This window comes from Sturnira hondurensis, unplaced genomic scaffold (assembly GCF_014824575.4).
Source record: "Sturnira hondurensis isolate 20B ecotype Veracruz unplaced genomic scaffold, ASM1482457v3 Scaffold0002638, whole genome shotgun sequence".
Taxonomy (NCBI): Eukaryota; Metazoa; Chordata; class Mammalia; order Chiroptera; family Phyllostomidae; genus Sturnira; species Sturnira hondurensis.
The window spans coordinates 7,270,801-7,342,889 of NW_028075269.1; the positions used below are offsets into that span (position 1 = coordinate 7,270,801).

At 38.0% G+C, this 72,089-nt stretch overlaps 1 long non-coding RNA gene across 1 annotated transcript; it reads left to right on the forward strand.

Moving 5' to 3' along the window:
* Positions 1-5,066: 5,066 nt before the first annotated feature.
* LOC118983127 (uncharacterized) lies at positions 5,067-49,789 on the forward strand. The gene is made up of 3 exons (XR_005065654.1): positions 5,067-5,151; positions 5,659-5,751; positions 49,726-49,789. It is a non-coding gene; the product is annotated as an uncharacterized LOC118983127 (long non-coding RNA).
* Positions 49,790-72,089: the final 22,300 nt, after the last annotated feature.

Here is a 72,089-nt window from a genome sequence, read left to right on the forward strand (position 1 = left end):
GAGAATATGTAGGATGGGAGATCCTTTTGTGGCCATTCACAGACAGGACAATCCATCACGGTCACAGATTATATTTTAGAACAGTTTGAAAAAGACACCAATTCATTCATCCATGTAACAGACACTTACTGAATGTATACTATACGCCAGCACTGGAAATTAAACAACACTGAAAACATGCAAAGTCCGTGACTTTATGGGGCTAACGTCTGCCACATCAGGGGCTAGTAAGTGTTAGGAAGAAAAACAGAATGATGTAAATGGCAAGGATTGGAGAATTATTATTTTATATAGGATGGTCTGGGAAATAATCTCTAATAAGATGACTTTTGAGCAGATAACTGAAAGGGGGGAATAAGTCTTGAAAATAAAGTCCTCAGGAAGGGGTAGTTCTAAGTGGAGACTGATAAAGACCTTGAAAGCTAACCTTGCTTAGTATGTCTGAGAAATAGCAAGGAGGCCAGTATGCCTGGAGCCTGAGGGGGAGAATGGTACAAAGTGAAGTCACAGAGGTTATGGGTCCAAGATTATGTTGAAATAGGAGAAAGACGATGTTGTTCTTCCTGTTGCAAAAAAAAAAAAAATCCCAAAGGAAACATACCACTAATAACATAATTCTTTGTAGCTGTATTGTCTTTGTTTCAATTACACCCAGTCCACAGACACCGGATACCAAAGAACAAACCTTTATGTGCTAAGTTAGTGGGCATCAGCTGTCATCTGGACTGGTAGGAAGTTGGCCAACTGATGGAAATTGCCTCTAACCTTGGAGATGAAAATCCAGGTCTCAAAAGGATATGAGACATCCCTTCTGTCTGAGTCTGTTCTTTCCGCCTGCTTCATGCCACATCTGTGCGTATAAAATGCCAACACATTCACTGACCTGAATGGCAGAGGCATTAACGGAGCTGGCATTTAGGTGTTTAGATTTGTAATCACGAAGGGAACTCACCGAAGATTTTGAAGGTTGATTGTCCTTGTGTGTATTTCCCTACTCCCCAGCCTCTAATAAAATTGGGTGAATCTTTGCCTTGTCATCATGAACATTGGAAGTAACAAATAGAGAGCAGATGCAACAAAACCAGCCAAATATTCAGCACATTCTTATAAGTCACTGAAGGCGTTGCTTTGGTGGCCCATTGTTTGCAAACCTGGTGATGGATGAGCAGGACCTGGGGAGCTTCGCCTGCCTCAAAGCCCTGGAACTGGGCGCAGGCCTGTTTTCCTCTTTGCTTGTTTGTTTTGTTTTGTTTCTTTATTTTAGCTTCCCAGGTGATCGTAACATGCCACCAGAGTTGAAAACCACCACTGTTGCTACCAAGCAATGACTGCTAGTTAGGACAGGAGGACTCAGATTTCATTCTGTCTTAAACAGTACTACACAAAATAAAGGCATAGGCCTGAATATTGAAACCTACTAACATCCCTATTTCCAACTGGTTTCTCTGAAAGGCCATTCCTGGCCATTCTCTGAAATTTACAAAATCACTAGAAATGTGTGTGATATCCCAAGGCCGATCCAGCAGTCCACCCTCATTTTCTTTGAAAGAGCAAGTCCCATTGTTCCTCTCTTGTGAGAATGTTTTGTGAGAATATCAGCCCCTTGAAAAATTCCCTGAGGCTGTGTTTTCCTACTTCGGTAGTATGATACTCACATCCTGACTAATTTAAAAATGTTTCTTCCATTCCTTTGTTTTTCTTTCTCTGTTTTTCTATTTGCATGGTAGTCAGCTTGTTAATGACAACACATGAGATTAAAACATTGATTAGTTTGGGTAGACATGTGCTTAAATTACTTTGAGGAACTTGGGGACAAAGTATTAGTGATTAGAAAAGACAAGCCAGAATAAACGCATTTCCTTCATTGAAGTTGATATAATTATCTTCTGGTACCTCTTTTTATTTTCTCATCCCCAACAATAAGGCATGAGAACACTTCACAGAACCACCTTGACCATATTCATTAATATTAGTCGTTTCACGTAGCCGTCCAGTAATGCCCAACTGGATCTCATAACGTGCAAAATGAAAGTCAAATCTTCTGCCACCTCCGAGTATGCTTCTGTTTACTCATATCACCTTACACAGGGTTCCCAAACTAGAACTTGTTGGAGTTATCATCTACCCAATTGCTCTCAAACATTTCTTTAAGAAACACTTTTTTTATCAAATAAAAGAATATTTACCAACATAGTAAATACATAAAAATATACTTTTGGGGAATATGTTGGGGATCCAAATATCATTACTTTAGCCTCCTGTATCCTCACCAACAAATGAAGATTTATCATAGGAATTGGTGCATGCAGTTACAGAGTCTGAGAAGTCCCATAGTCTGCCCTGTCCAAGCTGAGGAATGAGGAAAGTGGCGGGTTGGGGGGTTGTAATTTAGTCTGAGTCTAGATGCCTGAGAACTGGGCGTCCGAGGACAAAAGCCTTGGTCTCAGTCCAAAAGCTGGAGAACCAGGAGCTGTGATGTCCATGGACAAGAGAAGCTGGCTGTCATGGCTCAAGCAGAGACAGAGAATTTTTCCTTCCTCTGCCCCTTTCTTCTGTTCGAGCCGGGCCTTCAGCGGATTGAATGATGCCCACCCACACTGGGAAGAACAATCTTCTTGAATCAGTCTATGCTGCAAATGCTAATCTTTTCCAGACACATCCCAAAACATATCACAAACACATCCAAAAATAATGTTTTACCAGCTCTTTTGGCATTCCTTATCCCAGTAAAGTGGACGCTTCAAATTAACCATCACACTGTCCTTAAACTTTCTCCATGGAACACTAGGCAGTTTGCAAATTATTTCTCTACAACATCCTCTCTACATCAGTCAGTCACCAAAGCCTCTGATTTTACCTTAGAACAAACACCTGATCTTAGCATTTCTCCTCCCTCTCTACTAAACTTGCCTATCTCTCATCTAGACCATTATAATTTAATTACCTCCTTCCCTCCAGATTTTTGCCCTCTGAGGTCCATTGCCAACAGTTTACTTTTAAAAATGAAGTCATTCTTGTCATATCATTCTGTCTTTAAAGCTGTAGTTGAGCTCATACTTCCAAAGGGATTATGGTCAAACTCCAAGGCTTGATACAATAATTCTTCATATCCTTTTTCTATTTTATTCTCTAGACTCACTCAGTGACACTTTCTTATAGCACATGATGATCTCCTCAACCTTTAAGACTTTGACATCAAGCCCTGGCTGGCGTAGCTCAGTGGACTGAGCACAGGCCTGCGAACCAGAGGATCGCGGTTCGATTCCCAGTCAGGGCACATGCCTGGGTTGCAGGCCAGTTCCCTGCAGGCCAACTCCCAGCAGGGGACGCACAAAAGGCAATCATACATTGATGTCTCTCTCCCTCTCTCCTTCCCCTCTAAAGATAAATAAATAAATTAAATTAAAAAAAAGACTTTGACATCAAAATGTTGAAAACCCACAAATTCATATCTCAGACCTAGAACTTTATCTCTGAATTCCAGTATCTTGCATCCAATTATTTGCTCAGGATCTTAACTTGGGTCTCTAGTAGATATTGAATACCTCAGTAGTTCAAAGCAAAACTTTTGATTATCTCCTATTCAAAATTTGTTTCTCTTAAATTCCTATCAGCTTAGACAATGATCATCTCATCCTTCCAACTGGTTAGGGAACAACATTTTAAAGTCATCCTTGATTCCTTTTTTCCATAATTCATCATCAGTAAATATATAGGAAAGAAATCTCAAATTTTCTGAGTGACTGTAACACATTGCCTTCCCACCAGCAATTATGAAAGTTTCAGTTGTTCCAAACCTGTTTCAACACTTGATTCTGTCAATTAAAATTTTTTTGGGTCATTCTAGTGAGTGTGTAGTGATTCCTCATTGTGTTTTCATTAGAATTTTTGTAATTATTAACAGTGTTAAGCCTTTTTTCAGAAACTGTGCTTATTTGTTTACCCTCTTTAGTGAAGTATCTATTAGAATCTTTTGCCCATTTTTTAAATTGAGTGCTTATTATTTAATTGTGTTAGCTCTTTATATATTTAGGATAGAGTACCTTTATGAAATATTTGTTTAAAAATATTAATTCCTATTATAACTTCTTATCTTATAATTTTTTAAAACCACTTATTAGTTCTAGAAGCATTTTAATAGATTTATTAGTTTATTCTTACCACCTCTGTGTATAACTTTATTCTTACTTTCTAATATATATGTCTTAATACATTGATTTATTGCATTGGCTCAGACCTCCAAAACAATACTTGATTGTTGTTATTGTTTTAATTTTGCTATATCTATGATCTTTTAGGAAATTATTCCGTACTTCTACTGAGTATGGCATTAGGTATATATTTTTCCTAGATGTCCTTAACTAATTTGAGAAAATTTCCTATTACTCCAACTTTGAGAGATTTTCATTATTACTATTATAAATAGGCATCAAATTTGTCAAATTAATTTATGCATTTACTGAAAAATATTCTACAGTTTTAGTTTTTTATTTTGTCAATATAGTATTCTATTGCTAGATTCCATTTGTTAAGCATGTTTGTCTCTGGCTTTGTGAGAGATACTGTTTTATAGATTTACTTTCCTGTAGTACCATTGTTTAATTTATGTATCAGGGAAACTCTGATCTTATAATGCAAATGAAATGTCTTCTATTTTTTAGAAGAATTTGTCTAGAGTTGAAATTTCTTTCTTTTTTGAATTTTAGGAGAAATCACTAGTGATACCATCTGTACCTGAAGTTTTCTGGAATAAACGTTTTAAGCTACAAATTAATTTTGCTGGTGTGTTTTGAGCTATTCTGATTATCTCCTTCTTCTTTAATGTGATTTGATCATTGATATCTTTCAAGGAATTCCTCTGTTTCATATATATGGCAGAAAGTTGTTCACTTATTCTCTTCACAACTGTAGGGTCTGTAGTAAAGTTCACTTTCATGTCTGACATTAGTTACTAGATTTGTTTTCTTTGTTAGTTTGTTTTTCATCAATCTGGATAAAGATTTATCTATTTCATGGATATTTTTGAAGAACCAGTTTTTATTGACATTCATACCTTCTGTTGTGTTCTTGTTTTCAAGAACAAATTCAATCTCTGGAACTCCACCATGACTGGAAGTTAAAGTCTTCTATGTTAAAAATAGCAGCCTTACTGTAAGTATCCACAAATTGTTTTTCAAAAGTCACTGGAGTTTATGTTTCTAATTAAAATAATGTAGAAGGGATAGTAAAAAATAAATCAGGAAGACTAAATGTTGAATTTTTAGGTGGAGTAGATCTGTTAAGCACCCTTAAATAAGAGATATAGAATCATAAATATACTTGTTATATTTCTGGAGCTATGGATTTTCTTCCCCTGACCTCAATTAATTTAACAAATGCTCTCTTGATTGCAAAACACTGCCAAGGATAGGAAAGTAACTAAGGCCTCAAGGCTGCCTTAGAATAGTTCACAATAAAGCAAGAACATTCAATTTAAGGAAATAGCAACAGTGCAGGCTAGAATGAGATTAGTGTCATAAAAATATATGGATAACATATTACAGCATTTCATTTTACTATATTTGAAAAGAGTTTTCATAACTCACAGCTAGAATCAGTCTGAGAATCAAGGCAGGACTCAATATTTTCATTAGAAACTAACTTTTTTTCCTATAATAGAGATGAAGGCATTGAGATTCTAGAAAAAACACCAACTGCTTACTTGCAAAAAACAGAGACTGGGAACAAGATGAAGCAAAGAACTAGAGACAGGTAAGAAAATGTAGGGGAATTCATAAATTATCTTGATAATTATTACTTCATTGTGGACATCTCAATGAGTGTAGTATATCAAATAATTGCCTTAAAAACCCTTTTAAGACAGAATACAGTTACTAAAATAATTTGAATGAGTTCATAGTACCCAATTTAGTCTAGAAACTGTTTTCTAATTACTAAACTATGAAATATTTCGAAGATATCATGACATTATTACCCATCATTTCATCGTTTCCATACTTCATGGGAGTTGTGAGTGTAAATTAGTATTTCTGAGCTGTATCCACCATGTTGATAAGGGGGAAAGCAATTTAACAATTAGATTATTTTTCAAAAGAAAAAACCTTAATGTAAAATTAGACCTGCCTTATGGTACCATTATTGTCATAACCTATTATAAGTGGCAATACCATTTGGCCCTTAAAAGAATGCTGTTACCGATTCAGAACAAATTCTGTGTCGCTAAAGAATACAGTGATCTAAAAAACAGATTGCAAAACTTTGCCCTGCAACAAGTAAAGTATATTTTCAATTGTTCTGTTGTTTGGGAAAGTAATTGTAATGTAATTATTAAGTTTATAAAACAAAAAATAAATACAATGGAAACTTTTTTGTAAAGAAAATATATTTTAAAATGCCTTCTAAAAATACTAAAATATTAGGATTATAAATTTTATATGCCAGGTTATTATTCTGTGATAAAAATTTCAGTTCTGAGTTTATAAATGTTGCCTTCACATGTTTTGTTCACTTTCCAAATGCTTTTAAAAAAATTTAAGTGTGTTGCCACTAGAAGAAGGTACCTACGTTTCAGAGAGTGAGCTCTCTTCTTAAAACTATGTAGAAATGTATGACAATAATAGTGTTCTGAGTGATAGACTAGGTATTTGTGGAAAAATATTGATCATCTAATATAATCCCTTTCTTCATCCTAAAAGATTCCTAATTTTGTAGTAGGGTGGTCCAATTTAGTTTATACACGTGATGTTTCCTCCTGCTGATGACACCCATAGGTTCAGAAAATCACTTGACCATCAGGAGTCAACCAGAGCATAAAGGTTGCTTGGGGCTTTAGGGAAAAATAGTCTCATGGAAGACAGAAAAATAGCACCTTTCCTCTGCATATTGTGGGGAGTGNGTTTGTTTAGATTCCTGTTAATGGTGAGATCATATGATATTTAAGTGTGTTGCCACTAGAAGAAGGTACCTAAGTTTCAGAGAGTGAGCTCTCTTCTTAAAACTATGTAGAAATGTATGACAATAATAGTGTTCTGAGTGATAGACTAGGTATTGTGGAAAAATATTGATCATCTAATATAATCCCTTTCTTCATCCTAAAAGATTCCTAATTTTGTAGTAGGGTGGTCCAGTTTAGTTTATACACGTGATGTTTCCTCCTGCTGATGACACCCATAGGTTCAGAAAATCACTTGACCATCAGGAGTCAACCAGAGCATAAAGGTTGCTTGGGGCTTTAGGGAAAAATAGTCTCATGGAAGACAGAAAAATAGCACCTTTCCTCTGCATATTGTGGGGAGTGGATGTGATTGCAAAGGCATCTCTCCTCCTTCTGAGAATAAAGTACGCCCTTCTAGGAGAGCAGAGCAGAGGAATTTACAGAAAAGAGAGGCAGAGTCACTGGATTAAGTTTCTTCTCCCATGAGATCTACTTCTCAACTTTCTGTCAGATTACTCAGAACAGCCGTAACTTTTTTGAGCCAATTTGATTTGAATTTTCTGTCGCGTGTAGCCAGAGCCTCCTGACTCAGCGGCCAGTCATGATCTCCAGGCAATCTCTTTGCAGGGCAGGCACCCGGTTCACCTCAGGACCCCTCACAGTCACTGTCACGCTTTCTCAGTTGCTGCTTCAAGTTTATTTTTCCAGTCATCATCTCTTAGTCAGAATGATAAAAAGGATGCCCAAAGGAGCTTTTTGAAAATAATTTTTTCTCCTACTTATAGGTATTTGCCTGTTTAAACAGATGGTACTGATGTATAAGTGTGTGTGTATAATACACATGTTGTTTGTGTGTGTGTCTATCTCTGTATAGCTTCATTATGTTTTTCAACAAAACTTTCAAAGACCCAAATGCACTTATCAGGTTTCTCTCAGGAAAACTGGGATATATGGCCTCTGAGTAAAGGGTAGAGTTTTGGTTGTTTTTTTAAATAGAGATAGTTTATAAAATAAAATCAAATCAAGTGACTCCCAGCTCAGCCACTCTCTAGCAATGTACCTGGGGCAAATTATTTCCTCTTTTCTCTTTAGGAATGTCTTTGTTATTAGTAATAATAGGAGTTACCTTACAGTGTCATTTACAGGCTTAAGTGAAATAACATTACATTTCATATCTTGAATTCTAGCACAGGCGATCGGCCAAGTGTTTATTCCCTTCTCTGTTTCCTTTGCTCATGAGAGAAGCTCATGTGACTCTCATCCCTCTACTTGAGGCACAGAATCCCCAAGGCCTGTAATCCTTCCAAAATTAGAAGGTTTAATACTTTATTCTCATAATGATTTCTTTTTTATTTTTACACACAGAGCTGTTTAATTCTTTCTGAATTCCAGGAAAATCACTCAACATCATCACTTGAGTTTATTTTCCTCCAGAAACCTCAGTGACTTCAAAGGGGTCCTAATGCTTCATAGAAAAGGAATCTTGAGCAAACTAACTAAACAAAAGTGATCAATGGAGAAAAATCCAACCCTATCACTGCCTTTTACTATAGCGGGAGAAATCAAATTCCCAAGGCCCACCTAACGTCTGCAAGGTATAAAGATATTTACATTTTATCTTTAACTGAAGCCACCAAGTACTTTGTCTTTCAGGAACACACTGCATATTTATGTGCTAGTCCTAAAGTTTCCATGACCTTGCAGCTTGCTATGAACATATTCCATAGTCTTTGTCTTGGCTAAAGATATATGAACACATTTTACACAGAGCCCAAATGCTAGCCAGACCTTTTTTTTTGCATAAAAGACAGATCTTTCCCTTGAAACTAATTTTCCCCTAAGATATATTACAGAATATGTTACATTTTTCCTAGCTAGCAAGAAAACCGCACTCTATTCAGTATCAAATGTGTGAGTTGATACACTAAGAATTTTCAATAATCTTGGGTTTTTAGACTGGTAAAAGAAATGGAGCCATTTTTAATTTCTAAAAAGTCTGTTTATATTACTAGGACCAGATTAACAAAAACAAAACAGCAACCACAAGCAATATTTTGTATTTATTGTGTGCCAAGTGCTGTGATTTTTTGTGTGTATGTGCATTTTCTCAATTAATCTTTAGAATATTCTGTCAAGTATGTGATGTTGATGTGGCTATTTCGCAAAAGGTATAACTAAAGCTTACTGAGTCTGAGAAATGAGACCAAGGTGATTGGGCTAGAATATAGAAGAAGGGGTTTAAGGTATTATATCTAAAACATGTCTAACTCTAGACACAATATTGTCAATTTGAGTAAGATATACCCTCCAAAAATGGCTAGGTACATGCTTTAGTTTTTAAACATTAGCAAACAATTCGCCTAGTTTGAAATGTGTACGAGGAAATGATGCTGAGAAAATGACAAATGTATTTTATTTAATTTATAAGAATACATGAGATTTCTTTTAGTCATAGGCATTTGCTCATTTGAATAGCATTTACAGACATTTTTCCAAAACAGCGAGTCTTGTATTTCCTTTACATTTCCCAATGATTCTTCCTCATCGTGAAGAGCAAATGGAGAAGCATCAAATGCTATTGACTTATTTTGTTAATTAAATATGGCATTGATTTTCTAGAAGTTTATCTATATTCCATCTTTAAAAATTCAATATTGGACATTTTGTTTAGAGCTCTTTTCAATCTTGACTTCTACAAACTTTTAGTGTATAATTACTGAGCAGAGACCGCATAGAAGATGCTCAAATACTAGAATAATTATTGCCTAATACTACAGTAAAATCTTTTAATCCTAATTCCAGAAACATCTACTTCCACAAAATTTACTTTAATACAACTTACAAAAGGCATAATTAAACCTTTCAGTTAAAAAGAAAATACTTATATTTCGCTTGTTTCACAAATGTTCTTTGTTAATTAAAAGCCATTTGCCCGAATCTTTACATAAACCAATAAAATCCGTGTGAGTGTTGCCCAACATATCTGTAGTACATCTATTTTAGGCAGAGGACCACTATCAGGCTTTATTATAAAATCAACTTTGTATAACTTATGCAAAATCCAACTTACAAGCCAATTTTAAAGCAGGGATTACTGTGAGTTCCAAAAAAAAAAAAAAAACCTGGACTATCTTTTCTCTCTTTTTCTGATATAATCTAATCTTTTGCCACTGGCTCCATAATGTAATGATCAAATTGGATTATGATGCAGTCAAGTGAATTTTATGTGGTATGTTTGAAAAATATCTGTGAAGTTAAGCCTAGCTGTAACTCTCAGCAAGAAATGCCCTACATTAACCATTCCCCTCCAAATACTTATACCAAAAAATCCAATATTCTCAGGACTTCATCCTCAGATTCTGCATGTAACAGAAGAATCCATAGCAGCACCCGAACTGCTGTCCCACTCTGGCAGCTTTAGCACGGTGTGTGCCCTCAAATTGGGTGAATGCGTGAGGATCAACCCAGAGTCCAACAGTCTTACTGCTGGACAGTCTGGGGGATGGCCAGCCTGCTCTTCAATTCTACACCTGAGAAGAGGGGACTCCCCAGGTTAAACTGATCATGCTTCATTCTTAAGGCCACACCACTAAATAGTGGCAGATTAAGGGTTTCCACATGGTCGGCGAGGCTTTAGCTTATCACATAGCTTTCCAATGAAACAACTAGATGAAGGAGAAAGATCTTAAATGTTCTCACCACACACATAAAAAGGTAACTTATGTGAAGGGACAGATTTGTTAACTAACTTTATTGTGGTAATCATTGCACAATGTATACATATGGCAAAACATCACATGGTACTTTTAAGACTTACACAATGTTATATGTTGATTTTGTCTCAATAAAGCTAGAGGAAATACATTTATACTTTTTGTGTTCCTGTTTCCTCTTCTGTAAAATAATGATAATAGTGCCAGTTCCCGAGAAAGTTATGAGTGCTAAGTGAGATAAGATAGGCAAAGGACTTAAAATGGTGCTTTGACCATAATTAGTGCTACCTATATGTTTCTGACAATTTTAAAAAATGAGAAAAATTGTCCATGTTTGTTATTGTTAATGAATAGGATCTTGACACAAATGACCATAATGCATCAAAAATGGTGAACTCTGTTAGCTATTAAAAGATAAGTTACTACAGGATTTTGTAAAAAGTAAAATATTTCAGGCAGAAAGGTGATGAGAAATTTTAAGGAAGGAGAGTACATTGAGAAAAGCCAAGTGAAGAGGTAAAAAAAAGATCTATGAACTGATGGGAAATGAGAGCCCAATTGTACATAAGCTGTGGGTGTATACAATACCATGGATTCCAAGTTGCGTAGAGAACAGGAAATAAATGATACAAAATTAATTACTGTACTATCGTCGTCTCTAGCTAATAACAACATGGAGATCAACCCTGCTGTGAAGTCTCTCTGGACGTATTTGTTTGCATTTGGCAGAAATTAGGGAAGCATAGAAGCAGGAAAAAAAAAGATAACACACAATAAAGTTTGTGCCTTTGGAGGAACAGAATTTGGTATTACTTTGTCACTGCAGGCAGCAGGGTGTGAAGCCAGTAAGAAATCAAGCCACTTCGTGACGTCAGTTATTCCTAATTTGGAGAACTGAGTGCATCTTTGACTTGTGTGCGAGGGCTGGTCATTGATTAACCTGCAGGGGTGTTTCCTAAGGCGCTCCTCTGGCCTGATGACTGTGAACAGCAATGCCTTGTCAGGTTACTCTTTGTTTAGTGTTTCTGTTTTATTCTCTTTCTTCAGAAGATGCTGAATTAAAATCTTCCTGAACTAGGTTAGAACCCAATTTAATAATTTCCAGAGTATTAGACACATCATTTTTCTGATTTCATCTTTCAGCTTTGGAAAAGCAGATGTAACATTTTGGAGGTTTCCTAGATACAGAGAAATGTTTTAATCTCATGTCCTCAAATTGGAATAAATGGCACCAAGAGCAATCATTTTGACAATAAAAATAAACTGTTCAGTCATTACATAGTCGTAATTAGACTTCAATTTAAATTAAATATTAACTTATGTTGTGCTGCTATGAACATTGGAGTGCACAGGTTCTTTTGGATTGGTGTTTCAGGATTCTTAGGGTATAACCCCAGCAATGGAATTGCCGGGTCAAAAGGCAGTTCCATTTTTAGTTTTCTGAGGAAATTGCATACCGTTTTCCATGGTGGCTGCACCAGTCTGCACTCCCACCGACAGACTACTAGGGTTCGCTTTCCCCCACAACCTCTCTAGCACTTGTTATTTGTTGATTTGTTTATTATGGGCATTCAGACCAGTGCGAAGTGTTCATAGCCCCACAATTACAATAGCCAAGTGCTGGAAGTAAACTAAGTGTCCATCATGTAAATGAGTGGATAAAAAAACTATGGTACATTTACACAGTGGAAAACTGTGCAACAGAAAGAAAGAAGCAGCTCCTTCCTTTTGCAACAGAATGGATGGAACAGCATGGAGCCTTATGCTAAGTGAAATAAGCCGGGCAATGAAAGACAAATACCATATGATCTCATCTATAAGTGGAATCTAATCAGTAAAACAAACTGACAAAATGTAACCAGAGACATGGAAATAAAGAGCAAAGTGACGATAACCAGAGGGCAGAGGGGAGAGAGAGAGTGGGAGAAAATAGGGGAAGGGCCATCAGGGACCATGTATAAAGGACACATGGACAAAGCCAGAGAGGGTAGGTTCAAGGGTGGGAGGTGGACATGGGTGGGGTAGAGGGAAGTGGGGTAGGAAAAGGGAGACAACTGTTTCAAAAAACAATTAAGAAATGATAAAAAAGATAATGTAAATAATTATTTAAAATAAAATAAATTAAATATTACCTTAAAAGAAAACACCACCAGTGCAGATCTATTTTCAGGGTGTAGGGAGCTTAAAGGGACATTTCATATCTGATAAAATTAATAGCTGTTGTGCAACCTAAGGAAATGACCAATGTTCTGAGGTTGTCATGAAGAGAAATAGAAAGAATCTGGTTTCTGATGACCAACTCTGCCCCTACAGCCTCTATGTGTGTTTACTTGGGCCTACCATGTCCTGCAAGTCTCATTGTCTACTTCCAGAAGGTTATCAAGATCTTTTCTCTTTTTAAATATTTTATTTATTTATTTTTAGAGAGAGGGGTAGGGAAGGAGAAAGAGTGGGAGAGAAACATCAAAGTGTGGTTGCCTGTCATGTGTCCCCTACTGAGGACCTGGCCTGCAACCCAGGCATGTGCTCTGACTGGGAATTGAACCAGCGACCCTTTAGTTCATAGGCCCGTGCTCAGTCCACTGAGCTACACCAGCCAGGGCAGATCTTTTCAAAAAATAAGTACAGGTTTTTTCCTAAGATGGGTTTGGATATCATTTCTTAAGAGTCTAAAGCTAAAAATGACCATCCCATCTACAATGAAAATGTATTAAAATTTTACTGTGTGCCAGGTATACTTCTAAACTTTTTACACAAATGATCTTATGTACAACCCTGGAATCATGCACTAAAGTAATTCCCATTAAACTGTGGAGTGACAGTCCCCTTTCAAAGGGGACTTTAGGTTCAGCCAAGTTTAAAGAATTTGCCTGTGATCAAACAATGCATCTGAGTCAACACCAAATTATATATTTTTTTAAAAATTTTCTCTTAGATTAGTTGTTTAATATTGAAAATACACAAGACTAATTCCATATGCATCTCTTTATCTCAATATGGAGTATTCACTCCCCATCAGTTACCATCTTTTCAAGAATTGTGTCTGTATTTTGGATGCCAGCTAAGGTTTCTCTGTTTTGTTTTGTTTTGTTTTTTTCAGTTTTAAATTAAAATGACTTCAACCCCTTATTTCACTTCCTCTGAGAATTCTAATGCCCTCTCCAAAGTTTTCTCCTGGTATTATCTGTCCTTCCGTTATTGACACTTCGGGATTCTCTCATTCCCATGAGTTATCTCTTACTTCTTTACAGTTATTGTCAACTCAGTTGGAGAAATTGGCCCCATTATGATATTTGTGCAAATTTCTGATAAAAGGCATGGGGTACACAAAAAATGTCACTAAGGTTTTGGAATGATTGTAAAGGTTTTCCTAAAGCAATGAAGAAAACATAAAATTAAGTATTAGGTTTTTTTTTTTAAACAAGTCTTTCTATCACTCTACTGCCAGAAATCTCTTATGGACACTCTGGCCTTGCAGGATCGTTCGCCTGTCCTGTTGGTCACCGCTGTACACACTCACACTCCTTCTCATTGTTTCCCTTCTCCTTTCTATGTTTATATATATTTATTATACAGAGTATTTTAAATACACTGTTTAAACTGGTGTTTGATATTCTGCCTCTAACATCTCAATTTCACATTAAACTTACTTAGCCAGGCATTCTTTTTACCAAAAACTTTTTTTGCCCCCAAATGTAACCTTGTGCCAGTTGATAACATAATTACTTTAAAGAAAATCTGCTATTCATCCCTAGAAATTTTTCCCTAATGCTTTTCCGAGGGCTGGTGTGCAGAATTGAAACAGGAAGCAATATTTGCATGTCCACTTAGGCAAATAGCTAAACCAACATGGACAGATAATAAAATGTTAAGACATGTAATATTGCTTGAAACTAAATTTCTGGGGGAAGGGGGTTTTAAGAGGACTAAATGGTAATGGAAAAATATAATAAATACTAAATAAAATTTAAAAAATTTAAAACATAAAAAAATAAATGCACCTGGGTCATTAATTCTTCAATATTTATACACCTAGATGCTGCTGCCATTGCCGTCCTCAGCCCCTCAGGGACCAGCTGTACTATCCATTGGAACATAAGCTTTTTAAAAATGTGTATAAAGATAAAAACGAAAAAAATGTTGGCCCCTTATTATCAAACAAAATTGATAAAAATGTTTTATTAGGCACATGCTTTATCATAAGTACAAAGCAAGACAGACCATTTACATTCTTTTCAATTCCCCATACTAAACTGAGAGATAAGAACTATTGCCACCGGACGACTGATAAGGGAACTAAACCTCTGGCTGGTTAAGCAAGTTGCTTGGCACGCAGCTTTTAAGTGATAAAGCCAGAATTTCCCGCCAGATCTGTTTGATTCTAAACTCATGTAATTCTATTTGGTGATTCAGAGCACAGCCATCCTTACCCCATCTCATTTCCAATACATCTTATTAAGAAGGCAGAGATAGCAAGTGAAGCCATCTTGCTGAGCCTCTGTTCTTTAACATGGAGTGTGGTAACAAAATTAATCGCTTCCAGGACTGAAAAAACACATGCAAAAACTGCTTTACATTTCACAAGGTTAAAGGAAAACAGAAAAACAAACAAAGAGGAGGCAGAGTGACAGATGCTGAGACAGATTGTGTCCCTTCTCCGCAGCCTCAGACTAGAAAAGAATGAAAAGAACAGGGAAAAGGGAGAAAAAGAAAGAGAGAGGGAGAGAGTGAAGCCTGACCTATTTGCACGGTGGGCATTTTAGGCCTCCCCTGGCAGAGCTGATACCTGGCTTCCCTAAAAGCACAGTGCGCATTGCAAATGTCCCATTCTCTGCCTTACACCTCCCCTGTTGGCCGGAATAGGATCACTGGCTCCATGCAGACCCTTTCAATGTTTAATGACTCCGTATTTCACTATTTGGTTGCAATTGTCTAAAACAAATCTCATGCCTTCCTCTGTCTCTGAGTGAACTGGGCTTGGTAAGATGCTCAGGAAATACAATGTAAACATTTAAAAGTGTCCCTTTTCACTTCCTCATTTCTGAGGTGTTTGGAATTCTTCTACCCAGTTTTCCTGTGGGATACTGCTAGTTGGTATCTGGCTTTACCTACTTACCTACTTACTTACTTTGCCCTTGATTTATTTTGTTTACTTTTACAAGTCTCAAAAAGAAAAAAAAATACTCTGGGGTTATAAAATGAATACAAGGCTAAGAATAATATTAAGCAAAACTGAAAATGCTCATCTGAGTCAGTAGGATGCTAAAACATCTGGCTGCATATAAAAAATGTTGGCAATCACTCTTGAGTAAATGTATTGAGGTTTCGTTGTTTTGTGCTATCTCTGGACTCACCAAATCTATAAGTTGGTTACACTGGTGCAGTATAAACCCAGCTGTAGATTGATTTCCATCCTGTAGAGTACTTGAAATCCGTAGTTACTAGATCATGCTTTAAATAATGTCTAGAAATGAGGTGGTGGGAAGGAGTCAATAGTTGTTGAACACTAGTTGAAAATTACACTATGATGTAGATGTTATTCACAACTTGAAGCTGAAAAGTTTAGAGAATGTAAGGAATTCATCAAAGTCCTGGCTGGTCTGGCTGAGGTGGTTGGAGAATCATCTCCTAACTAAAAGGCTATGGGTTAGATTCTCAGTCAGGGCACAAGGCTAGGCTGCTAGGTTCATCCTTTGTGCAGGTGTAGGCATGTTTGATGTCCCCTGGCCGGTTGCACAGGATCCCCTGATTGAGGCTTTTCTCTCCCATCGATGTTTTTCTCTCTCCCTTCCTCTTTCTCTAAAAGCAATGAAAAAAAATGTCCACGGGGGAGGATTAAAAAAAAGAATTGATCTACAGAGTTAATTACATATGGAGTTGAATTTAAGATTTCATCTGTGAAACTTCAAAACTGTGCTTTTCCCACTATGCCAATACAATGCTGAAAATCATGTTGCGGAGATTACTTAGAACTAAATTTAGTGAATGTTTATTTTTCAGTCATTTCATAAGGATCATTTCAATGCACAGTAGGTGAGCAAAGTGCACATACTCCTCAATGGGTAAAATAAAAATGACTATGAATGACAGTATTTCAATGCATCACCTATTCCAGGATAATTTAGAAGACTCTACTCAGAGTTGAAAATCTTAAACCAACAATTGGAGACCTCAGGAAGCAAGCTTCCTAGGATACAGGGGAAACTAGTGTGACAGCTTCCTCGTGTGTATGAGGCACTAGTATTCATTTCACTCTTTTTAAGTGCCCAAAACACGAGAAAGTGCTAGCATTCTACATATATTACATCCCTTAATATTAACAATGACCTTGTGTGGTATGACACATTACGAACCTCATTTTATGGTGAGAAAAGTGAAGTTGGATAGGAGTGAGGCTGGAATTCAAACCCGTCTTTTGTCCACATGCCGGACGGCACATCCAAAGCCAGTAGCTTTGACAAATAAGTTCTGCTCAGAGCAACTCCACGGTTGCTTCCCAGACCAGGAAGTGAGCAGAGAATTTTCATCACTTGAAAGATGAATTCAGGAGGTTCCTTCCTTCTTTAATTAAGTCATTCCTCAGCCAGTGCTAGTGTTTGGCCAGCCTTCCACAGTCTCCCAGCCCCATCGTGTTGATGCACAGGTCAACCAGCAGAATCATTTTCATCCGACAAGTTCCAATTGAACTTGTTTCCCCGGATCATTAAGCATATTGGCATTTACATTTACAACTATTTTCTGCCTTGTTGGTTTCCTTCTACTCCATCCACAAATTAATAAGAACATAAAGAGGACTGGGTTAATGTCTTTCCGCACACCGCCGCCAGCCTTCTTGAGGGCAGATCGTGAAACTTCGATGTTCAAGGAGAAAGCCTGGGAACAAGCTGAACTCCAACTGGAGTCAAGATTCATCCATGTTTTCGGACTTGGAAACTATGCCGATATAAACAAATCGCAGATTTGTAAAATCAAATTTGCTTTAGATATTGTCAACGTGGCCTTATTATCCACAGCCCTCTAACCTGAGGTTCTCAGCCTCAGCACTATTCACATTTGCAGATGGAGAATTGTTGAGACTACCTTGTGCACTGGTGCCGTTTAACAGCATCATTGTCCTCTATCCACTAGATGTCAGTAGCATCCTCCATCCTCTCCCCACCCCTTGTAGTGAAGATTGTCAAAAACGTCTCCAGACATTGCTGAATTTCTTCCTCTTGCTTCTCTAGGCTATTCTACTGGACCTCTGAAATGATCACAAGTCTTGAAGACCACATTCTCTTTGTTTCAGGGATAGAACTAAAGCCTCGGAAGATGAAATGAGCTGCATAAAGACTTGCAAAACTTTTTCTTTAAAATTCACTATCTGAAGTGAGAGTCACACGAACACAGTAGAAACAATATTTCAATTGCTATTAGGTTTAGTGGAGAAGATATTGAGTCCTCTGCACTTACCACACAGTCGTTCCCCTGTGGGTACTGTCCCCTCCTCTGTTGTTTGACATGTTTGCATTATCGCTGTCATCTTGCCCAGATTTGTTTTCAAGGATTAACTCTTCTTGGTTCCCCAGTGTTTCTTTTTGCTAGGTCTTGAGATACTATCCGTCAGTTCCAATTCATAAAATACCTTAACATTTTTAACATGATCTCATTGTTTGTTTACTTACACATCCTTTAATTCCTTGAGTACCCTGGAAGTGTAAGGAAAAATAACCTAGTGCATATCTGGTACCCCACAGTATTATAACTCACTACATAGACATGTTAGTTCCTTAAGTCTTAAACAATTTGATGAATGGTCTTTTAAGTGCTGTATTTTATGCTGAATTCCTGCTTGAGAGTGTTTCAGAACTATTTGGGGAACTTATTTAGGGTTTTGGAGTGGCTTTGGAACGCTCTTACTTTCCCATTTGTGATATCTGAGAATGCGGTAGCCAAGACATTTATAGGAATACATTAGAAATGGCAAAACAGAATCCCTCTGCTCATTTTTCTAAAAGCATCCTGGATCCTCACACTTGTCAGAGTTTCCCTACAACCTCTTTTCTTCCCCTGAGAATTTGCTTGCCTTTAGTAACCACCTATACTTTGATCTTGAACCTGATGCCAATGAAAGTGTAGGTGGAAGTTTTGAATCATGGATCTAAATTGTTTGATTGTCTTCCCATCAAGATTGGGGTCTGTGTCCCTTCCCTTTGAATCTGACTATTTTGACGGATAGTTTTGGTGGAAGTGATGCCATATGACTTCTGAGGCTAAGTCCTAGGTCATGTCATGTCTGCCTTTGTATCTCATATTACAATGCTCATTTCTAGACACTCCCTCTTGAGACATTTTATCTGAGAACCCAGTGTCCACGTTGTAAGAAGCCCAAGCCATGTGAGGTCCTGTGTAGTTGCTCTGGTCAACAGATTACCAAGATGGAGACAGCTTTGAGTAATCTTACCACAGGGACACAAATACATGTGAGTGAAGGAGCCCATTTGAACTTGAATCTTCCAGCCCCAGATATTTTAATTTATAGCTATGTCAGTCACTCTCAGCTCTTAGATTGTATAACTCATGTCCCAGACACCATGGAGTGGAGACCAAACATCCCCACTTTTTAAAATCTGGATTCTGGACCACAGAGATTATGAGTTTAATAAAATAATGTCATCTTGTACCACCAAGTTTTTGAATGCTTTGTTATCATCCATCGATAACAGGGTCATTGCACATATGCTGGTCCATTCCCTCTGGGTTTTGCTTTCTAATAGTTGATCATGGAAAATATCTGAGATGATCAGAAAGTTTCATAAATTTTAACCTAGTTAAAGTAGGAGAAACCTTTTTCTAGAATATACAATTTGAAGATGACCATTTAGAAAATTACTTGGTCATAAGAGAGTTCCTGTCAGGCCACTTTTCAAAATATACCTAATCACTATAAAAATTTCCAAGGATATAGGAGGAAAAGAAGAGGTAGGCTCTAAGAGATATGGATAAAGGACAAATGAAAACATAAGTAGAGAGAAACGTTTTGAAGTTAACAAGAAAACTGTACAACTTTCTATTGCAAGTATTGACCTGAACAAATGAAACTGACTTGTAAATTAAGGTGCAATTAGGTTTGAATTATACTCTTCAAATTATGCTCAACAAAATGATACTTCCCACAAAGTAAACATGAATTGTATACCCACTTGTACACATTGTGATGGCTAAATGTTTGTCCAGATGTTGCTGTGAAGCTACTGTTTGACGTACTTAACATCTACAGTCAGTTTACTGTAAGTAAAGATCAGTCTCAATACTTAGGCGGGTCTCGTTCAATAAGTTGACCTTAAGAGCAAAACCTGGTTTCCCGAGTTAGAAGAAAATCAGCCTCAAGATTACACCATAGAAATTCCGCCTAAGTCTCCTGCTGTCATCGGCCCCGCAGATTTTCAACATGCCGTGTCCAACAATTGAGTGAGCAAATTCCCCCAAATCTCTATCTCTTTCTCCTTCTTTCTCTTTTTTTATACACACAGATACACACACATTTTCTTTCTCTGCAGAACCCTGACTGATACACACACGAATACAACATGCACACTTATAGACACACTATATACACACATGGGCATACCACATATATAAGCACTGACATTAAATATGAAAAACATTAGCATAAGCCAATATGAATAATATAGGAATGTCTCCAAAAGTTACTATGCATGCCACCATATACACGGCTTACCAAACTTTTTTTACCAAGGAACATTTTTGTGACCAAACAAACTGTGAAATTTGTATTAAATGAGAAGCATTTTGAGAAATTCTGGGTTAGCAACCTGAGGGAAGCTGGGAAAGTGTGGAGTACCTACCATGGGAAAGTGATGAGGTAGATCACACATGACTCAAAGAGCAGTGCTGCCCCAGAGAGTCTGGGAGCACAAATGTTGTGCAATCAGTTGGCCTACTTTATGACTTTCTTCTTAGAAACAGTAGATAGTGGGAGTTACACACCTCTTGGTATCAGCTATAGGTACAGTATAAAATCCAAAGGGTATGTAACCTAAATCCAGAAACCTGGTGCAATCATTATTGAACTTCTCCTTCATCACTTTGCATCATAAACATGCAAAAGCAGATCATTATTCCTCTTAATTTCTCTGAACTTGGTATCTTTTCCTCAATCCATCTTGCTTTATAAATGGGTCCCATCATTTTTAAGCTGAATGTATTTATTTAAGAGTTTGATAGATTTCCCTCAGTCTAGTTATCAGAGGATGCTCCTTGCTGTAGCCATAGTGATATTTCTAGAACATAAATATGATCTTATTACACTGAGGCTTAAAACCCATTACTTTCAACGTGATGGGAAGATCCAAATTCAGAAAGGCTCACTAATGGGTACCTGATGCCACCCTTCCCAGTCCTCCGTCCGCCTTCTCCCTTACCGTACCCCCTCGTGAACCGTAAACCCAAACACAGTATATGGAATACAGTTCCCTAAGTCAAGATGCCGAGTTTGCATGTCTTCCTGTCTCATGTAAGATTTGTCCATGGCTCAGGATGCTAACCACTGAGCCATCGAGGTGCAAAGCCATGTCTAAAATGTGTACTCACAGTTATATGAGCGAACAAAAAATAGACCTAAGAAAGTGGGGGCTTCTGCAGTCACTACTTCTTGTAGGGGACAGAGGACTTAGACATTTATTTCTAATTTAAAAACATGCATAAAACATACGCCCTAATTGTGGAGTATCTGCAGGGTTCAATTTGTTAGGATCAGGGGCTCCTAAGTGATGCCATGTCTCCATTTCATTCTTCATTCTTTTAATAATACATTTTAAAATATTTGCTAGTATATTCTGAAGCTATATAGCATAGAGTACAGCTTCTGTAATCGAAATAATCACATGCATACATATGATAAAAAAGTGACAATGTATTACACTCACAAAAAAGTTAAACTATAAATCATTTTGCTACCCAACCAGTTACTTTTCAGAAAATAACGTTTTGTTATCATTGTAATATGAATTATTTATTTAGAAATTTTTAAATATAGATGCACTCAAAGAAGAAAAAAACTTGTCCATACATATATTTTTTGAAAAATAACCATTACTAACATTTTGTTTCAGTTTATATCATTTTATCACATTCTTTATACAAATATAATTTTTTTGTATTAACAAAATTACATTAAACAGTAATGTTATCTAATAAACTGTTTTATCTGGAATAAAATATACTGTGTTTATCTTTCCATATTATCACATATTTTGTCATAGAATAATTTTCAAAGGCCTCATACTGCTGTATAATATGGAACTACTGTCATTAAATAATTAATTTTCTATGCCTAGATACTAAGTTTTTTTCACTGTTGTTTTATTATAAAATTAACCTAGAAGATTCTTATAGCTATGTCTCTGTGTACAAAAGGCCCCTTTCCCCTTTCAGACTGATTCCTAGAGGAGGAATTGCTCAGTCCAGGGCTATTGAAGTTCAGACACACTGATAATGCAATGCCACATTTCTCTTCAGAAGTGCTGTAACAATCTTCATTACCATCAGCAAGGTATGGGACTGCCCATTTTCTATAATATTGACAGACTTAGCTGTTTAACCATTTCTAAAACGATTTTTCAATGACTATTTGTAGCCAATTTTCCTAAGACCTTGTTTTTGCTGCCCTGGTTTTCTTTTTTTTAATACAAGAAACATTGGTATGAAAAATATAATTAGTAAGAAACATAGCTCACTTCCCAATGAGCCTAAAAGACAGGGGCAATGTGGAGAGGAGGGGATCTTGCAGAATGTCTAGGAAAATTATCACAAAGAGAATTAAGAACTCAGGTACGTGATTTTACAATGTTCATGGCTGTTATTTTTTAGCTAGTTAGATGGTATGGAAAATATCAGGGCATCATATGTGTGAGTGTGTGTAGTGTATGCATATTTTTAAAAATTTTGGTTAGCATAAATTAACTGTGTTAGAACAGGCTTAAATTCACAATCAGATACTAAAGAAAATGCTATGGTAAGATATTAGGTTATAAAATGAAAACATTCCACAGTATGTTTAGATTCGACTAATAGTCCAGTAGATGAAGCAGAAAGAAAGAAAAGGAATACATTGAATTAAGTGATTGTAAAAAATTCATGAGAGAAATAGTGATACATCTACACAGGCTTGTAAGCAGGACCTATTTAGCTAAGCAAGCTGACATTGATATTCAGCTGACTGGGAGATTAAACCAACAGCAACAACAACAAAAAAAAACCCCTGACTATTATTCATGGAGGGCTATAAAGCACAAGACTACGCCCGTGTCTGTTTTTACATTTACACTCCCTCACTTCGCCCATTCTCACTATGCCCATGTTAATTCTACTGGGCAGCTTTTACATTTATCTTTCAATTTTCTCTAGGTCGCTGCTAAGGAGCGCTTTTATCAAGTGGATGTAATTACAACATTCAAATCTTATCACTGTCATCATTTTCCTCTCGAGAAAATAAGACTGTTTTATTTCAACAAAACCTTGCGTGCGAGATGAAGAGCCAGCTCCAGAGTTCTCTGTATACAGAAAATAAATATTACATAGAAGCATTTCCTTTCCCCTGGGAGTGGCCCAGAGGGAGGCAGGGCAACCTACCCTGCCCATTCAGCTCAGGTCAGGGCTTGTCAGGGAAGCAAGAGCCAGACATGTAATTACTTCAACAGGAGAGGGTAACAGCAAAGAATAAAAAGGAAGTATTAGCTGAGGAGGCTTTACTCCTCCTCCAGCAAAACTGGTCATCCTAATAAAAATATAAATAAGCGAATCAGGGAGGAAGCGCCAGCAGGTCTGACAAGGCACTGTCATGGGGCTGTCCATCACTTATTTAAAGACGTATAATCTTTTCTAACAGCATAGTGTTCAAGGTAAAAGGACCGGGATTCGTGAGAAGAGAAACTGACTCATGACAAAGCCTTGGTTCTTTAAACAGATCTTTTTTTTTTCTTTTTAAAGTTTTTTTTTATATATTCAGAGAGAGAGGGAGAGGGAGAGAGGGGAAGAGAGAAAGATGCCGATTTGTTATTCCATTTATTGTGCAGTCATTGGTTGATTCTTGTATGTGCCCTGACCAGGGATCGAACTGCAACCTTGGGATATGGGAATGATGCTCTATCCAGCTGAGCTGTCCAGGCAGAGGCCAGGAGGTCTTTTTTTTAATGCAGATTCTAGCTCCAGTTCTCAGGGTCTTTCCCTTGCAGCAGCTGGGTGGAGGAGATACAGAGGGGTGGCTTGCTTTAGATTTACCCTAAAGAAACACAACCCCTGGTTTCACATTCATCACTAAGTTGTATTTTTCATGACTAGGATGGAGTGTAACTGTTTTTCTCCCTTTCTTTTTTACTTTTTAATTCTTTAAAGCACACCAGCCAGCATCCTAGCAATTCCCAAGTCCATGTGCATGTGTCTGTGACTGCCCGTGGGAGTGTATGAGATTTACCTGTGTGTGTATACTCTGACAACAATGCCATACTTGACCACACTGTTCTCTATAGCATACAGTCTGTCGTAGAGAACACCAATCAGAAACCTGAATTTGGTAAAGGGTCTCTTTTTCCTCTTATGGAAATGCAGGGGTTGTTTAGTGTTGCTGTGTGATCACAAATTCGTAGCTTTATGAGGTTTGTCCAGAAGATATCCAGCCATGTAATATGAAAAATAGACACATTTACTGAGGAAGATATAAGATGCAAGAAACAGCCCTGGCTGGTGTAGCTCAGTGGATTGAGCTCGGGCCTGTGAACCAGAGGATCGCGGTTCGATTCCCAGTCAGGGCACATGCCTGGGTTGCAAGCTGGTTCCTTGCAGGCCAACTCCCAGCAGGGGATGCACGAAAGGCAACCATACATTGATGTTTCTCTCCTTCTCTCCTTCCCCTCTAAAGATAAATAAGTAAATAAAATCTTTAAAAAAAAAAGATGCAAGAAACATTGGACATAGGACAATGATGCCTCAGTCCCCTTGAAAGTAGGCACCTGGGGACCTCACACAGTTCTCCAAATTGCCATCAGCTGCCCCATCGTATTTTCCTGAATCTCATCAGCAGTCTGAAATCTCTTCCCTTTCGAAGGTGATTTTAGTTTTGGGAAAACCAGAAGTTGCAGGACACCAAATCTCGCCTTTAGGGGGGCTGAGTTACCTGGGTGATTTGATGTCTTAACAAAAAACTGCAGGAGACATGATAGATGAGCAGGCAAATTGTCGTGATAAAGCTGCCAATCACCAGTTGCCCATAGTTGCAGCCTTCCGAATCATCCAAATAGTTTCCGTGGAGGAATATTCAAGCTTCATGCAAAATTGGATGCAGATTTTGCATGAAGCTTGAATATTCATCATATTCAAAATGAATATTCAGTCATTTTGAATGTGATGACCACACAGTACACATGCTCACTCAACAGCATCTGCTGTCCCCACTGACTAGTACAGTGAAGTTATCAGTGATCACAACAGTGCACATTCTAGTCCACTCTCCTTAGCTGCCAGGTACATCAATGTCGTGCAAACCATTCTCGTTGTATTAACAATGGCTGGACTTTTTCTGGACAGACCTTGTACTGCTCAGATTGTAACACTGAAATCAGGCTGTCATGAATACTTGCACTCTGTGATTCTGAAAGAACATTTTAATTAAAGGGCTGTTGGGGGCAATGGTGGAGCTGTGTGGTTGCCGCAGGGAAGGCCAGAGAGCTGCTTTCAGAATGTCAAGGTATCCCATAGCCACAAACACATCATGCTATTTAAGTTATATCTTTTACCCACTGCAGTTGGCAACCATCAGAATGCAAAGGAAACCAGGAGGGGGTGAAAAACGACATCTTCTAAAAAGGGCGAAAGGATTGATTTTTACATCAGTCGTTTGAATGAGTGACTCTCTCCAGAGGGCTCGGAAAGGAGGCTCCTCTCTGAATGCTAGGAGTGGCTGTGGATTTGAATAATGGATTAGGAAGGGCACAAACATCACGATCTTCAGATTTCTCCCGCTGAATCAGGACAGCTTGTCCAAAGCACCTGGGAGAAAGCTATTCTTCACCTTGGAAACGCTGCGACAGGGGGCCCGAATAATGACATTACAAGAGGGAGCAAGTCCCCAAAGACCAGGGCGGCATGAGGCTGGGCTAGAATGATCAGAGGCCGTTAGCGGTAGGTGGGTGGGCCTCTGAGCACTTTTCTGTTTGTCATTTGTTTCCCCTAGGGCGGCTGCGTGGGGGCAAGACATTGTACATTCCGAATGCTTGAAGGAGACCAGGTTGTGGGGGGAGGAGGATCCTAATTATATTCCGACTAGAGTCTTGGATGGTGCTGTCCTTAGAGACCCTCATGTTGCCAGCCTATTACTTATTTCTGAATGCTTGTTATTTTAGGAGAGGTGCCTGATTTGTGTGACTTCTGAATGGAAGCCTAAAAATCACCTCTCAAATAAAATAACAGCAACAATAATAATAATACTGTTCCGTCTACAGGAATGGGAAATCATGATATAACCCACTCTTATATCTTAGGAAAGGATTATATATTTAAAATAGGCAACCCAAACTATCCTAAACAATCCAGGTCTCCAGCACTTTCTCTGAAGGGTTAAAGGAAACATTTACCTTGGGAGGTGATGGGGAAAGCTGTGGGGAAGAGTTGGCTGCCCGACAAGAGGAGGACAAGACAGTGAGTGGGAGGGAGCACAACCAAGACATTTTTCTGGTCAATGAACACCAGCAAACAATTTCAGGGATGGAAGCAGACATCTTCCATCTCCTTCTAAACAAAAAATGGAACGAGCAGCCGTATGTGAGGCTATGTAAACAGGACCCTTCTGATCCCAGGAGTTAACAAAGACAGTGCCAGGAAAATGAGTCATTCCGGCATCACCACGAAAGCCAAGGCAGAGGTTGGGGCTGAGTCACATGAGAATAAAATCTAAACTCCTGTCCCTGCCTCCTTGTCCAGCTCCCTGGATGGTGCAGGCAGAAAGGACGCTCAGCTGCGCCCCCTATGAACATTGGCTGTGTGGATAAATAAGCCAGAAAATGAAGCCTTTTTGAAAAGGATTTTCTTAACTATGATTTTTCCCACTACCCTAGCCAAAACAGCCGCTCAGCCCTTCTTTTCTTTTACCTGAGCTATCCAGGCTGGGGTCTACAGTAGGGAGTAACTGTACTCAAGACAATAGCACACTCCAAGGAGTCCTCAATCGGTAATGCGTGGACATATGCATATGCCCATCTGTCCAGCTCAGGACTATTGGGTGGGTAACAATCCCTGTACACAGAACACCTTTCCTTCACCTCCTGAAGCAAGTTCTTGTGTCCCTGAAGAGCTCTCTTCAATCTCTGACTACAGTGTTTAATACTGGCTTAGTCAGCCCGCGTGTCTAGGACAAGTCATTGGCCAAGACACAGCCACTGCCCTCGCAGAACTAATAGTCTTTTTGGTAAGATGAATTAAGTAAACATATACCGTTTGATCATAACAACAAAATAAGGGAGAGCCAAATTTATAATCAAGAATCAAGGTGAATATATAGACAAAGTTATAGGCATCTCAAGGAGACATTTAAAAATATATGTATCTACCTCGTTGGTCAATGAGTACAAATCTCCAGTTATAAGATAAATAGGTTTTGGGGACTTAATGTGCAGCATGGAGATAATGTATAATAATATATTGTATTCTTGAAAGTTGCTCAGAGAGTAGATTTTAAGTGTTCTCATCATAAAAAGTTAATTATATGCCCTTAGAGAGATGTTAGATAACACTACAGTGGGAATCATATTATAGCATGTAAGTGTATCAAATCAACATGTCATACATCTTCAATTTACTCAATGTTATATAGGTCAATTATATCTCAAAAGCTAAAAAAATAGCAAAAATATATCTATGCAATATATATATAAAGATATGCATTTATAAGACGTGTATGTATGTATAGTACAAGTCGGGTTCTAAAACTGAGATGGGATGATCTCAAAGCCCTTCAGAAGGTGTAACAGTGAAACAGGTGGAAGAAAAGAAAGATGATACTCCTCTATTCACGGTGGAACACAGCTTAGCCTAAAGAGAATACTATTTTTGACCCACAGGTAAGCACCACACAAGCCACTTTAAAATGTTTCTTTCATCTTTACAACTCCCTGAAAACTTGGTATGAGATACCCTCTAGGATGGCCAAAGTTACACATGAGTTGAGGAGTCAGGATTTACACCAAATTATTTCCTGACTTCCAAGCCCATGCTGTCTATACTGCGAGTATGAGATTAAGAAAGACACACTGAGAAACTCAGCTTCCATTTTTCCCATGTCTCAAGAACACATAGTAAAGTCAAATAAATAAAAGACTCGCACATTATTGGAGAATTTCTCTGTGTGTAGGATTAAACTATGGAATCTCTCCTTCGACATTTAGCAACAGTTTTTCAAGCATGTGCTATCATTTGTTCTTTGTTTCCAAAGTTGAATTGTCAGCAGCAACCCGCTTGAGTTCATTGTGAGTTGAATTGAGGCTAAAGAATCAAGTCTTCCTGGAATCCCGGTGACTTTATCTTTGTGTCTGTTTCATGAAGTTAAGGAAAGCTATTGTTTTATCACTATAGCCTCAACATCCTTTCTTTCTTTGTAGTTGTATTTTTAATTTAAGAGAAAAACATGAGTGAAGCATTTGGTGTCCATCCTGCATGCAGCCCAGGACGGCTACGAATGCAGCCCAACACATAATGGTAAAACTTAAAACCTTTTTCCTCATCAGTTTTCATTAGTGTTTGTGTATTTAATGTGTCTTCCAAGATAACTCATCTTCTTCCAGTGTAGCCCAGAGACACCAAAAGTTTGAACACCCCTCACTCACTTCAGACACTATAGCCAAAGGTGGTGGTGCTTGTCGAATAGTTTTGTTTGGCCAAAAAAAAAAGCACCTGCATTTATTAAGTGTTCATTTTGGAGCTGACCTATGGAAATCCCAATTCTGGGTACAGAATGAAGCCTCAAGCTTTTGAACAATGCACAGGTGAAAGTGTGAGTTGTAAGGAGTCAGGCTGAAGAATGCTAGTATCGGTGATTACGGCACAGGTCCCTGTGTTTTCAACCGTCTGGAAATGTGCAGAATAATTTAGTCTCTTAGAAAGTAGAATAATTTTGGATTAATTCACTCTTATGTAAGACATTCCATTGAGGGGAAAAACAAAAAAAAGCCTTTCGAAAAGTGCTTCTCTAAACCAGAGTTTGAAAAATGCACTTATGTTGTATATGAAATATGACAATACATATATTAATAATCAGAATGATCACCTTTTTGTATATTTGGTATGATATTTAAATTCTAATCTCTCAGCATCCCATTTGGGACTAATAGTTGCCTCAGAGCAACTATAGAATTATAGGGACAGATCACCCTGAGAGAGTTTAGCTGGAAATAAGTAGCGTTCCTTACAGTTTATCAAAATGAATCTAAAGAAATATGTACAGGTACTGGTGTTATGACTAAGATGAACTAGCCACCACAGTAAGAAAAATGACCTGATTTATAAGGTGAAATATTTTATGTATTTTATGTTCTAAAGAATCATTCAAGTAATAATGACCTACCCATATTTTTCGGACTATAAGATGCAACCCCCCCCAAAATTTGGGAGGAAAAAGGGGTGCATTTTATAGTTCAAATGTAGCTTACCTGGCTCACTGTGGGGAGGAGGGGCCATGGTGGAGCAGAGTCACAGGTTATTAAATATTTCACCACATTTTTGCTTCAAAATTTTTTTTCTATTTTCTTCCTCTAAAACATAGGTGTATCTTATGGTCCAGTGTGTCTTATAGTCCTAAAAACACAGTATATTTTGAATACCTAAGGTCAGGGATTACCTATCTATTTATCTATTTATCTGTCTACCTATCAATCTACCTACCTATCTACCTATCTACCTCTTTATCATATTTCCAGAGGAATATATATATATATTATATATAATCAAGTATGAAATTTAGTTTACAACCAGAAATGCAGGACATCTTTTTCTCTAAATCCGATTTAATTGCCTCAAAGTTTGCACCAGTAAAATACAGGAATTTCAATTTGAGTAATTTGGAGGCTATCTACCTGCAGAGATATAAATATGAATGAGGCTGAAGTCTTAATCCATGGAGGTTGTCATTTTTTGATGATCGATGACGTCGTTGTCAACTACCAGTCCTCGCCATCTCATTCCTTCAAACTGCTGCCGCAAGCTGTCTCTGACGTGACCCTCGCCCAAGCTCCCTCAGTAACGTGAGGCCCCACAGCCCGTCTCTTATCTGGGGTGCTGAGACAGGCCCACAGTCCCTAGCATCCCATCACCGGTTCTTCCCCCATTTAGGGAGCAGGTAAAACGTTCCCTCTGGGATAGAATCTCCCCCCTCCCCTGTTCAAAGCACATCCTTCCCTATGTGCCCCCTTATCTTCTTCTTGGCCTTTAGAAACATAGTGTTTTTGTGTTAACTTCCCCTGTTATATACAGAGCTTTGATATTGTATAGTTTTTTAATTTTATGTTTTGTTAATCATATCCTGGAAAATGTGTGAGACAGTTTACTCCATTCAACAATTCCATGCACAGTATGAATGGCTATGCATTAGGTCAGCATACATCTAAACATACATACAATGCCCAGATAATTGATTTAAAATTTAAACTGCTCATATCAGGTGCACATACCCCTTCTTAATTTGTTTTTCATTACAGTTTACATTCAATATTATTTTGTATTAGTTTCAGGTGTACAGCATAGTGGTCAGACAATCATATACTTTACAAATTTATCCCCTTAATATTTCCAGTACCTACCTGGCATCATACATAGTTATTACAATGTTAATGACTATATTCTCTATGTTGTAATTTATACCCCCATTACTATTTTGTAACCACTATTTTGTGTACTTTTTAATTTCTTTGCCTGTTTCACTCAACCTCCAGCCCCTTTTCTCTGGCAACCATCTGTCTGTTCTCTGTATCTATGAGTCTGTTTCGGTTATTTGTTCGTTTATGTCATTCTGTACAACCCACACATAAGTAAAATCACATGGTATTTGTCTTTCTCTGATTGACTTATTTCACTTACCCTTTTTAAAAGAGCATTTGATACTGGATACTAAGTATCTCAAAGACTCACAGTAGGGAAAAAACATGGTTGTTAAAATAGCCTTGTACAGTTGCTATAAACAGAATTTTTTAACATGCAAACTGTACAGTGAGTACAGTGTCTAAATCCACAAAGATGCTTTAAATAGAGTATTCCTGTAATGTAACATCTTGTGTTTTCATATTTCCCATCATATTCAAAAATACTCTTCAACATAAAGAAAAAGTACAATATATTTGCATAGTAGGAATTAAGAGCTAAAAACACCAGATACTGTACAGATACTGGAAAAATAAAATATAGTACTTTCTAATTTCTGTATATATTAAAAGTGTTTCTACTTATAAATCATTATATACAGAATTACTATCGAATTCATGATGTTTTTAAAAATAAAATAACTTTTATTTAAATTCTGGAGTCACAGAATTAAGCTATGATTATTTTCTTGAAGACAAATAGATGTCGCAATAATGCTTATTGACTATTTTTTATAGAAAGGGATAAAGCTAAGCCAAATAACATAAAGGGAAAAATCTAGTAATAACTGAAAAATTAATTAAGATGTGTTTATCTATCAATAAAGAAACTCAATTTTTTGAAAAGATATCCTGCTTTCTTTACAAATCGCTGATAAAAATAATTAAGCATTTTAATTTTTATAATTAAGCTTGCATTTCATTCATGTTCCACTCCCTTGAAGGAACGAGACAGTACTGGGGGAGGAGGGGTTGGCTTGTAGGTTGCCTCAGGGAGTATTCGCCTCGTTCATTCAATAAATATTCATTATGTTACTTACAAACCATACAGAGTTAGTTACAAAGCATATGGAACAGGGATGTCAAACTCATTGTCACTGAGGGCCCCATCAGCCTCACAGTTGCCTTCAAAGGGCCAAGTGTCATTTTAGGACTGTATAATGTAACTACTCCTTAACAGCTAAGTGAGAGCTTGGCACTGCCACTGGGTAGAAGCAAGATGCCAGCTGGATAAAACAAGATGGAGGGCCGGATTCCACCTGTGGGCCTTGTGTTTGCCACCTGTGGTACAGAGAATAAGACAGGCACTGTCCAAGCCATCATACAATCAAACCCAGGCCATTATTAGATTAATAACGATTATGCATCTAAATGTATAGAGTCACAATTTCTTGGTTTTGAATGAACCAGTATTGTTCTTAGGTGTGCATACTAAGAACACATGAATACACATGTGTTTTATTTCTAACAACAAAGTTGGCTGTATATTAGGTATTTCACCACACATTACATGTGGCTTATTGCCTCGAATGTTCCACTAGTCTGGAAAGCTAAAAGGGCCTTCCAAAGGGAATTGGATAATTCAAATAAGAAGAGTTAACAACATTTGAAAAGGCATGTTTTACAGTTAATGATGACCCGTACTCAGCTTATTTATGGTTTACTCCTAAAGTTTGGTTCAAAATGATAATTCATTTCTTACACACTCATAGTATTATTTCAGACCTCCTGGCAATTTGTAACATTTTGAGGACAGACTAGAATTGAAAGCTGTTATAGTCAGTTATTGCTGTATAACAGACAAAAACCCCAATTTAATTGTCTAAAACAAAAAATACTTGACGATGTTTGTATATTCTGTATATTTCCGAGAATTTGGAAAAGGCACAGCACAGATGGCTTACCTATGCTTGTCAGTGTCAGCTGGGAGACTTAAAGACCTGAGGTGACTCGAAGGCTAAGACTGAGACCATCTAAGAGCTCACCATTCACAGGACTAGACAGCGGGGTCAGCTGTGGCTGACCTCGCCAGCGGCTATCAGCCTCAAGAGCTACTGTGGCTTTTCCACGTCATTGTTCTTTCTCTTCACAGCCTAGTGACTGGTTTCAAAGAGTGAGCTTCTAGGCAGAAACTGTACTGCCTCATAGGACTTAGTCACTAAGTGTCACTGTCACCATAGACATAGGCCTACACATCCAAGGGGACCAGAGACCCATAGTTTAAAAGGAGTGTTAATATTACAAGGTAAAAAGAACATGGAGAATGAGGTAGCTGGTTGTGGTCATGCTGGAAAACTCAGTCCACCAGAGAGGCAACTAAAATTTAAACACTTTTCTTTTTCGTCACATGTTTTGACTATGAGCATATTGTTGTGCTATATGCTTTTGCAGAAATGATTAGTTTAATAGTAATAATGATAAATAACAATAGGGCATGTAATATATATTAGTACAATTATATATAACTTACAATATAATAAGTAAGTGTACTGTAAGAAAAAGCATAGTACAATAAATAAAAATACAATAATAACTATTATTTTTATATCATGGCTATAAGAATTTACCCACAGATATGTTTTTTATGACTCTAAACTTAGTAGATAGAAACTTAAGGATTAGTATTTTTAAGTAATTGAAATGCCATATGTTAGAATAAAATGGGAAATGTGAGAATGTGTTATGCGTAATAAGTATTGCTCCAAGAAATTTTCATTTTAATTGTGTGTGTGTAACTGGCTACGAATAAAATGTGTGTCTGGCCAATTTTCAATCAAAAAGGCATGAAAGCCACTTCTCTAAACTATATTAAGAGAATTCTAGATAAATTTTGCAAACCGTGAACAAAGAAAACTAAACCACATAATTAATTACATTAAGATTATCTCTTAAAAATAGTTAAAATTTGGTTACCATTTGTCGGTGAAAACTATTTTACTTTTAAAATAGATCAGATCCCTTCTATAGAAACCACTAAAAGAGTCCATTGTTTGTTCACAGTGCCTGAAATTTCTATAATAAAAGCAAATTTTCACATATAAGTCATTGCTTCACCTCCTCATCTCTGTGTAAGGGAAGGAGATGGGAAAGATACAGGCAGTTGTTTGAAAGTGAATCCAGATTACTAAAGAACAAGGTTAAAAAGATGGAGAACATAGCTCTTGTTTTGTTTTTTAATAGTATAGAACACATGGTATATAAACTTTTATAAAGGGGGAATCTTATGGTGAATTTTGACACTTTGGTGCACACAGGAACCCTGTCCAGAGACTTTAAGGTGCAGTGACATCAGTGAATGCTTTCTGTACTTGATAGTGCTCCAAGTGGACTTTTCCACTTGAGAAAAAAAAAATTTAGTGTTTATCCAGCTTTCTTTTTTTTAAATTTATTGAATTATTTTTTAAGTAGTTTTCTGTCTATTACTCCCATCCCATCCCACTCCCATGCTCCCCCCTCCCTCCCATTTCCACCCTTGTCAGTTGTTGTCCATGTGTCCTTTATATAGGTTCCTCTAAATCCGTCCCCTATTTCCCCTGAAATTCCCTCCCCTCTCCCCTCTGGTCACTGTCAGCCTGTTCTCTATTTCAGTGTCTTTGGTTATATTTTGATTGCTTGTTTGTTTTGTTGTTTAGATTCCTGTTAAAGATGAGATCACATGGTACTTGTCCTTCAACACCTGGTTTATTTCACTCAGCATAATGCTTTCCAGTTCCATCCATGATGTTGCAAAAGGTAGGAGCTCCTTCTTTCTTTCTACTGCATAGAATTCCATTGTGTATATGTACCATAGTTTTTTGATCCATTCATTTACTGATGGGCACCTAGGTTGCTTCCAACTCTTGGCTATTATAATTGTGCTGCTATGAACATTGGGGTACATATGTTCTTAGGGATTGGTGTTTTAGGGTTCTTAAGATACAATCCTAGCAGTGGAATTGCTGGATCAAAAGGCAGGTCCAATTTTAGTTTTCTGAGATAATTCCATACTGTTTTCCATAATAGTTGTACCAGTCTGCAATCCCACCAACAGTAGACCAGAGTCCCCTTTTCCCCACACCCTCTCCAACATTTGTTGTTTATTGATAGCCAGTGTAAAGTGGTATCTCATTGTGGTTTTAATTTGCATCTCTCTGATAGCAAGCGATATTGAGCATCTCTTCATGTGTCTCTGGATCCTCTGTATGTCCTCCTTGGAGAAGTGTCTGTTCAAGTCCTTTCCCCATTTTTTAATTGGGTTAGTTGTCTTCTTAGAGTGAAGCTGTGTGAGTTCTTTGTATATTTTGGAGATTAAACCTTTGTCTGAGGTATCATTGGCAAATATGTTTTCCCATCCAGTTGGTTGTCTTTTTATTTTAATGCTGTTTTCTTTAGCCACGCAGAAGGTTTTTATTTTGATGAGATCCCATTTGTTTATTCTTTCCTTTATATTCCTTGCTTTAGGGGACATATCAGTAAAAATGTTGCTGCGTGAAATATCTGAGATTTTCCTGCCAAAGTTCTCCTCCAGGACTTTAATGGTGTCACAGCTTATATTTAAGTCTTTTATCCACCTTGAATTTATTTTGGTGTGTGGTGTAAGTTGGTGCTCAAGTTTCATTTTTTTGCATGTAGCTGTCCAGTTCTCCCAACACCATTTGTTGAAGAGGCTATCTTTACCCCATTTTATGTTACCGCCCCCTTTGTCGAATATTAATTGACTATAGAGAGTTGGGTTTATTTCTGGGTTCTCTGTTCTATTCCATTGGTCTATGTGCCTGTTTTTATGCCAGTGCCAGGCTGTTTTGATTACAGTGGCCTTGTAATACAGTTTGATATCAGGTATTGTGATCCCTCCTACTTTGTTCTTCTTTCTTAACATTGCGGCTGCTATTCGGGGTCTTTTATGGTTCCATATAAATTTTTGAAGTGTTTGTTCTATGTCTGTGAAATATGTCATTGGTACTTTAATAGGTATTGCATTGAATCTGTAAATTGCTTTGGGTAGTATGGACATTTTGATCATGTTAATTCTTCCAATCCATGAACATGGTATATGTTTCCATTTGTATGTGTCTTCCTTGATTTCTTTCTTCAGTGTTGTGTAGTTTTCTGCATACAGGTCTTTTACCTCCTTGGTTAGATTTATTCCCAGATATTTTATTTTTGTTTTTGCTATATCAAATGGGATTTTTTTTCTTGATTTCTGCTTCTGCTGTTTCATTTTTAGTATACAAAAATGCCTTTGATTTCTGGATATGTACATGGAAAATCCTATAGACTGTACCAAAAAACTGCTCGAACTAATAAGTAAATTTGGCAAAACGGTAAGAAAAAAAATTTTAAGTGAGGCCGAAGAGTTATACATTGAAATTTTCTCCATTAAGTAGCTGTCTTACAATTGGAAGAAATGTCCAATCAACTGGAAGGTCATGACTGAAAGATGAGAGAGATGCTCTTTGCAAATATGCGATCAACTCTTCTCTAGATCCATTGAAATAGTGATGATGTTGCCCCCAAATAAATGTGAATTACCTAATGATGATTATTCAGTTATGCGTCTGTGCATTTATCAAATATATACTGACTATCATATGTCAGAAGCCATGACAGACCCAAGAAATATAATAATAAACAAGACAGGGAAGTCCTTTGCTCTCATGAGGTTTGCACTGAGAGATTCAGTTGTAGAGAGTGACTCTGAGAAGCAATTATTATACAATGTTTCAAGCAGTTTTTTTTCCTTAACTCTTGAGCACACAAGTTTTTCTATCCCATATATTTTGCATCAAAGCCATCACCGAGTTACCAAAAGCAACACTGCAGGTATGTCGTAATAGTCTAACAAGTTATAGAAACCCCTGTTTGCTTTTTTTAATTGTTGAGAAGCATGACATAGTGTAAGCTAAATAAGTCAGTGTCAGCAAAATAATTGTCAATCCTATGAACCAGAAATTTTAGCCGAAGCAGGTATCTGTATTCTTCAATTATAAATTACCATGATAAACTGCAAACATGAAGATGTTTCTGGGCCTTATTTCCCTTATTAAGGCCAAGTATGTTTTATTGTTACCATTTAAAAATTGGGGCCTTGTTTTGTTTCGTTCTTCCTTCAAAAGGGGAAGTGTGGGAAAACTACTGGGTGTTTCTTAGTCATGTTTATATTGTATAATTTGCACAGAGTGTTCTTCTACAGAATTTTGTTAAAGAAATTCACATTGAGTATTCATTGGTTTTAGAATTTGAGTTTGTGTAGAAAATGGGGAGGAACAACTTGCAGCAAAAAAAAAATGTGTGTGTAGACAGAGGAGAAAGGAGAGAGATTGAGGGAGAGATGCACTTAGTTTTCTTGTGCTTTAGTTTCAAAGCTGCTATTATTGTTCTTGTCGTTTTTCTGGGGTGGGTGGGCAAGCCAGTTCCATTCTTTCAACACTTACAACTGAAAGTCATGTTCAATTAGCTAGTATTTCACACTCACTGATCTCAAACACATTTATAGGATGGTTATTGAACTGGGTGATCCCATTTCCCCCTTCCAATTTCCACAACAATGTTCCCAGAGTAATTAATTGTGTTTCTTTTAACTCTCAAAATTGTCCCTATTTGGACAATAAATTCCATGGTCATTTTACTAGTGAAGGATTGTGGAAGTTTCAAAACAAGTTCAATGTAAAGAATTAAATTCTATTTTGATTTTGGCCTTTGTATGGTAGAAATCATTGATGATCACAAAATAAGAGATGGCACCTGACTTTTAATTTTGAAAAATGCTTCCTCAATAAAAAGTCTAGATTGAGGACTCAACCTGCATAATAACTCATTATGTTTATTTTGGTGAATGCCAATAAAAATGGGAGGAGAATCATTTGGAACCAGACTTTTGGGATTTCTAGTCCCATGTGGATCAATCCTATACTACAGCTCCTATTTTGTGTCCCCTCAAACCAAGCCAAACCAAACCAAACCAAACCAAAGTGACATGGCTGAATCTGAAAATCTTCCCAGTAACAGGATGAAGCCAAGTGATGAGATGGTGAAGGTGGAGGAGCCAGGACCTCGGTTTTAATCCTCACTTTGCCCCTCACTGGAAGTGGAGGTTGGTAACCGTGGAGAATCACCCTTCTCCTTTGGGGCTCAGTTTCATCATCTATTAACTGAAGACCTTGGGATCCATCCAGAGTTTTCAGACTTTGTTGTTCATGTGGAGTCTAGAGGCAAGGCGGGGGTGTCAGTCAGAATATTCAGAAGCTCTTTTCTCTAACTGTATCTCAGGGGAAACCCTAAAGAAAATGAAAAAGATAAAAGTGAACTACTATAACTCAGAAATTTCCACCCACACCTCATTGTACTTATGCTGGTTAGGACTCTTTTGGTGGCAAATGACGGAAAACACAACTCAAACCAATGTAGCCAACAAAGAGAACCTCCTGGCTTTTATGAACAAATGCCAAAGGTGGATAAGACTTGAGGTGAAAACTCAAAAGGTGTCACAGGGACATAGTATCTATTTTTGACTTCACTTGTCTCTGTATTGCATTTATTTTCATGTTACCCACGGTGTTAACATAGCCACAAAACTCTCCCAGTGTGAATTACCCCAGACTCAGTTTCCCCCAAATCTTTCTAGTGTTCCTAATACAATGTCCAGAATTCATGCAGACTGGAGCATTTTGGCTTCATTCTCTCATCAATCATTCATGACTGAGGGATGAGGTACCCTAAATGGCCAGGCCTATTAAGAGGCAAATATTAATTCGGATGGATCTGACTGTTCCTGTTCTGGCATGTGTCTGGTCTGCAAATCGATGTAAAATTGCAATAGCCCCCTGCACAGCCTTCTCCATGAACAAAGTAGTTTCTAGCTTCATTTTCCTCCATAGTACCTGTCACTACCTGATACACTTATTTTTGCATATTTGTTTATTTATTGACTATTCCTCTTCAACTAGAGCACAAGCTTCATGAGAGCAGATATTTTTATCCCCTGACCTAGAAAAGTGCATGATATTTGGGGGGGGTCATTAATGGATAACCCTGTGAAAAACATATTATTCACATTCTATAGATAAGAAAGGAAACTAAGGTACAGAAGTAAATGTTAAAAGTGCCCAGAATTATGGAGCTATTAAATAGCTGAGCTGGGATGCACACCACAAAGTCTGAGTCAGGAGATCACCCTTTTAATCATTATACCAGTTGCCAGAAAAAAAATGCACATATGTTTTTTTAAGCATCCTGAAATTATCAGGGACCTCAAGACTCAACCTCAGGTTTCCATGCTAACACAAAGCCCTACTACAGAAGATTGTGTCATAGTCATCAAAGAACAACCCAACTTCTCTGAAAATTAGTGCAACTATCAGCTCATTTGCAAAGTTTGAAGTAAGTATTTCAGCCCTATCAGCATCATTACCTTTCACTTATTGAGCCCAGACACTGCTATGTAACTTTCTCAAACTTCTCCCATTCATAGATGACACAGCTGGGTAGAAATTAGTCTCTAAAAATACTTTCACACAACCGGCTTGTTTTCTAGTCACTGTCTGCTTATGTTGTGCTCATTCCATCTGTCAATAGACGTGAGTCACACATTCGACCTTTCAGCTTTACTTGCGCACATAAATTTCTTCCAATTTCCTGTGTAACAAACACTTTTAACTCTTTAGGGCTTTGTAATTTGTCCAGAGGTCATTCAGGAACGATTCAAAGAACCAAGAAAGCCCTCTGTGTGATAAATGTGGCTTGAGGCCTTTATAACAGAAATACATTTTTCTTTTACTGTTTGACTAATAAATGTAGGTCAATACACAGAGACAGACTTACATATATATTTTTGCATTCATATGTGGTTGTGTATGTACATATGACCAAACCTCCCAGGGGCTTTCCAGAAGGGAGAAGCAAAACCATTTAAAGAAGAAGACACGTGTATCTACTAGCAAATTCCTGCTGACCCTTCCCAGATCCATGCAGTTTTTTCTCTCACAATTTGTGTGAAAGAAGCCTTGAAAGTTCTGGTGAGCAAGGAAAGTTGATCCCTCTCTAACACCTACCTTTGATCATCACTGTTTCATCAAATTAGTCTAATTGTCTTAACAATTCTGACTACACACAATAAACTATGCAAGTTAGAAAGAGTGATGGCAGAAACACATGTCTGTTTTGATAAGTTATATTTGACTGAGTTTAAGTTAAGCCTAGGTCCACCATTTCACAAAATCCACAAACCATCCCCTGCCAGGACAAGGTCTTTTATGACAAAGCACACAATTCCTAAATAACAAAATGGTGAAATTGACAAAGGTAGCAAAAACACAAAGTGTTCTTATCTAAGAATATATTCTTACCGTGAACAAAAAAAGAAATAACAAGACTTGTTTCTTCTCTTCCCTCCTTGGTTACCAATCCAGGAGCAGCTGAGTGATGGGGACTCTTCCTTCAAGAACTCGGGAAGAGAGCTGTACCCGTAAAGCTCCAGGAAAATGGGAAGGAGATATTCTTCCTAGTTTTGGGGTAAGGACTATCCATCTGTGCCATTTCTAAGTTACTTTTTGTGTATCCTTTCCTATGACTTGGCAAACCTATCGGCCTAAATAAAATTTTCCTACTGTACTTCCTATATTATGGATAGAAGTCTAAATTACAGGCACAGAGGGTTATATAGGAGATGGTCTAGGATTTTTACTATTGTAATCAAAAGAGCTCATCTAAGACCAAGCGAGGGGAAGGGACCTCCCCTGGTCACACACCTTAGATGTGGAATCCAGACATCCACATTCACGGACCAGTGCATGGTAGGTTATGCCACACTAATCCACGCCTCTGTTTGAGCCAGGAGACGTGGGTGTTCTGAATCATTCCAGCAAAGAATATAAGCCACTGGTTATCTTTAATATATAAATCTTAAATCCTGGTGTGGTTTCTTCTGAAACCCTTTTGTATTTTTCTTATGACTAAAATTTAAGAAGAACCATAAAATGGCCAGGGATCGGGGGACAGGACATAGCAACTGGGCACAACGATGCTTCATTCAGGGCTCCTCTAAGCATATGGGAATAGGGTGGAGATGAAGGAAAGTCTACTACGGATGAACCCACGGTACCCACAGAAGGTCAGAGACACATCTCATTCCAGCTCTGCTGACCTGAAAGTGACCTGAAATTGATGAGCTATGTGATTTAGTATAAATAACTCTGTCTTTGAAATAAGGCAGACATGGGATCCAATCCACATTTCCAGCTCAGTGGCCTTACAGAAATGCCTTAATTTTCTCAGCTATAAAATGAAGAGAGGGAAGGACAAGGATAATCATAATTAGGTTGAATTATCATAGGGATTAAATGACACAAGACCCTGTCAGTCTTATTGACCATTGTATCCCCAATTTCTTGGTGCTGTTCAGGAATCAATCCCCAATTCCATGGGTATGGCACCCAGTGGGAGTGTTGTTGGTAGAAATCAGGCTTTTGCATGGGATCGCCAGGAAAGCGTCCCAAGGACCCATGAATGCGAGGTCATGGGTAGCAAGGTTTCTTTGGGTAAAAATAGAAGCTACCCCTGGGTTTCCACTGCCCCTTCTCTGTCTGTCCTGCTGTGGAAAAAGTCCACCTGATCTTTAGCAAGGCCAAAGCAAAGACCAGTATCCAGAGTTTCTGCTTCATGTTAAAGCTTAGTCCCTCAGAGCCCATTCAGTCTGCCAAGGTCCCTAGTAGCTCCTAGACCCACATGGTCAACTGCTCCCAGGTGAGACAGCACCCATGAACACAGAGGGAGAGTGTGTTATCAGGCGTGGGGGGAAGAGAGTGAGTGAGAAAGAGCACTCTCTGTTCTCCTGGGACTATATTAGATTGGGTTTGGGAGGGACCAGGCACGTTCTCAAAATGATTAATCAACATCCCAACTTTTCATGGGCTTTTGATAGGTCAACCTTCCAACCAACCCCCTTTTTCCCAGGCTAGATTGACAGGCCTCCATGAGCCAGTTCCTCTCCTTGTTCCTGCCAACAGTCCAGTAGCAGAGAGGGAAGGGGGCGGGGGTGTTAATCCCTTTGGCAAAGCAATGTTATGATCCCCTGGGGTGTGGAGCTGTAGTTTCCTGGTGAAGCAAACAGGCTCTTGTTCCCCAGTTTACTAAGGTCAATGTCTCATTCTCTTTGTGCCCATACTTATTAATAATTGGCTGACTACCTACAATTACAGGTACTCTCTGTAGGTTAATTTTTCTTCTATGCTCTCTCTCAACTTCTTCTGCCTAAAAGTAATGGGTCTTCTTTCAATTGTATTAATATTCAGTATCTTGTGAATGTATGACTAGTGAAATGACTAGTCAGCTTACTACCAATGATTTATTTGTTTATATTAGTTATTATGGTATTCCTCAAGAATAGAAAATCCTAATGGCAGGCATGTCTGGAGCATAAGCAATAATGGAGATGTCTAAGAGGTAAGAAGGGATATTTAACGTGTGACCAGTCACAGGGTCTGTTGTCACAAATGCCACCCCATTAAGGAAATAGCAGTACTATATCCCATGTAGCTTTGGCAATACTAAGTTCAAGAAAATTTGGACTTCATTTAAAAAATAAATGAAATTTATTACCAAGAGAACAGCACTCCAGTCCCAAGGAAAAACATTCTATGTAGAAAATGTGTGCCAGTAGTTTGGAGCATCTAAAGAGCTGAAATGATGCCAAATCTGATTTCAGGTCTATACAGAAGACATAACGTCAAAGAATTTCAGCCTCTTTGCCCATGCACCCCCAAAAAATAATCAAAGGAGACTTCACCAGAAAGTGAATAAAACAAAATGCTTGTTGAAAAATAAAACTTTCTGGCAGGAAAATCTATCACAATGATGCCTCCTTCCAAGAGGGTGATTCAGCCAGCATCCCAGGAGGCATATAAATCCAGGTTGCACAGGGGAATAGAAGGCACATCATGGTGAACCTTCTGCTTCCCCAGTTCCCTGAGTGTGTACTGGCTCACCAATGAAGTCTTTCCATCTTGCTTCTCTGTGATTTCAGCACAAATTGCTTTGGGGGGTTCCTGACCTCGGCTGGAGTTTGTGAAGTTGCCAGTTGGTGACTAAATCAGTGGAAAAGAGAAAAATAAGGACAAATCAAATGACTATGTAAATATTAGAGACATTTCAGAGGGCCCAGAATATGTGTATGCTGGTTTCTGATTCAAAAGGCAAATTTGTTCTGCAGGTATTTATGTTTTATGACCTCAGCCTACTGTCCAATTGTCAGTGTTTTGAGCAAGTAACTTTCTAAACTTTATTTCATGACATCTTAGTTACAGCACAAGGTTATTCTCCACAGGCACTAAGTAAAATGGAAGTGGCAGACAACATACCCACTTTCGTAGGCATTTTGCTTCAGCTAGAATTGAGGAGGTCACTCCATATTTCTTTTTTCGTCATTTGATATTCTGGGAAGTCTATTTACACCCTGTCCAGAACAAGCTGGGAAACAAATAAATAGATAATGAAAACTTATCCTATTCCAGTAAGAAAAATCACTACTACAAATTATGAACAAGAATAGATCAGAGAAATGGAAATCAAAGTACTGGTTATGTTGCATTCTTCTCTAAAAATTTTCTCCCCATTTAAAACTCCATAAACCTCAACTAAATCACATTGGCTGGATACACAACAGAAATTTACCTTTCAAATTTTGTATTTCCACTCTTCATTTTAGCCAATATGTGCATTTCAACAAGCTTACTCCAAAGTTAATTCATATATAACAAGTCCCATTTTCCTTTTATTATCTTTAATATAACTGAAGTAACAGTAAAATGAATCTCAATTTAAAAAGCAGTGGTTGTAAATAATACTGCAATGAACATAGGGGTACTCATATTCTTTCAAATTAGTGTTTGAGGCTTCTTCGGATAAATTCCCAGGGTGAAATTGCTGGGTCATAAAGCCATTTTATTTCTAATTTTTTGAGATAACTTCATACTGCTTTCTACAGTGGCTGTACCAATCTGCATTCTCACCAACAGTGCAAAAGGGATACCATTTCTCAACATACTTGCCAGCACTTGTTTGTTGATTTATTGATGATAGTCATTCTGACATCTCATTTCTCTGATGATTAATAATGTTGAGCATCTTTTCATATGTCTATTGGCTATCAGTGTGTCCTCTTTGGAGAAATGTCTATTCAGGTGCTTTGTCTATTTTTTAGTTGGATTGGGTTTTTTGGGTGTTGACTTGTATAAGTTCTTTATAAATTTTGGATATTAACTCCTTATCAAATGTATCAGCAAATATGTTCTTTGATTCAGTGGGCTGTCTTTTTATTTTGTTGATGGTTTCCTTTGCTGTGCAGAACCTTTTTAGTTTGATGTAGTCCCATTTGTTTATTTTTTCTTGTGTTCCCCTTGCCTGAGGAGGTTTATCAGAAAAAAAATATTGCTATGAGCAATGTCCAAGATTTTACTGCTTATGTTTTCTTCCAGGATTTTTTGGTTTCAAATCTAACGTTTAAGTCTTCAATCCACTTTGAATTTATTCTTTTGTGTAGTGTGAGAAGGTGTTCTAGTTTCATTTTTCTACAGATATCTGTTCATTTTTTCCAACATCATTTATTAAATAAACTCTCTTTAGCCCATTGTATGTGCTTACTTCTTCTGTCAATTATTAATTTGTTATAAATGCCATGGGTTTATTCCTGAGTCCTCTATTCTGTTCCATCGATATATGTGTCTATTTTGATGCCAGTACCATGTTGTTTTGATTACTATGGCCTTGTAGTATAGTTTGATATTAGGTAGCATGACTCCTCCTATTTTAAATATATTTTATTGATTATGCTATTACAATTGTCCAATTTCCCCCCTTTGTTCCCCTCTGCCCTGTACACCCCCTCCCATTTGCATTCTCCTCCTTTAGATCATGTCTGTGGGTCATATATATAAGTTCTTTGGCTTCTACATTTCCTATACTCTTCTTAACCTCTAGTGTCTATTTTGTACCTACCATTTATGCTACTTATTCTTTGTATCTTTTACTCCTCTCTCTCATTCCCACTCTGCCACTGATAACCCTCCATGTGATCTCAATTTCTGTGAACCTGTTCCTGTTCTAGTTGTTTGCTTATTTTTAGCTTTGCTTGTTAATAACTGTGATTTTGTTGTCATTTTACTGTTCATATTCTTATCTTCTTTTTCATAGATAAGTCTCTTTAATATTTCATATAATAAGGGCTGGGAGATGATGAACTCCTTTAATTTGCCCTTATCTGGGAAGCACTTTCTCTGTCCTTCTATTCTAAATGACAGCTTTTCTAGATAGAGTAATCTTGGATGTAGTTCCTTGCCTTTCATGACTTTTGAATACTTCTTTCCAGCCTCTTCTTGCCTGTAAGGTTTCTTTTGAGAAATCAGCTGATAGTCTTATGGGAACTCCTTTGTAGGTAGCTGTCTGTTTTTCTCTTCCTGCTTTTAAGATTTTTTCCTTATCTTTAATCTTGGGCAATGTAATTATGATGTTCCTTGGTATGTTCCTCCTTGGGTCCAACTTCTTTGGGACTCTCTGAACTTCCTGGACTTCCTAGAAGTCTATTTCTTTTGCCAGATTGGTGAAGTTCTCTTTCATTGTGTTCAAATAATTTTCAATTTCCTGGTCTTCCTCTTCTCCTTCTGGCACCCTTATGATTCAGGTGTTGGAATGTTTAAAGTTGTCCTGGAGGTTCCTAAGCCTCTCTTCATTTCTCTGAATTCTTCTTTCTTCATTCGGTTCTGGATGAATGTTTATTTCTTCCTTCTCCAAATCAGTGATGTGAGTCCTGGTTTCCTTTCTGTCATTGTTGGTTCCCTGTATATTTGCCTTTATTTCACATTTCATAGCCTCCATTTTTCCTCTAATTTGTGATCATATTCAACCAATTCTGTGAGCATCCTGATTACTAGTGTTTTGAACTGTGCATCTGATAGGTTGGCTATCTCTTCATCACTTAGTTCTATTTTCAGAGCTTTGATCTGGCCTTTCATTTGAGCCATATATTTTTGTCTCGGTGCACCTGTTACATTATAAGGGGTGGAGCCTTAGGTGTTCACCAGGATGGGGCAATTCCAGGTTGCTGCATTGTGGTGCTGTATGTGGGGGAGGAGTTTGAGAAAGAACAGTGCCTCTTGCTCATTTCTCTGCTGGCTTTCAGTCACTTCCCCTGCTACCCACAAGAAAATTGGGCCCTTCTAGTGCTGATTCCCAGGTGGATGGGCTTGTGTACATTCTGGGACCCTGTGGGTCTCTCCAACAAACTCTCCCATGGGACTGGGAGTTTCTCCTGTTGCTGCCACCCCCTCCTACAGGTGTTTTCAGTCAGAGGCTTCAAGGATTTATTTCCCTGTGCTGGAACCCTGGGCTTTGTGGTCTGCCTCACTCCCCAGTTGTTCCTCCCAGTTTACCTGCACAAGAATGTGGGACTGTTGAGTCTGCCAGCTGCCACCCACCTGGGCCACCAGCTGCCTCTTTGCTGTGAGTCCTGTCTACCTGGCTACCCATCACTGCCCCTTCTACCTATCTGGATGAATGTTTCTTCTATAACTCCTTGGTTGTCAGACTTTCATACAGTTTGATTTTCTGTCAGTTCTGGTTGTTTTAGTTTTTAAATTTGTTGTCATCCTTCTTTCGATTGTGCAAGGAGGCATAGGGTGTCTACCTATGCCTCCATCTTGGCCAGAGGATCCAACTATATTCTTCTTTCTCAAGGTCACTATTCAGGGCCTTTTGTGGTTCCATATACATTTTTGAAACAGTTGTTACAGTTCTGTGAAATATATTGTTGATATCTTGATAGGAATTATGTATGTTCATTGCAGTTTTATTTACCAGTGCCAAGATTAGGAAGCAGTGTAAATGTCCATTATAATGTAAGTGGATAAAGCAACTACAGTATGTTTCCACAATGGAATACTACTTGGCTGTAAAAAAAGAAGAAACTTTAACCCTTTGTGGCAGCATGGATGGACCTGGAGAACATTAGGCTAAGTGAAATAAGCCAGTCAGAGAAAGATAAATACCATATGATTTCACTTGTATGTAGACATCAATGAACAAACCAAACTAACAAGCAAAATAGAGACAGACTCATAGATGGAGAGCAGGCTGATAGCCCTGCAGGGGGAGGCAGTTAGCAGGTAGAGGCATTAAGCAGAAAAGAAGGACTTATGGATAATGGTGTGGTGAGTGCTGGAGGCTGGTGTTGAGTGGAGGTGGAAGAGGGTCTAAGCGACCTAAAGGGTCATGGAAAAAATACAATAAAAATTTTAAAAAGAATAATATAAAAATGAAAATAAATAAGTCAATAAATATTGCCCTGAAAAAAAATCAGTGGTGTAGTTAGACTGGCCAGCCCCATTGCACGTTGGGCACTGTAATCCTAAAATAATGTCGAGTGCTCATAAAAATCTTTACATTGGCCAGAGTATCTTCACATGCATTCACGTTCTTTTTTACATAAAGAAGGATCAAACTGTCAGGAAGTTAACTGGAGTGATACGAGAGTTGTACACAGAGCTGGTTATAGAACACGGTTTACCCAAACCCCCAATAGGGTCCCACTCGTGTTGGTGGCAGCCCACATACAGATGACTGTTCTTCCTTCTGCATCATTTTGCAGCCAACATTTCTGCCATTGGTGTTTTCATCCCACTTTGCCGCTCTGGATAACAGACTTTCAGGTCCCCGGTAAATAAAATCTCAGAAAGGAATGCCGTGTGGATACCCTGGGCCAGGACGTGCCCACCATGTCAGTCTATTTGACTGCTCTTAACTCTTCAATCCTTGTTCCCTCAATAACTATCCAGACTTCATTGTCAGATAGATCTGCATGGAGATCAAAATAGAGCCATGTCGTTGTGAGAAATGTATGAAATCCTCTAAAATGGGCCTCTTAATAACAGTTAGCGGTTGTTTTTAGGAGTAAATTACTGGCAATGCACCTAGATCCGTATTATTGACAATCAATAAATGTTTTCCAATTTTACTCATTCCCACTCGCCATACCTCAGACACATATCTCTTAAATTAACATAATGATGAGATCTTCCCACAATGTTCTGCCTTATCCCAAAAGGCAATGACTTGCTGTAAATTGAGGCCCACGCCTTTCTACTTAAGAGCAGATTATTGCCAAAACCCAGCTGATATGTGAGTGTAAGTTGCTTTGTCACAAAGATCTTGCTTTAGAAGACACGGTATTTATTTTATCATCTTCTTGTGAAATTATATCTCATATTCCAAGAAGTGAAAAAGAAAAAAATGTCCAGAATAATAGTTATAACTCAAACAATTCTGTAATTAACACTCAAGAAATAGAACACTTTAATCAAACCAGATTTCCTGAGGGTACAGCTTTTTTTAAAGATAGTCACATATGTATATAGAAAGAAATTATGATATTGTAGATATTGTAGAAATTATGATTTTGTGTAAAATCACGCAAACCTGAGATTAATTTTGTTTCTCTCACTTGTAAACTGTGTGACTTTGACCAAGTCACTTAATTTCTTTGATCCTTAGCACCCACATCTGCAAATGGGAATGATAAAATTCACATTTCAGTGGAGCTGTGAGCTGGACATATGTACACAGACACATGTGTATATATATATATATATATATGTGTGTGTGTGTGTGTGTGTGTGTGTGTTTATGGCTGAACATACATAGTTACAGAGTGAACAGTATGACCACTAGAAATCATGCATACTTTGCATATTTCAAAGGCATTGTTATGTATACTGGCTTCAATACCTGACAACTTTACTCATTCCAGGAATTTAATTTATAAACACTTGCCTTGGTGAAATTTGTCTTTTCAGTGATAACGAATTGGAAAAAATAATGATTTGGGGGGTCAAATTGGTATTTTAAATCAGAATATAGAAGACTGATTTAACAACTGTTTAGGCATTGTTTGTGTGTGCTACAAACTGAAAGCACTTGTTAAAATATGCCCGGCAGAATCTCCAATTAGATTGTGCATTCTTATTTGCTAAAATGTTGCAGGAGAGATAGTTTATGAAAATGTTCTAAATTCAAACTGAACTAGTTGACCACAATAGCCATCCTTAATTAACCTGCCTGAATGGAATTGCAACAAGTTCTTACTACATTTCTATCCATCACCTTTGGTAGCAACACAACTTTTAAAACTATGCCTAAATTGAATGAACTGTTAAACGATCTCCTTGTGAAACAAATCTTATATCGGAACATTCTAGCATTACATAATTAAGAAAATCTACACATAAATGAAGACCATGAAAGAGCAGTCCCAACTCTTCTAAAATTCCCAGGAGCTACATTCTTTTGCTTAAATAACTTTTGCACATTTGTGAATGAGGGGAAAAGAAAGTTTGGATGCTTTGTATGATGGGAAGGTTAGGAAGGGGCTAACTGGGAATACATTGAGATGATCAGCATTTACCCCTTCATGTTTAGTTTTGGTGGTTGCCTGCCCCACCCAGCTGAGAAAACACGCATGGGCCACTTTAGTTGCCCACAACAGTGAATATGTGATGTCCTTGTTATGTCTTGAGCTTGAGTCTCCTCTCTGAAACTCTCCACATTTGATACCGATTTCATAATGTCTTTTAGCTTTGGTTTCCTCACCCTCAAAATGGAGGTAACAATTCTAACTGTACCTACGTCAAAAATTTATATTAAGGCTCAACTAAAAATTTATGTAAAATATACTTCTAACAACCATGATTTGATATATTAATGAAAATTATGATTACTATGTTCTTATCGTACCACAGCTTAGTTAATTCAATTTTTATAAGTTGTGATGTTCTTGAGATGAATTATTTTACAGCTACTACTTCACTGTTTACCTTACTCTGGGGATGGATGTATTTAGAATATAAAAGAAAAAGTTTCATTTATGACTACACACTTCATAGATTAATGATTCTAAGAAGAAACCTCAACTTTATATTTTTGTTGGATCAGTCAAGTAGAATCTTACCCCCTAGGAATGCACTAGTTATTATTCAAGCACTTTGAAAAGTCACTTTTATATTAACATGGATAAGGCTGATTACTCTGACAGAGACTTGTAGCTATGACTATTCTTTAAATCATATGACTATAGATTAAGTGTGGATACAGAATTGAGCACATTAAACATATGTGGATCCTTCAAGGACATTGCTATAATGTGGTTTCCTCTTTCCAAAAGGTTCTTATACCCCCTCTTCATATTGAAAACTGACACTCCAGAGTTCAGCTCAGCTGTTGCCTTTTCTATAATAAGTTCCCAAACAGATTTAATTTATGGTCTCTCTTCATTCCCAAAACATTTCTCCCCTTTTACAATATTTATGCTGCCTCTTCACCCATCGGATCCTGGCATCCTTTAGGTCAGGAACCTAGTCTCACTCATTCTTGTATCTTTTAGGTTATCATAGAGCCTTCATTCTTTCTCATTGTGGAAGCAAATGTTAGTTTTCCCCAATTGTGGTGGTCTCTCAGTCTCCACAGGGGCTGATTCCAGGACCACCCAATACCGGTATGCCCAAATCTCTGATATTAAATGAGATGGTATTTGCATATGCCTATGCTTTTATATAGGCTAATTAGGGTATGCCTACTTATCACCTCATTCTCATGGATTTAGCATAGTGCTCAGCATGTGCAAATTCAATTTTAGCTTTTTTGAACTTTCTGAGATTTTAAAAAATATTTTGGATGCATGTTTGTTTGACGCAGCTGAGACAAAACCCCCAGATACAGAGGACCAACTGTATCTGATGATACTTTCTTTCTTATATTTTTCACTTGGGCATATGCCTGCCCAGAATAATGACCATTTTTCCCAATTTAGGCATGGCCTTCTGAAGTTCACCTAAGTACTGATTTAAGAACAGGAATTATATAAGAAAATTCTGGATTGTTCCTTTCAAAGAGAAATGTTAGATCTTTCTCCTATTTATTCCTCCTTCCTTATGAGTGACCTTGAAACATGCAGATCAAGGCAACATTCTAGGGAGCAAGAATGACAAGCTATAAAGAAACTGTCCCCAACACATGAGGCACCACCCCAGTTCTGTATGCTTGTAAGCACACAAAAATGTGAAAATAAACATTTTTCACCTGACAGTCTATGTTTAAGCTTCTATTGCTCTGAGTGTCTGTAATGGTAGTCAGTTATACGCTAAAAAAATGTACCTCTACACTGGACATGCGAATAATAATTTTTAGACACAATATAATCATGTTTACATAGTGTAAATTCAAGCAGTTATTTATTAATTAATTCAGCCACATTAAAGATCCTTCGGGCATTATTTATCATTCTTGTTCCTCTAGCTTACAGGTCATCTAAGATTTAGGGTAAAATATATTTGAGTTATTTATTTATATCAACACAAATTTTTGTGGTGTTTAACAGCAAGCCCTTTTCTTTAGGAACAGTATTCCGACAAGAGATTGCAGAAAGAGTATCATTCACTTCTTTATATAGCAATGGCTATGAATCTACATCTAGAATATATTAGAGACAGTCATTCTCTATGACTTCATATAGGCTGTTTCCATTTTCTGGGGAGACCCTATGTTTGGGGTTACTTTCCATCCTTTTCATCCTTTTGATCTCAATTTAACTGTTTCCTTTGTGAAAGCCCTCCTTGTGCTTAAACACTATTGAAAATCAATGTAACATGGTGTCATATTTTACAGCAAATATTATTATTGCAGTTCTATAATACTTTCTTTAGGTTTTAGTTTAATGCCTGATTCTCCCACAAGACTAAGTTTCACGAGGGCAGGACCATCTCTCTAAAATGTACTGATGTATCCTAAGGACCTGGAATATTCTATATATTCACTAATTATTTGGTGGAAGGAAGGAAGGAAGGAAGGAAGGAAGGAAGGAAGGGAGGGAGGGAGGGAGGGAGGGAGGAAGGAAGGGAGGGAGGGAGGAAGGCAGGCTCCACAGCCATGTAAAAAGGGAGAACTAGGAGCCATTTTTGGATCTGAATATTTGAAATACCCATATAATGGAGAAAAATGTTTCTAAAGGAGGGAGGGAGTTTTGAATCACTAAAATTATTTTCTTTATTCTCTGTGGGTAGTTACACTCAGAAAGGAATAAGATTTTTTTTTCAATTTTCTCCAGATCCTAATAAATCAAAGCTTGAAAACTTTGCATATTTGCAAAATCAGCAGTTACCTCCAAAAAAAATTTGCTGTAGTATCTCAGGATGTATGCCCAGGATCTTCCATTTTCTCTTATTTCTTGAACAAGAACTTGCCGAGGGGGGTTTGATCAGGCCCCCCTCGGTGTCGCCAGCCTGACTGCATTTCCTGGTCCTCTAGGTGGTGTTGGAAGTGTCACTGGAAGGAGCACTGCCAAGTCGAAGATGACTGCTTAAGACTCTGCATGCAGATAGGGACAGGTGTCTTCATCTGGCTGCTGGCACTTTCTGTGCCGTGAGAAGTTTCCTGTTAAAGCAAAAGAGGAAAAAAAAATACAAAGTTTCTTTTAAAACAGGGATTTTAAATTTTCAATGCATTTCAAATTGAAAGTATTTGACACAGTTGATCCTCCTGCTCACTAATACACTTCCTTCCTTTGGCCCCAGGATACCATGTTCTGTTGGTTTGCTCCTTACCTTGTAGGTCACTTCTTCTTGGTCCCTTTTGCTCATCAAAATGTCTCATAACTCATTCTTAGGGTCACTTCTCTTTCCTCCCTGCACTTTCTTAAAGATTTTATTTATACTCACAGTTCTAAATACCAGCTGTGCTGATGACTCCCAATTTTGCATCCCCAGCTACACTCCAGACCCATGTATTCAGCTGCCCACCTGACAGGTTTACTGGCTGTCCCCAGTCAGCACCTGTACACCTCGTGGAAAACTGAACTTCTATCCCATCACTATGCTTGCATAGTCTCAGCTGATTGAGACTCGAGCTCCCAGTTGTGAGGGGAAAAAAGGGACATGAGGATGTCAGCTTTCAAGCCTCTCCTTCACATGTCACTCTTGACTCAGCAAGGTATCTCAGGTATCTTACGGATCCACCTTCAAAGTACAGCAGGCCCCTTGTCTGCAGAGGATGAGTTTCAAGACCCCAGGACATGCCTGAAATCCCAGAGAATACTGAACCCTCCACATACTATTTTTTTCTATACATACTCGTACATACCTGTGACAAAGTTTAACTTATAAATTAGGCACAATAAGATTAACAATAACTAATAATAAAATAGATCAATTATGACAATACACATAATAAAAGTTTGGAAAATTTGTGTGATGTCTGTCTGTCTCTCAAACTATCTTATTGTACTCACCCTTCCTCTTGTGGTGATGTGAGATGACTGGGTGGATAAGATGAACCAAAGTGGAATTTTCCATTTAGTGGCTTTGGACCACATTTGACCATGAGTACCTGAAACTGCGGGAAGGGACACCATGGGTTGGGGGTGGGGGTGGCTACTGTATATCCATTCTCTGGCTCTTTCTCAGTCCTTTCACTCTCACCACTGTGGCCTGGATCCACATCATCTCCCCCCGCATTATTGAATACAATCTCGCAGGTGGTCTCCCTGATTTTACAATACCCCTGGCCTATCACCTAATCTTCAACCGGAAATCAGGGTGGTCTTCTTAAAATATAAGTCATGTCATGTCTCTCACAAAGTTAAAACTACAGTCCTCTACTCCACGACTTCGAGCGGTCTGCTCCGTGAACTGCCTGACCTCACCTCCGTCCCTCCCAGTTGCGCACTCGGCTTCAGCCACACTGGCCTGCTTCGGCTCTGCCTGCGCACCAGGCAGCCTCCCATGCTGGCATTCCTCCGGCGGCGGTGCTCTCTCCCCAGATATGGAGATGGTAACTTACCGTCTTACCACCTTCCTGCCCCACCCCATGACCACCGACTCTCCTAATCCTCCTGATTGATTTATTCTCTGCTGCTTTTTCCCTAACTATGGGAATTTCACCTTAGCTGTGTGTTTATTATTTGTGCTACATATTCTGCATCTCTCCTGTGAGAATAGAAGTTCCACCAATATGCAAAATTTTATTGTCTTATTGAATGATAACTTGAACAGTTTCTGGCGCGTAGAATTTTAATGAACATTTATTGCATAGATGACACTTTGTCACCAAAGACAGGGACAGGTCATGTTTGCCTACTCTTACTGCTACTACACAGGGCATACTGCATGCCCAAGTCAAAGCAGGAAGACAAGGAAAATTTATAAATAATAGGAAGGACTATTGTGACTATTTGCATATAACATAATTATCTATCTAGTATAAAACCCAAAAAGTCACCCAAAGAGATCTAAGAACTAATGAAAGAATTCAGCAAAAAGGACAGAGTATTGTTAAATTTATATATTTTTTTAATGAATAATTTTATATACACCAAAAGTGACCAAATATGAAAAATCAATTCATGGACAAAAGTGGATCCAATTTGCAATACGAAAAGACTGAGTAAAATGCCTAGAAATATACCTACTATGAAAGGTTCGAGGCTTCCATTAAGAAAAGTATGAAACAGAATACCAAAAATAAATTGAGTAGCATACCAAGTTCATGAATAGAAAGGTGTGTTATTACAGGAATAATACATAATAATAATAATATTTATTTTCCCAAAATAATTATGATTTTAATCAAAACATAAAAAGGAATTTCATAGAATTTGATAATGTATTTCAATTTCAAACAAAGAAGAATAATTAAGCATATCCATTACTCTTCTACAGAAGCTTAAATATATATATTTATATATTTATAATTATATATATATATAGTTTGTACAGGAATATTATTTCAAACCTCTTAGGAAAAGATGGACTATTAAATAAATTATGTTCAGGGGCCCTGGCTGGTGTAGCTCAATGGATTGAGTGCGGGCCTGCGAACCAGAGAATCGCGGATCGATTCCCAGTCAGGGCACATGCCTGGGTTGCAGGCCGGTTCCTTGCAAGCCAACTCCCAGCAGGGGCCACACAAAAGGCAACCATACATTGATGTTTCTTTCCCTCTCCTTCCCCTCTAAAGATAAATAAATAAATAAATAAATCTTAAAAAATAAAAAAATAAATTATGTTCAGGAAATTGGCTATTTATTATGAAAATAATAAAGTCTGCAATGCAGACATATAGTAAGTTATATTTTTGATGGATCAAAGAGCTAAAACTAAACTACCTTAATATTGTGAAAAATATAGGAGAATGTATTATACTTTAAAGCAGAGAAGAGCTTCTTTAAGAAAAATATAAAACCCAGAAAGCCTAAGAAATGAATTACCTCCTCCACCCTCTTAAAAATGAGTACAAATAATGTTTTAAAATAGGTTAGCATAGGCATCATTAACATTCTGCATGAATATTCAGGATACATAAAGAGTTCCTTCAAATCAGTTTTTTAAAAAATACGCAATTCTCCAAATCCTCCAGAAGATAAAATATAAGAAAATAAAGCTTATAAAAAAGGAAAAACAGGCAAAAAAAGAGAAAAGATTTAATCTTACTGATAAATCAGAAAAATCCAAGCTGAAAGAGAGGGATTTTTGTACACATCTAACAAATATAAAAATATTAAAGGTTGTCAACATGGAGTACCAACCAAGATGGAGGAAAATGTACTGTACACCCCAGGGTGATAGAGGAACACTTTGTGAAACTATTTGTTTGATGACTCCTCTCCCCTGCTATGTTTTTTTGTTTTGTTTTTATTTCTTTCCAAATAAGAAAAGGAAGAAAAGAAGAAAGGCCTGTAAGTAGCACTCTCCTCCTTGTGATAGATGCCATCTTTTCTCATTGATTCCAATTACTCCATCAATTCAACCAACATTTATCAACTACTTACTGCCTCTCAGTTATAATTTTTATAGCAAAAAATACATATAAATTAAAAAAACAACAGCAACAACAAACAGTGAATCAGAGCCCTGTTCACTTTCTGGGCTGCTCAATCTCTTGCATGAGGAGAACCCTCTCATAAGTATCTCTTACTCAAGATAGATGAAGTGCTCCGATAAAGGCATACTCCAAATACTATGGGACCGTGGGGAGGAAGGGGTTAATCACTACCATTACCACATGTTTAAAATCAGTTTATCAGGGTCCCAGCTTTGCAATTAAAGGAAATTTGCCAAGGCACTTAGAACAAAAGTATCCATTTATAATTTTCTTTCACTAATCCTCTCCTTCAGGCCTTTTCCCCCGGTGGGAAGTATACAATCAGCATGCATTTTTATTTCTTTTTTTTTTCTACTCACTGGTCAAAGTGTGACTCGGAATGGGAAATGGACTTTGGGTACAGTGTCCAGGCCTTCTACAGCTTCACGTTTGCCATTCGTAGTCTCAGAAATGCTGTACAATAAAGGTCATTCATTCTACCAGCATGACAAATAGTTTGGAGAAAAAAAATTGTCCATAAGAAATTTGAGAATTCCTTACACTCCAAAAATGGTAAGGAGTTCTACTGGTCGTTTATTTGAGAGACAGTGTTCTGTTGATGAGTTCTAGTTTTCTATTTGCTGCACATTCTATCATTTATTCAAACTTACAACAAAGCCTTTAGAAATTAAATGAAGCACTAGGAACTATTTTTGTTCCCAAATTACCAGTTTAATTTCTTCTCAACTTTTATTCACTTATTCTTTCAACTAACGTTAGCTTAGCATCTAATAAGTTCAAAATACTTCTCTAGGCACTAGGAACACTGCAGTAAAGAAAATACACTAAGTCCCTGAAGTCATAGGACTTGTTTTCTGATAGAGGAAACCAACAACAAATAAACAAAGCACAAATTTCAGATGGCAATAGGTGTTAAAAGATTCAAGACAGGGGCATACTTAGGAGATAGCAAGTGATGGGAACCAGTTTATCTATTCTAAGATGACAACAAACTCACAACGATCAACAACTGAACCTAAAAAGTAGAAATAAAAACAGACTAAGAAAACAACTAGAACAGAAATAGAATTGCAGAAATGGAGATCACATAGAGGGTTATCACCGGGGAGTGGGGGTAGAATGGGGGAAAAGGTACAGGGAAAAAGAGGCATAAATAGTATGTACAAAATAGATGGGGAAGTTAAGAATAGTATGGGAAATGGAGAAGCCAAAGGACTTATACATATGACCCATGGTCATATCTATTTTATCTATTCTAAGATAAACTGGTTAGGAAGGAAAGTTAAAAAAATGATAGCTCATACAACATGAAGATATAAGCAAATACCATTCCAAGCATAAAGAATTCCAAGTGCCAAGACCCCGAGAAAGAACAAGGTATGTTTCAAGAACTCTTAGATGTGGAGTGATCAACTGTGCCAATTGTTGGCCTGAGGACTCCTGGGATACCAAAACAAAAAATCCCAGGAAAACAGGGATGTATTGATTATCCTGCTTGGAAAGCCTTCTCCTGATGGATGGATAAAGAGTGGACAAAGTGGGGGGGAAATGAGTTTACTGAAGTAAGATGGGGCCAGATAATGGACAACCTGTGAATCTAGTAAAGAGACTGCAATGGCAGAAACCTTTGGAGGGATATGATCAGGAGAACAGTGTGATCTGAGTTTTTTATGGTGGTGGAATAAGTAGGTATCCACTTTATTGAAAATGCGTAGTGTTTTCTCCCAAGTCAGAAATGCAGAAGGTTGGACAGCCTTCCCATCAGTCTAAGCAATTCTTGAAGGTCAGCATTAGAAAATTCTCAGCAGAAGTTTCAGCTGCTCTCTACAGTATTTCTAAAGATATATTAGAAATAATTTCTGTAAGTGCTTTAGGGCTTCCCTGTTTGTTAAGAATCTGGAACAAACAGTTTTCCCATAGAGGAAAAGGTTGAAATAAACTAAAATGGCTTTGTTGCTACAGGTAAGAGTCCCAGACGGGGGCATGACCCATTAGTCACCTCTCAGTCATTCTGAACTGAGTGCACCAATGGGATCACTGATATGATTTGAGCCCAAGAGCTCTTTATTCTGCAGAAATACTGGAGCTTTTTCTCACTGCACTTTCTGTGTTAATGTCTTTTTTTTTTCTTTTGGTGTATTTCCTGGAAAGTCTAAAAGCAATTTCTCTAAGCTAAGAAAATGTCCTTATCTTGTGGCCCAAATGGAAACATATAACCCTTCATGGCCACAAATGACTGCCTCCAAAGGAACTTGTGTTCAGTCAAAATTGTAACAGCAAACTAGTTAAAGGCTAAGTCTTTCGTGCTGTGCTTCACCCTTCACTGAGCTTCCTAGTGTCTAAAGCATAGATGCAGAGAATGAAGGAAAAGATTACAATGACTAGGAAAGGGGAGGAAGTGGTGGAGAGATTATGAAGGGGAAGGATTGAAGAGGAAAGAAAGATGCAGTGAAGGTGAAGGATTCCCTTTTGTGAGGATGCTGCTATAGCTCACTCTTCCTTGGAGATCACAAGGGGCCAGCACATTCCCAAGTCCTCCAACTGAAAAATTTCTTAAAAGAAGGATGAGAAAGGTAAGGAGGAAAGAAAGAAAAGAAGAAGTTATAAGCACAGTATTTTTCTAATTTTGTTGGACCCCAAGTTCTCCATGAAACTGCCATCGCCCCCTTTTTGGCCAGTTTTTCCCCAAATTTATTTTATTGCATATTCATTCTATAATTAATTGCATGTTCTTAAGTATATTTTATTGATTATGCTACAACAATTATCCCATTTTCTTCTGCCCTCTATTCCCCTCCACCCTGCACTGCCCCTACCTGAAGCATTCCCCAGCTTAGTTCATGTCCATGGGTCATATGTATAAGTCCTTTGGCTTCTCCATTTCCCATACTATTCTTAACTTCCCCATCTATTTTGTACATACTATTTATGCCTCTTTTTCCCTGTACCTTTTCCCCCATTCTACTCCCACTCCCCGGTGATAACCCTCTATGTGATCTCCATTTCTGCAATTCTATTTCTGTTCTAGTTGTTTTCTTAGTCTGTTTTTATTTCTACTTTTTAGGTTCAGTTGTTGATCGTTGTGAGTTTGTTGTCATTTTACTGTTCATAGTTTTGATCATCTTCTTTTTCTTAGATAAGTCCCTTTAACATTTCATATAATAAGGGCTTGGTGGTGATCCTTTAACTTGTCCTGATCCGGGAAGCACTTTATCTGCCCTTCCATTCTAAATGATAGCTTTGCTGGATAGAGTAATCTCATATGTAGGTCCTTCCCTTTCATGACTTTGAATACTTCTTTCCAGCCCTCTCTTGCCTATAAGGTTTCTTCTGAGAAATAAGCTGATAGTCTTATGGAAACTCTTTTGTAGGTAACTCTCTCCTTTTCTCTTTCTGCTTTTAAGATTCTCTCCTTATCTTTAATCTTGTGTAATGTAATTATAATGTGCCCTGGGGTTTGCTTCTTTGGATCCAACTTGTTTGGAACTCTCTGAACTTTCTGGAAGTTTATTTATTTTGCCAGATTGGGGAAGTTCTCCTTCATTGTGTTTTCAAATAAGTTTTCAATTTCTTGTTCTTCCTCTTCTCCTTCTGGTACCCTATCATTTAGATGTTGGAATGGTTAAAGATGACCTTGAGGTTCCTAAGCCTCTCCTCATTTTTTGAATTCTTATTTCCTCATCCTGTTCTTGTTGAATGTTTATTTCTTCTTTCTGTTCAAAATTGTTGAAATGAGTTCTGATTTCTGTCCCTTCACAGTTGGGACAAAAATATATATATTTTTGTCCTGTATATATTTCTTTATTTCACTTTGTATAACTTTCATTTCTTCCTTTATTTAGCATCTGTATTCAATCATTTCTTTTAGCATCCTGACTACCAGTGTTTTGAACTCTACATCTGATAGGTTGGCTATTTCCTCATCATTTAGCTCTTTTTCTGGAGTTTTGGTCTGTTCTTTCATTTGGGCCATACTTCTTTGTCTCAGCACACCTGTTATGTCATAAGGGGTGGAGACTTAGGTATTCACCCCTTTCTGATCAGAATGTAAAAGTATTTCTTATTAGGGACAGACACTGGAAAAAGGAAATTTTAAAATATTATAAGTAATTTTAAAATTGTTGTAACAAAATGGAAAAATTATTACTAAAATTTTATTTAAAAATTTTCTGCCTTTATTATTATTCTTTAAAGTGTATAGAAATCAATATGCAGAGGGATACATGTAGATAGAACCCAATTTATTGTTAAATATACAGTATCTAGTTTAAATTTAGTTTACGTGGATTTATAATTAAATCGATGTTACATAGGTATATATAACATAGAGTATACATAGCACCACAAATATATAGCATGAGGTCAGAGCAATGAGCCTGTTTATAAGATTACAACTCTAAGGAATTTATCATCAAAGTTGGAAACAAAGAATAACCCATGTATTACTGCAGTTTCCAAGGTAAGCAGATAAGAATAAATGCAGACAAACTAAAACTATATAATAATCTGTACAATCTTAAGAAGCCATTTCACACTGAAATCGAGGTTGTAGGACAGTCATTAAGCAAAGCATCTCATAATCAGGTATGTCATGTCTTGGACAGAAGCAACAGAAATTTGAGGAGAAGATGAGACCAAGTCAGAGACTGGCAAAGGAGAAGACATCCAAGAAAACTACCCTGTTTTAATTTATAAACTTAGTAATAATCAGTCAGGCATGTGATCAGCATGAAAGAGAAGCAAAAGGAGATATACAGGATCTTAGCCTCTTTTAGAGATTAGGTCGAGTATCATTTATTGAACTTCTAAATGCCAGATACCAGGATTTACAATGTATTAGCTCACTTTACAAAATTCTGACCAAAATAATCAGGGGTATATTAGCAAATTTAAATGACTATTATAATAAAGATCACTAGGATCACTCATATCCAGTCCTCATATTCTTTCTGGCACACAGGAATATTCTAGTTTCCAGGTGCCTTGAAGTCAGGCAAAGTCTCACAACCAATTTCTAGCCAGTGAAAAGAGCTACCTTCCAGACAATGCAGTTATGATCTTGTAGGACACCTCCACACGTTCTCCTCTTCTGAACAAACATGAAGGCCACATGTGAAGATGGCAGAGTCACAGGACAGAAACAACCTTCAGCCTGAGTCATTGCTCAGCAGAGGTTTCTGAGACCAAAAATCTGCCCATTCCACACTGGACTTAGTCTGAGTAAGAGATAAATATTCCTTGCATTAAATCATGAAGACTATAGGATTTATTTATAAATACAGAAGAGCAGAGCTTCTCCTTATTAATATACTTATATATAATACGCAGTGGGCAAAAGGTAGAGTTAGATGTTAAAATCTATACCTGCCTAATTCCAAAGACCAAGCTCTTTACACTCTATCAGACTGTTTTCAACAAGCAATGTAAAACCACTGCTGATGAATGGTGACTCACACCCTATATGCCCCATAAACTCAAAATAAAATAGATATCATTTTTAACTCAGGCTCATGATTGTAGGTGGGCTTTGGCTTGGATCTTGAAATGAATGCAGGGGCAGGTAAACAACTGTCAATAAAAAGAAAGGGAAGCTGTATAAAACTAGCCCTAGAGGTGGACATGAGAATGATCTGTTTCTGGAGGAGAGATATATACTAGAAAACCACCGATTATATGATTAGAACAGAAGAGGAGCTATTTTCTTGAGAATCTCAATGCCAGACTCAGAAACTTAGATTTAAGACAGTGGGACATGGTAGAGAAGGCACTGGACCAAGAGTCAATAGTGATGGAATACCATGTTTCATGCTGTTGTCAATACCTTCATCTCTGCTGACCACAAGGACCTCCTTTTTAAAGAGTGGGGGTAGACTGAATCATCTTTAAGAACAAACGAGCAAGCAAAATATAACCAAAGACACTGAAATAGAGAACAGGGGGACAGGCACCAGAGGGGAGAGGGGAGGGAATTTCAGGGGAAAAAGGGGAAGGATTTACAGGAACAAGTATAAAGGACAAATGGACAAAAACCAAGGGGGGTGGAAATGGGAGGGAGGTGGGGAGCACTGGAGGGGGCACTGGAAGGGGCTGGGATGGGAGTAAAAGACAGAAAACTGTACTTGAACAATAATTAAATTAAAAAAATTATACTAAAAATATAAATAAAGAAATAAATGTTAAAGAGCCGAAAAAAGATCCCTTCCCAGCTGTGTTTTTTCTTTTTAAAAAAATTTTATTTACTTATCTTTAGAGGGGAAGGGAAGGAGAGAGGGAGAGAAATATCAATGTATGGTTGCCTCTCATGAGTCCCCTGATGGGAACTGGCCTGCAACCCAGGCATTTGCCCTGACTGGGAATTGAACCATGATCCTTTGGTTTGCAGGCCCACACTCACTCCACTGAGCTACACCAGCTAGGGACAGCTGTGTTTTTTCAAGCCTGCATCTCAAAGTTCTTGGTGTGGATACATTGGTTATTCCATTTAGGGAAAATTAGAACTGACGACTTTTGATAATCACCAGCTTTTTAATATAATGACTAATAATCAGAGTTACAAATATCTGCATACTTATATCAGAAAATACAAATATTTTGGCATGCCACAGACATGAAGTCAAAGAAATGATTCTGCTGCTGTAGGAATAGGTGTGAACCCATCTTTAGGCTAAATTGAATTAACTATTGTTTTCCAATGATGGTACAGCCATCATCGCCTTCTCCTGGGCAAAGTTTACTCTCACCAAATACCAAAAACTTCACCACCAAATCTTCTGTCCTCAACATCTCATTCCATCTCTCTCCAAAGCATGTCCCTCTTAGGAAGCCCCTCTGTTCAGAGGCAGAGGGAAAGGTAGCATATATGACTGCATATGAGCATAGGCATACATTGCCTGTCCTATAAATGCTAGCAATCTGTTGAACACTAAAAATTATATAAATCTTAGCAGCTTTACTGATGCTTCATACACAAGCAGCTGTTGTTTCTTGGTCGCCTGATTAAATATGCTGCAAAATTTCTCCCAAGAAAATCTCACCAAAGTCGATTCCAGCAAATCTTCCAGCAAATCTCACCAAAGTTGATTCCAGCATCTCTGCTAGCAACTTCAGCAACTAAGTCATTCCAAGGAAAGACTCAATCAACAGCAATTCCTTTAAGGGGATCTCTGTTTTTCCTTTTAGACAAGGCAATTGTAACACCTGACCTAGTCTTGGCTCTGCTATTAACCAGAGACACTCAACATTTCCAAAATAAAGTTTTGATTATTTGAGACAGACATTATGTGGATTGAAATGTGGGGGGTTTTTTTTAGATTTTATTTATTTATCTTTAGAGGGGAAGGGAAGGAGAAAGGGAGAGAAATATCAATGTATGGTTGCCTCTCATGAGTCCCCTGCTGGGAACTGGCCTGCAACCCAGGCATGTGCCCTGGCTGGGAATCAAACCGAGATCCTCTGGTTTGCAGGCCCGTGCTCAATCCACTGAGCTATGCCAGCCAGGGCTGAAATGTGTTTTGACAATATCTCTCTCCACATGTGTGTATCTATTTCTACATCATGTACATACATGTGTATATATGTGGATGTGCATCCATAAGCAGAAAATTCTGGGATATATTTTTATTTTTTGTCCCATGAGATTTTCTTTTTCTTTTATTTTTTTATTGTTGTTCAATTACAGTTGTCCCCGCTTTCCCCCATTTTTAGAAACAAAGTTAGAAAAATATCTCTAGCCAAGCCTGAAGCTATCAAAACCCAACATTATATTCATAAAATTATTTATAAAACATTCACTGGGGAATGTCAAATCAAAAGTCTACCTAAAATGTGATTTGCAAGACTGTTTATAAGAGTAAGATTCTGCCTCGGTCTATGCAAGACTTTTGGGAATTTCTCTGATGCTGAGTGTTTTATCTACATTCACATCTCAACTAAAATGTCACTTTCTCCTAGACTTAGCTAACATTCCACCATCTGGATTATATGCCTTTTATTTTTGGTTCTATGGTCCCCAATAGTTACCATCATCGTGTCGGTTTGATTTTTCCATTAAAATGTGCTTTAAAAAATGAATCATCTGGTTTAATACTTGTATCCTTGGCACAGTGCTTGGTACATAGTATGTTCTTGATTTAAAGCATAAATTGTTGAATGAATTATTGAAGTTTTACATGAAAAATGCATTACCTTAGAAGTGGTACACATAAATTACAGTTCACATTATAATAATTGACTTCTAGAAAATGCTCGTTTTCTCTCTTGCCACAAAACTTTTATGTATGCTGTTCCCTAAACCTGGAATGCTTCCTCCAGTGAGTTCAGGTGCCCTCCGTTCCCATATCTGGTGATGCAGTATTTCTTGGGCACCCTTCCTTGACCACTGGCCAATCCAGATCCTCCAAGGGCATGCTCTGTATATCTATTAACTTCTGTCACAGCACTTACAACCTTCACAATTGTGCATATCATGGTGTAAACATTTATTTAATGTACGTTTGTCCCACTAAACAGTAAGTCCCATGATGGCAGTCATGAATAGTCCTGACAGGGTCCTGAATAGTCTCAAGTCTTGCTAATCACTTGCTAATCAGTCACCATAACTTCTGGCTGAAAAACCCAGCAGAAATTTAGTTGGTAGGAGAAACTTCTGGGGTCCCAAGCAATTCCCCTTAAAGAACTGACACACAGACTTTCTCAGATTCAATATATCTGAGCTTCAGCACCGGGGTAACAATTTGAAAAGCACCCGTGACAGACAGGGAGAAACGGAAGTACATGGCATCAAAGCAGGAGCTGGGGGACAGATTTCTCTCAGACAGAAATACTGTCAATGACCCCTGTCCATTGTTAAGCCCTCTCCCTCCAACCCATGGAGCCAGTAGGCCAGTGCTATACCTGAGATTCCATCACCCTGGCTAACACTGTTTTCCCCTTCCTGGAGATCCCCTGAGACTTCGTCTCACTCACTTTATGGGTCCACTCAAACTGTTAACTATGACTTTTTCATATGAATGGCTGGTCTTGGCTCATGCTTCACAGCTTCCTAAATCCTCTCAAACAAGCAACAGCTGCCCTCAGTGAGCCACCAGCCCCAGTACCTCTTGTTAAGTAGCTCCAGGCCCAGCACTAGCAACAGCCAGCCTAGATACATAGGTGGGCTTTGCCTGGGAATCTCCAAACCTAGCACAAGGAGCAGACATCTCAGATTTCTTTACAGTTCATGCAGAGTGGCCCTGAGCAGAACACTGCTGGAGACTGTCTGTAACCTGCACCACCTGGGAAACTTCAGAGCCTGCAAACCCAGTGGACAACTACAGACGATGTTGGAGCACCACCACCCTGGCCCTACACAGCTGATCCTCCACTGAGGGCAGAAGCTGATGGTCACTGGTCACAGACAGTCTTTGCAGCTGATTGGCTTGGATAAATCCTTCCCATTAACTTGCCAGCAGCAGTCAAGACTCAACTCTAAGAGGAGGGTGTACTCAGCCCACATGGCATACCTCAGTACCCAGCTTGAGGATAGGGGAGACTGTGCTGTTGAACCCTGTAGGACACCTACTCCATTAGTCCAGGTTACCAATACAGAGAGTCATAGCAGCTCTACCTAATACATAGAAATAAAGGCAAGGAGGCTGCCAAAATGAGTAAACAAAGAAATATGGGGCAAATTAAAGAATGGATCAAAACTCCAGAAAGAGAATTAAAGAAAATGGAGATAAGCAACCTATCACATACAGAGCTCAGAATACTGTTTATACAGATGCTCAAGGAACTTAGTGATGACCTCACCAGCATAAAAAAAAGATCCATTCAGAAATGAAGAATACACTAATTGAAATAAAGAACAATTTCTAGGGAAACAACAGTAGAGTGGATAAAACTGAAAATTAAATAGATGGTTTGGAACATAAGGAAGCAAAAAACAACCAATCAGAACAACAAGAAGAAAAAAGAATCCAAAAAAACAAGGATAGTGTAAGCAGCCTCTGGGATAACTTCAAGCATTCCAACATTCACATCTTGGGGGTGCCAGAAGAAGAGAAAAAGCAAGAAGATGGAAATCTATTTGAAAAAATAATGAAAGAAAACTTCTCTCATTTGGTGAAGGAAATAGATACGCAAGTCCAGGAAACACAGAGAGTCTCAAACAAGATGGATACAAAGAAGCCCACACCAAGATATACTGTAATTGAAATGCCAAAGATTAAAGATAAAGAAGGAATTTTAAACGCTGCAAGAGAAAAGCAGTTAGTTACCTACAGGGGCATTCTCATAAGACTGTCAGCTAATTTCTCATAAGAAACTTTGCAGGCTAGTAGGGATTGGCAATAAATATTCAAAGTCATGAAAAGCAGAGACCTACAGCCAAGATTGTTCTACCTAGCAAAAATATCATTTAGAATTGAAGGACAGATAAAGAATTTTCCAGACAAGAATAAAACAAAAGAAATTTATCATCACCTCTTTCATCAGAGAAGAAATTCATTATCACCTTTTTCATCACAGAAAGAGAAAAATATGAAAACTATAAACAATAAAATGGCAATAAATACATACCTATCCACAATTGAATCTAAAAAACAAAGCAAACAAAAGGCACAGAAACAGAATCATGCATATAAAGAGCATTTTGAGCGTTGCCAGATGGGAAGTGGCATCGGGGAAGAGGTGAGGAGGTGAGTGGGTGAAGAAGGACAAGTAGGTAGTTACAGAATCACCATGGGGATGTAAAGTACAGAATAGTAAATGGAGTAGCCAAAGAGGTTATACGCATATGACCCATGCATATGAACAAATGGCCTGAGGGAGTGGGGGATGCTGGATAGAAGGGGAAAAGGGCAAAAAATTAGGACAACTACATAGTCAATAAAAATTTATTTTTAAAAAAAGTTAAATTCCTATGTCTTCTCATCGACATTATAATAAAAACACATCGAACAAAGCCGTGTTATTTGAGTAGCTGCTGTATTTTATTTACCCATAATGACTACATATGTAGAAATGTAAAAAGAAAGTCACCAGACTTTAAAAATTGGTGGAAATGACTTACTAAGTGTACTTTTTTTTGTCATTACAGTCATCTAGAGACCTTCTGATCTGGAATTTGGTATTTTCAATTATATAGATAACCAACAAGAATATCCTGTGAGATGCCCAGAATTGAGTCATCTGCCAGAAACAGCCTCTACTGTATCTTAATCAATATATAAATCAGTTCCTTGAGTTTAGTTACTTTGAGGTGAGAATCAATAGGCAGGTGCTATTCACTGCTGTATCCATTCTTTCACACATTAGTTCATTTTTCATGTATTTCCCAATGCCTACTAGGCTCCAGCACTGTGCCCACTATTACTTTGGTGTGTCTAACTGTATGCAAAGGGTTACATTGGGCCTGGGCTTACACAGAATCAGGAGCTCAGTGTCTGCTTTTCCACTGCACTGTTTCCTTGGAAACTACAGAGTAAACATAAATGTGGGATTGTGGGTTTGCCTGATCTGCTGCATGGAACTAACTACACTTGGACTGAGGCCTCTGGGATTGGACATGCAGGCCCTGGGCCTATGTAAATAGAGACGTAAAAGATCACTTGAGGCCCTGGCTGGTGTAGCTCAGTGGATTGAGCGCGGGCCTGCGAACCAGACGATCGCAGTTCGATTCCCAGTCGGGGCACATGCTTGGGTTGCAGGCCAGTTTCCGGCAGGGGTCAGTTCCCTGCAGGGGATGCACCAGAAGCAACCATACATTGATGTTTCCTTCCTCTCTCCTTCCCTTCCCCTCTAAAGATAAATAAATAAAATATTTAAAAAAAAAAGATCACTTGAAAATTAAGGAGCAGTTTGTCCGAGTCAAAATCACCCATATCACCCATATAGTTCTTGGCTCCTCACCGAGGCAGCCATTCTCACCCTAAGTGGTTGTGGGGTAATAAAAACTCTGAATTCAGGTGGTTGCAGGCTTTCCCTTGAGATGAAGGTGGCAAAACTGCTGAGCCTCCTGTCCTATGAAATGAAATACACTCAAGTTAGATGGAAGCCGATTTGTGCCTCATGTGACTAACTGCCTTCCCAAGCCTGTAGCGCTGTAGTGGCACAGTGACAAAATCTGAAACTAAATTTCCATGTCAGAACTACACCTGCACTTGAAGAAACTCCTTTCAAGACCTTTCTATAAAGACCCACCTTGCATCTTGCAGGCCTTTCTCTTTCGCTCTGTCTACTCCGTTTCAACAGCTGATGCTCATGGCAGCTTACGATCGGCGTCACGTCAAGAGACAGACTAGCCTTCGTAGCTCAGCCCCACTACTTCCTGGCTCTGTGGCCTTGGCAAGTGATTTAATTCCTTGCATCAATTTCTTCTGCAAAATGAGTTCACGCTGGAGAAACAGTAAACTGGTTAAAAATGCAAGCTTCGCATGCAGATTGCATAAATTGAACTACCACTAGTAAATGCCTGGGGCTCTATGGTCAAGTTACCAAACCTCCCTGTGCCTTATGTTTCTTAACATGCAGAAAATAAAACAAAGTGCAGAAAATAATCACACATACATTATAAACTTATTGTGAATATTATAAAAGTTTATATCTATAGGGGAGAGGGGAGAGAATCATAGGGGAAAAGGGAATGGACTCACATGAACAAGTATAAAGGACACATGGACAATAACTAAGGGTGGGGGGTGGAAAGGGGAGGGAGGCGGGGAGCATGGGGTGGGGGGCGGGCAGGGTTGGGAATATAAGACAGAAACCTGTACGTGAACAAGAATTAAATAAAAATTATATTTAAAAAATTGTACTAATTTTATACCTATGTCTATAGAAAATTGGTACAATCCCCAGCACATAGTAAACTCTCAGTAGATGTCAATGGTCAACTATAATCATGCTTATATTCAAATGACAACTTAATGCTTATTTTTCCAGTGTTTCCACTTCATCAAAACCAATGAAATAATGATTGGGCTGGAAACATTAAGTAGTAAAAGAAAGGGTACAAATTCAAAATATGCATGAGGGAAAACAAAAAACAAAACACAACTAACCCAGAGCAGTAACTCTTTGTCTCAGACAGGAAAAACAGTGGAACTGCGTGCGATGGGACAGCATAATTCCCAAGCAGCAAATTAATTAAAGAACAGAAAGCAGGCCAGGGCACAAATAAAGTCACCATGGTGATCCAGAACAAATCATCTCAATTGGCTCAGCCTATGTAATATGTACTCCTCTTTGTTTTACCAAGAATTATACAAATGAACACATCTCCTTCTTTCTCTATGGATCTCTTTTCTTTTCTAATGAGAGGGTCAAAGATATGGAAGCAGCCTAAGTGTCCAGAAAGAGATGAATGGGTAAAGAAGAAGTGGTACATATATACAATATTATGTGACTCAGGCATAAAAAAAGAATAAAATTGGCCCTGGCTGGTGTAGCTCAGTGGATTGAGCATGAGCCTGCGAACCAGAGGATCACGGTTCAATTCCCAGTCAGGGCACATGTCTGGGTTGCAGGCTGGTTCCCTGCAGGCCAACTCCCAGCAGGGGACGCATGAAAGGCAACCATACATTAATGTTTCTCTCCCTCTCTCCTTCCCCTCTAAAGATAAATAAACAAATAATCTAAAAAATAAAAAAATTTTTTTAAAAGAATAAAATCTTGCCATTTGCAACAACATGAATGGACTTAAAGGGTATTGTGCTGAGTGAAATCAGTCAACCAAAGAAAAATGCATATGATTTCACTTACATGTGGAATCTAAAGCAGAAAATAAATGAACGAGCAGAACAGAAACAGACTCATAAATATAGTGAACCTTTTCACCGCTGCCAAATGGGAGGGGAGTTGATGGGATGGGGAAACAGTTGAGGGGATGAAGAAGTACGAATTTTTTTAAAGATTTTATTTATTTATCTTTACAAGGGAAGAGAAGGAGAGAGGGAGAGAAACATCAATGTATTGTTGCCTTCCGTGCGTTCCCTGCTGGGAGTTGGCCTCCAGGGAACTGGCCTGCAACCCAGGCATGTGCCCTGACTGGGAATCGAACCGTGATCCTCTGGTTCGCAGGCCCGCGCTTAACCCAGAAGAAGTACAAATTTGTAGTTACAGAGTAGTCATGGAGATGTAAATTACAGCATGGGATGTCAATTACAGCATAATAATATTGCAATAATTGTACAGTGTCAGATGGGTACTAGATTTATCAAAGTGATCACTTTGTGAGTTACATAAATGTTGAATCACTAGGTTGAACACCTGAAACTAATATAATATTGTACATCATTAAATTTTTTAAAAAATTTTTTAAATGAGAGCACCACGTCAGGTGGCTCCTATGGCAATTTGTAGTTCTAAGTTTCTATTACCCATTCAAGCTAAGAAAAATGAAGCTAGGGACTCTCAGGAGAGTCCTTCTGGCCAAGAATTAAAGGGTTTTGGGTGTTTTTTTGCCAAATATATATATATATGTAACTCATCTTCCCTTTTAATTAATCATTGCAGAGATTTTTAAAAAATGATTTGTCTATCTTATATTCTTCATCTGCTTATTTTAATTGTTGTAAAGGCTTTCCATTTGCCTATGTGGAAACTGAATATTTAAGCCCCTCCCAGAACCTAGTCATATTTGTCTCCCACATCATCCAATTCTGAAACGTTTCCATGGCATTTTCATTGGTTCAATAAATTACTCTGCAACATGTGCTTACTTTTCTTTGTCCTCCTTCCCCCAAAGATAAAATAAAGAAATACATATAAATGAATCTGGTCTCAGCTGTGAAGACATTTCTGGTTGCCTGTCACCCACACTCATCCAACTCACCTGGCAGCTGTTCATACAGTCATTTCAATGAAAGCCAAAGTCACTGTTAACCAGGGGTGCTGGTTGGCTTTGTCTGTTCTGTCTTGTGACAGAGTTTCCTCAAGTTCCACATATGCACTGTTGCTGATTAAAACTCCTTTGTCATTCATTATGCTCATATAAGCGTTTAAGGTAAGCGCGCTGGTTTAGAAATAATTGCCTTTGTGCAGCTGGGGAGGAGTCCTTTGGCCACAGCTCTGGGGCTGGAGGTGCTATTGCAAGGTTCTTAGCCAAGCCGACCAATGCATGAGTGACAATAGACAACGGAACCCACAGTCTGGGCAGGCTCATGGATCACGGGGCTCTGCACAGAGAAATACCTGGTCATCATAGCCTCCTCTGGGTGCTGGGGATGGACTCAGAGTTAGGAAGTTTACAGGATGCCCAGGTGTGTTCTGCCCAAGATTCGCAGAAATCAGAAGTTGTAATGTGGCATTCTACTATGGGTTTTGGGATTCAAGTGACTTCAGTTGAGGTTTGGCCTTTTCAAGTTATATACTTAATGTCCTTAAAACCCAGTCTTCACATCTGAAGAACAGGGGGAAATGGAATGCACTTTGTAGGGCTTTTATGAAAATTAATCAAGTTAATTCATATTAGGTGCTTAATACTGCAGTTGGTATGTAGCATTGGCACAATAAGTACTTCTTATCATTCTTACTAATATGCCTATATCGAGGGGGTGATTCTATTGTCTCACTCAATTTTGTGTGGTAAAAACACAATTCCCCAAGTCCTAGACTCTATCTTCCATACATACGTTGTTAAGTATACAACGAATGTGCCAAAAATAAGAATGTGCTCACCCCTACTTCTGCAGAGCCATCTGAGATTGGCTTATTGCATCATTTTAGTATGAAGAGCAATGCATGGTGTTATATTCATATACAAACACTATGGAGGTGAGATTGAGAAATGTTTCTGGGTGTGATGGGAAGAAATCTTCAAGCTCTTTTAAAGCCTAGAGGAGGGCTCTAGTTCAGGCCATTACCAAGCTGCCTCACCCTAATGTTTTTAAAGGATGAAGATACACTCTAAGGTCCTATTAATATTTGTATCTGCAAGTGGCAATAGCACCACTTCACCCTGAGCACAATTAGTCAGGCATCATGTTTCAAATGGTGGTGTCACCTGGGGGGGGACTATTGTTTTCCAACTGTGGAGCTAGAGATGCTTCTGATGAAAAGCTGCTGAGAAGCAGGCTCAAGATGACTCGTTAAACATTTGTGGAGAAAAATAGTGAATATTTGATAAGCTCCCAGAAATACCAAGATTCTTGTACAGTTTTAGGTGTAACGAAACTAGTCTACAGCCTATGTGAGAAGATCTACTGTTGTGCTCTTTAAGATCTTGAGGGTGTTGGTGAACTTGGACATCTGTGAAAATGCCAAAGTCCTTGTGGCATGTCTCTGGCATGCATTGACTGAAGAAAGCACGTTAATCCCAATCTCCAGGTGTGAATTGGAAGATGTGCATATAAAGATATAGAGTCAGGAACCCACATATTTCAATCTTAAACATGCTTTAGTAAGACACTGAATTATCTGTTGGGTACCTTTATATTCAGGACACTGAAATAGGTAATATATATATATATATATATATATATATATATATATGTATATATATATAATGATATATATATATCATTAGATGTCAAACTCAGCCCTAAATGTGTTATTATCCCCATTTTAAGGATGGAATAAGTGACACTCGGAGCAAGGAAACAACTTCCCCATATCATCGCTCAAATGCCAGGGATGGATTTTAAATTCATTAATACAAATTTGATCTCCTCATTCCTA